This window comes from Cornus florida, unplaced genomic scaffold (assembly GCF_030987335.1).
Source record: "Cornus florida cultivar Cherokee Brave unplaced genomic scaffold, ASM3098733v1 CherokeeBrave_3.0.0_Hap2_Chr10, whole genome shotgun sequence".
Classification (NCBI taxonomy): Eukaryota; Viridiplantae; Streptophyta; class Magnoliopsida; order Cornales; family Cornaceae; genus Cornus; species Cornus florida.
The window spans coordinates 61,830,975-61,903,063 of NW_026775580.1; the positions used below are offsets into that span (position 1 = coordinate 61,830,975).

Sequence of the window (72,089 nt, forward strand, 5' to 3'; positions counted from 1 at the left end):
TGAGCCATTAGTGTTTTCATCCTCTGCTTACATTCTTGCCAACTTTCTTGCTGATAATCGGCTGCTGAAACTTGCTGATAATCTGATGCTAAAACTTGTCAATAATCTGCGACTGTTGGCGTTTGCCGATAATTAAATGTTGGCGTCTGCTGATAATTGACTATCGGTACTTGTCGATAATCGACTGTTGAAACATGCCGATAATCGTTTGCTGGAACATGCCGATAATCGTCTGGCCAACCACATGGCTGATTAGAATATTGGTACATTGACTGATTTGACTGATTAGAATATTTGTATGTCGATTGAGAAGCCAATTGCATATTTTTTTTACTATAAATCACTCACCTAGTGGGTCCCACTGGGCATGCCAGGAATGTTGACGCTAAAATCGGCTGGCTAGAGCCGATCTTAAATTGATGTGATATGCGCGTGCCAGAACCAACTGTGTGGTTCGAGTGTGAGTTGTCAATTTGTAGTCTCTTTGAGAATATTGACTATCAGGCGATACGAGGAGAAATAGAACAAATATAACTCCTCTTTGAGTTCTAATTGCCTTAATTAAAATGACTTTATCAGTTAATAATATATAATAATAATTAAGAGAATAGAAAGGGAAGAAAATATAAATATAGAAAGTGATAGGGAGAAGAGATAGGGAGATAAAGATATAGGGAGAGAAATAGAACGAGATTGAAATAGCAAGGGAGAGAGATAGAGATAGAGAAAAATAAGGAAAGAGCTTGAGAAAGCAAACAAAATAATATAAAAATTCTGAGGGTGCTAGACCTTTATCTCAGCATGCCTCTTTGATTATTTATAGAATAAAACATAGAAACAACTCCTATATGCAAGTATTTTACTTACATTATAACTCTATCACTTAATCAGCTATTAATTTAAATTAAACTAATTGTCACACCCCAAATTTTAACATAAGAACTATTTGTTCTGCATATAAAATCTACAGTATAACTTCCACCCATTCTCAAAATACATCCACCATAAATAGAGTTACGATGAATCCCATCATATAATTTATTAAGCGGAGAGTCTGACAAATTTCTACAAATAATGAATAGAGGTGAAATTTCCTCTAACATAATATAAAACATTCATAACCACTAAATCAACTAAATAAGATCTCACAAAACACCAACTTTATTACAATGATCATAATAAAGGAAAACTGAGTAAAAATAAATAAATATGCAACGAGCTAAAATCCGTCCCCGTCATGTGTCTCCATCACGTTCCTACTCTACGAGCACCTGAAATGTGATATGGGGTGAGCTCACAAGCTCAGCAAGAAATGCTAAACACAATCATCGTTCAGCAAGCTAACCTTACCTTATATTCTCATATATATAAGAAACTAAAAAAAAATGCATTAATTAAATATGCATAACCCAGTTAATTACAAACTCCATAAATAATCATCATTTACTTTTAATAAATTCACATATCCCATATGAGCCCCGGGTTCCCATCCAATAAAATGGTGTGAATCGTATAATTTCTGACTACCGAAAACACACGTGTGGCTAGATTGTACGTCTATTCCCCAGATGATCCCTGATCACGTCCACATAATAAGGGCTCTTTAGACCCATGGCCATAATAAAAGGGTAGTGCACTCCCAATTAGGCAGGTCCCTGACCATACCCAAAAGTCATCATAGAGTCAGTCCCTGACTACCCTCCGACTAATCCAAACTCATCCATTACTTATTAATTACGGTGAATTATGAAAGATATTATTAATTAATAATTAAAGCACCAAAATACACATTTAATTCAATAACAGAACTCTCATAACCCAACTAGTGAGAGTACAAAATTTTTGGACATAGCCAACCCTTAGATACATGACTCTGCAAAATTTCAGAATCTAACTCTTAATAGTTTTCCTGTACTCTCCCTTATAGTGCTGAAAAATAATACTTTTTCATGTTAAATTTTGTAAACTAACAAGCAGTCATTTAAAAATCTAGATTTCAGCACAAATAAGATCATTATACCTAGAACTAATATTCTGGAATTTAACACAATTTTTGAAATATTTAAAATATTTTTCCTTAAATTTCTAATGTAAAAGTAATAAAGAAATATTAGTTAAATATATTATTTTATTTCAATTGAACCCGGGTGTGGGCTCAACAGACTAAGCTTGGCAAGTGGATTCCAGTGATAATTTTTTTATTGTTGAACTGCTATCCCACGACTACTCACCTTCTCTTACTCTCCTGCACCGAGAGTGGCTTTATTTATAGGAACTCAAAAATGGGTCTCTTTAGACTATTTACACAACCAGTTCTAAAACTCCCATACAATCTGATAACTACCCAAATTGATACACGTCCATTTGATTATTAAATCTCACTGCTCAACCATGCATGTGAACACGCACACACACAGATAATTCAATTAATATATGTTAATTACATGTATGTGTGTGTATATATATATATATATATATATACATACTCACATAAACAAACACATACATAATAGTAAGCTAACATTAATAATCATCCTAATAGTTTAGATGGAACCAATAATATATTGGAACAGGTAACTTTAAAATCAATTTATATTAATACAGTAACAGCATAGCCAATTTTTTTTACAACATTAATCAGATTAATAATTAAAATTTATGTAACTAAATTTATCTAACCTTTAATAATAAGTAATTCTCTTAATCATGCCCAATTAAAATTCAAAACAACTTACACAACATATACTATTCTAATCCTAATCATCGTTAAGAATATTACTTCTACAATTTATTTAAAACACACCAATTAGATTTTTAAGATTCACCGCAATCAAGTTCTATAATCAAGTTTCAAACATATATAAAAATACAATGTAAGATTAAATTGCTTGGAAATTGCTAAACCTTCCTTTTACGTAATTGCCTGATCACCATTCTTTCTCCCAGCTACTGTAGAAGGTAGGAAGTATCAGTAACTTCTCTCTCTCTCTCTCTCGTTTTATTTCTTCCTTTTACGCAATAAAATAATAAAACATATATAAAGATAAGAATATCGGTAGGTGAGCTAATTTAGGATCCCTTTTAAAATTTCAACTTTTAAAAATGTAACCTATTATCTCTAATATACCTTAAAAAGTCAACTAGATAAATAAATATTCAAATAAATAAATAAATACGGTTATTACACTAATCCTAGAGATAAACATAAATATTTAATTAAAACCAACTAACAGATAAATACTAGCACTTGATCCCTATCCATTAGTTAATTCAAAGCTTCTCCAATCTTCCACCTTTGCATGCACCTTCTGTTACCTTTTCCACGTGTCAATTTATACCCAAATTGGTTGCCATGTCATTAATACAAAATTTACCAAGAGGGGTGTCAACAGTTACTATGGTGTTAGACAACCAATTCTTTTAAAATTGTAAGTTGACAGAGATTAGAGAATCCAAACAAATGCAAAGATAAAAATTTAAATCAAAACCTCTCATATCACCTTTACTTCATAAGCTTAAACTATTAAGAAATATGATAAATATGTATTTGATACAAAATATTGACTAGTTCACACACACACACACACATATAGTTATAAAACGTGCAATAATTGGAGGAAAACACATGAGGTCCACAAAAAAGGTGAAAGACATAAAAATGGTGAAAGGTGAAGCAGTGTTTATGTGTGCAGCACGAAATCGGAATAAGATAAAAAAAATGTTGTATATGGTGGCGCAAAAATCACGAGACAATTGGTTTAAAAGTTTGAAGAAATAACTTGGGCCTTAGTGCACCAAACTCTTATATTCTCTTCTATTTTGTGGGAATAACATTCACTTCTTAATTTACAAATTGATGCAGATTACTCTCTTTTGTTTAAAAAATAACTAAATCAGGTTACAGAATTATATGCCTACGTAATTCAGCGGTTGGGTTGCTCCGGTTGTCTTCGGGAGTTCGACTTCAAGCCTTCACACCCACCAACTTCTAATCTAATATTCTTGTCATGAAAAAAATAAAAATAAAATAAGGGTTAAAGAATTATATAAAATTACATAAGTACCCATAAATAAAGAAATAGAACATGGAGGGACGATTCATGGAAGGCGGCAATGAAGATTTTTTTTTTAAAAGCATTTGTAAGATGTTTCAGTGAAGTGTGGACTCCCATAACATGATTGTGAGATATTATTTATTTTTGGCAATTATCGTAGACATAACGAGTCCAAGTTGAGTTGTAATTTACATTACTTTTTCTACAAGTCATCAACTTCAATAGGGATTCCACAACTGGGAAGGAGTTCAAACTTACCATACTTGAAGAGTTTGTGATGAAAAGGGTAAGGACACTACATTAGGAAGGAATATGAATAAGGTTGGACATTCTACACTTTCCATGTTAGTCTACAATTTCTGTAGAATGAACCAAGGCTGGAAGAATTCGAAATATTGCCAACCTTGAACCGGTTCAGCATCCTTGAACCGGTTCAAGATGTTCAAGTTTGATACGCTGCCAAACTTGAACCGGTTCAGCTTCCTTGAACCGGTTCAAGAACTTTTGTTTGCAATACAACTTCAGTTTCCTTATTCTGAATTGTTTCCAAGTTGGTCTAGAATTGTACCAAATCCTATGCACGAAATTTACCTTATTTTCAGAGGGATTAGGTCATTTTATACTCTATATAAACCATGTCATATACATTGGTTTATTTACAGCTTTTACATCATAACTCAGATATTATTCAAAGCCTTAGGAAGTTTATTTTTCTCAGAAAATCAAAGTCAATTTTTCTGTTTTCTTCCTAGAACATTCACTTATTCACCTAGTTAGGTTAGAGTTGTAGTGTTCAATTCCTGATCGTGATCATACAGTCGTATTAACATCGATAAGACAAAACAGATCTTCTTCTACATCATTTAGATGATTGAAGAACAGAAGTAAATGCAGTCACACTTTGGAAGGATTAGAGCATTCGTGGAGTGCTGTCTAATCTACCTGCTACTCTTCTACAAATATCAAGTGTAAGCCTGAGATCAAGTTGCTGTTGGACGGGGAATCGCAAAGCCAAAGGATCGTCAGCGGTTGGTGTGGTGTAGAGTGATAGGGTGTGAGTTAGAGTCAAAGTTCGGTATACTTTGTTTCAAGTATAGTGGATTGGTTTACTTTGGACTGCACAAGTCCACGAGATTTTTCCCATTACAGTTGACGTATTTTATCAACTGGGTTTTTCTCGCTAAAATCCTAGTGTCATCTCTAACTTTATACTGTGCTTTATTTCTTTGCATGCAATTAATTGTTTATCTGCTAAAATAAATAAAGTTGGTAACGACACAGATCTGTCTTTCAAAACTTAAAAATTTCCTATATACATTCCGCTGCGTACAACTCACAATTTGGTATCAGAGCCAATCTCTATACATTGAGTTGATCCTTGTTGGAAAGTTTAGTGTTGTTTTCAAAAATTGTGTTAATCATGTCTTATGTGTTAAAAGAAGGCGGTTCTAATCAACGTGGTCCTTTATTTGAAGGAGATAATTACAATTTTTGGAAATCAAAGATGAGAGCTTATTTGCAAAATTTTGGTGGTAAAACTTAGGCAATAGTTGAGTCTGCCTATACACCTCCAACAGTAAATACAATTGTGGATGGTAAAATAGTCAAAGAGTTAAAAGATACTTTTGCTTTTACTGCTATTGAAACTAAGCGTAATGATGCTAATGGCAAAGCTTTATATTCAATTATTAATTCTGTTGTTCCATCTGAATATGCTAGAATTTCTGATTGTAAAACTGCTAAAGAAGTTTGGGATATTTTGCAGGTTACTCATGAAGGAATTTCAAAAGTGAAGTTGTCCAAGATTCAGTTGCTCTCTCATAAATTTGGCAACATTGTGATGAAAAAAGATGAATCATTTTTTGATTTTTATTCTAGTCTTCTTGAAATAATTTCAGAACTACGTCACTTAGGGAAAAAAGTTAGTGATAAAAAAATCTGTGAGAAAATCTTAAGATCTTTACCTAAAAGATTCCAGATTAGGGTTGAAACCATCTCTGAACATTAGGATTTGACTACTTATCGAGTTAATGAGATGGTAGGTTCATTAAAAACTTTTGAGATGCAAAATTTTGATCTAAGTCAGAAGGAGAAAAATCTTGCTTTAAAATCTACACAGGTTGAGAATTATGTGAATGATGACTCTGATGATGATATTGCATTCTTATCAAGGCAATTTAATCAGATTTTACAAAGGCAACAGAGGAGAATGAAAAACAATATGGCTAATCTTCAAAATTTTGACAAGACGTCAAAGTTTAGGTTTAATGATGGTGTGGGATTCCGGGGTTGTCACTCCCGAAATCACACGGTTTGTGCACACCGCCCAAAGATATAGTGGTGTAGAGCTATGGTGAATGTGGCCAACTTTTACATTTAGAATTACCACTATTACCTTTTACTAAAAATATAGCTAGGGTAAGTAGGGATTATCCTAAGGGATTGGTGGGTCGTACTAGGTTGAGGAATCAAGATTAGGGTTAGTAGGTCGAGTGATCAAAATAGTGGTTGGTTGGTTGAATTACACTAGATGCAAATTAAACTAAAGTAAACAATAATGCAATAAAGAGAATAAAAGAGAGAGAGAGAGATCTTGGGGTTTAGAGATCACCACTAAGCATACTTTTCTACACCCTTAATGAATGAGTAATGAGGGGAAAAACATGTATTGCAACAAAGAGTGTGTGTGGTTGTTTCAATAAGCATGGATGACAAATTAAGCAAATATTGTCTAAGCAACATGGTAGATAACACAACATATCAAATTAAGCCATTGATACTTTCTTTAAGCTCACAATCCAAACACATCATAAGGTTAGAGATATATGTTACTTGCTTTCATAAGTATGGAACATCAACAACAAGCATGGATTATCCTCCCATTCAACATCTAAACTACAACTACACTACAATTAAGCTAATGACATGAAATTAAACTAATTAAACTAAGGGAAAGGTACAATCCATCAAGAAATGAGTATGAACTATCAAATAAACCATAAGAACATTCCATTAAGCACTATGTCTTGACAATCTCTAGATCTATAGCATTAATACACATAAACATGCATCAACAACACAAGAAATAAAGACAAACACATGAACATCTATTCTAGTATACATAGATATATGGATAGAATGAAATGATCAATTGGAAGTATTAAACCATATAAATCATTGAATAAACAAGATCTATATATATAAAAGTGTCGAAACATGTATCACAATACAAATCTCCTTAAAAATACATAAATCAAGAAGTAAAAAGCATGCTTAAGGCTAACTCTAGCCCCAAGAGGATATCTAGCCACTCATGGATGATGTCCTCCAACCCTCAAGGGCAAGCTCCATGGAAGAAATCTGCTCCTTATTTGATAAAGAGACTCTAATGGTGTCTCTAGCCTCCTCATCTCCTTTGTTTCCTTACTAAGTATAAAAGTATCAAGTCTCCAAGTCTCCCTCAAAAAGTGGCTTATATTCCTTATATAGGTAGGTCAAAAATTACCCCAAATGAGCTGAGCTCGTACACCAATAATCCTCTAATGATTGGATATGAGACAACTTTTAATGAGCTGGAATTTGGAATTTTCTCGGGATTTGGGAAGTTCGATCGATCGATCGAACATGACTGAGATCATTGAATTGAAGCTGGATCAATCCTCAATGGCGGCACCTTTTTGGATAAAAATAAATTTGAGATATTTTGAAGATATTTTTGGGAAAAGGACAAAAGTGGTTGGTAGGGTGGTACAGCTGGATAAGATCTGGCATGTGGATAAGGATAAGAAAGTTCGATCGATCAGATAATGATGTTGGATCGATCGAACTTTTGGGATCTCTGAAAATGACATCATGGCCTGAATCTATCTTGAAGTGCTGAGATCGATGAAAGTTGGATCGATCGAACTTTTCTTGAGATCGATCGAAGTTGCTGAAATTCCACCTTTTGCTTCCTTTTGCTCTACTTTGCTCCTTTCTTTGATTCATCCTAGAATTGCTTTAATTATGCTCTTATTTGGCTGAATTAGCTTATTTTGGGGATAAGTACCTGAAAATGGAAATAACACGAAATCAATACAAAACGGGAATATAAGATAGATAAAGGTTCTAGAATACCTAAGCTTAAGGAGTTTAAATACACACTTTTTAGCGCTCATTAAATGAGAAAAAAATAGAATAATTAAAAGAAACTAAATTTACTTACTGGAATTGTAGTGGCAAAGATCATGCATCCAATGTTTGTCCAAGTCCTAGGAAAGAACAAAAGGATAGGAATAAAGGAAGAATAATGAAAGTTTCTATGATTGAAAAGTCTACTTTAAGTGATAGTGATTTTCCTTAGGATGATACTAATGATTTTTCTTATGTTGCTTTTCTTAATAGGGGTCCTCATGTTGTTCATTTATCTGACTTTGACAGTTCAGATAATGATGACAGTGAAGTTCATGATGAACAGGTTGAAGAGGATGAAAAGGATGATGAAAGACTGAAGAAGATGGTCAGAGAAACCATTGAGACCAAACATTCAATCAATAAGCTAGTAAAGGAGCTTATCCAAGCAAAAGGAGAGAATGAAGATCTAAAGAAACAAATTGATGAAGGCAAATGGAAGGCTGTCGAAAGCGAGTCTGTCATCATTGAGCTTAATAAATAGATCATTATTCTTGAGGATAAGGTAAGTGTTGCTAACTCATTAAAGGATTGTCTTCTTTTGAAAACTGATTATCTTGAAATTGAATTGAAATCTGAAAGAGATAAACTGAAAGGGTTCAATATGAGTCAAAACAGTTTGAATAAGATAATCAACATGGGTAAGGATGTGAATGATAAAATAGGGTTAGGGTTTGTGAAAGGGTCTTCTAGTACTCAAGGTAAATCAATGTTTGTTAAACCTGCTTTTATACCTAAACAATGTTTGCCTAATGCATCACATTCCACTATGTCTTATGTGCCTAAATTGTTACATTGCACTTTTTGTGGAAAAAATGGACATAAGTATAACTCATGCCTTCACAGGAAAAAGAAAGATTTTTCTAAGATTGATTCTCAATCTTCTTATACTAAGAACAAAGTGCATTCTAAAGGGAAAAAGAAATTTACACTTAAGGTTCCTAGAACTGAAATTTTGCCTAAGAAAGAGGTAAAGAAAGAAAAAGAATTTCAGGAAGTAAGAGTCAGAACTATGTGGATCAAAAAGTCTGATTTGATCAATTATGTGCCTGTTGAGTCCATGGAATAAGTTTCCAAGAGGACTTCACCTTTAAATTGAGTCTTATATAATTCAGTGACCATGGCTTTTGTTTAAAAGAAAATTTTGCGGCCATTTGATCATTTGTTAGGGTTTGGTTAGGGTTTTTTTTTCTGATCATAATCTTCTTGATATGCATGTGAAAATTCTTTTGAAGGATTTATGATCTATCTTTGAATGCAAATTGAGACATATGATAATTTGAATAAAAATAGATTCTTGATCTGTAATCTATACAGTGAAAGATGATTTGCATTATTTAGGAGATTTTTAGATTTGAATCTCTTAAGTTCATAGACTTTTGTACACTAGTCCATCTTTGACAAATTTGGTTGGAAATCTTTTGATCTGTTGACTAGGGTTTATTGTTCACAAAAGTTATAAAAGTTATTGTTTAAAAAATAGGAGCTAAAAACAAAAGAAAATGATTGAAAAAAAATATATTCAGCTTGAAAAGAACATTAGAAAAAGTGCTGAATAAGTTGAAAAGAAAAAGGCTACCTATTGAGATTTGATCGAAAACTCCCATTAAACTATGAATTGAAGCGAAAAGTTGAGATAGGTTGAGTTGGGGAATTGTTGACCACTTTTTAGAGTGAAAGCAACCTTTAAAAAAAAAATAAAAAAAAAAATAAAAAAATTGCTCAAAACAATTTTATCTTGATGCTTTTCGATCAATAAGGTTTAGACAATGATCTGTTGAAATTCAACTGAAGATGGATTAGATCGGATTTCACACACACACATGAACTTGTTAGATTAATTTCTACATTTTTTAGTAAAATTTGCAAGTTTAATTTCATGTTGTGATTACTTTCTGAGATTCGAAATTATTTGAAAAGTCTGTGGAGTCAAATATTTGTTCCCTAAGATAATTTTAAAATTCTCTGAAAGTGTTTTGAATCGTGTGTTGACTGAATGATTTTAATAATTGGTGATTTTTTTTTCTCTCTTATTTTTATTAAAAAAAAAAAAAAATTGAAAATTTGGAAAAAAATTCAAAAAGATTTTGATTTTAGGTTTTTAATTTGTTTTGTTGCTAGTTTTTATCACCGATGTGTTAAAATATTCTTCTCAAAACAATTTAAAACATTTTGTTTCACATTTTGCTGAGGTTTCAAGACTGGAAGTCTTGAACCGGTTCATTGGGAGTTGAACCGGTTCAAGATAGTCACTAGGACAAGCCTAAAGTGACTGTCCATCTTGAACCGGTTCAAGTTTCGTGCACTAAAGTGCACTGGCCTTCTTGAACCGGTACAAGAAGGCTGAACCGGTTCAAGAGCACGGGATTTGGTTTTTAAAACAAGCTTTAGACCTCATTTGTTGCTACATCACTTCATCTCTCTTGCTTTCTCTAACTCCATATCTATATACAAATCCAACATAAATTCTCATGTGCCTAATATCATAGATTTGTGTTATTCATTCATGATACATATGATCATTGCATAATATTCATAAGATTGAAGTTACGAATTGAAGAGTTGAACATTGAAAATTTGCAAAATGGGTTTGAATGGAAATTGTGGAGTTTGGGTTTACATCTTAGAGGATTGGTTAAGTTGTTAAGTTTGTTGAAGAGATTGACGCTTCATTATGCTTGGGGGTTACAAATTTGTTAGTGTTGATTTTTGTGGAGGATTGAAGATTGAATCAAGCTTTTATCTTTAACACCTTTAGGGTTGCACACCAGGTGTTCGATAAAATTATTGAACGAGTTTCAAAGCTTTAAAGCAAACAATTTTGTAAAGAACATGCCTTCTAAATTGTCTAGAGAAGTTAAAGGAAAAGGAATTGAGTCATCTAGACCACCAAAGAGGTCTAGAACCAGCATTTCTATTCAAGCACCCCAACGTGGTTCTCAAGCTCTAAGCATGGCTCATATTCAATATCCTTCAGTTTCTAGCACTAGAAGGATTGAGTTTACATAGCATCAAATTTTTACAATGAAGAAGCTTGGAAATTGTATAACTCTGTTTACAAGGATGGGCCAATCAAAATAGAGAGAAATGTTAATCTTTAGAAGCTTCAAAACACTGTGGGACAAGCTCTAGTGAACTACATCAAAGCTCATCATTGGCTTTATTTCACTTGACTTGGCAAAGACGTTTATTGTCCAGATATGATTAGCTATTTCTCTGCTAATATCCGTAAAGTTCATGACTCCTACTTCGTTGTATCTTTGTTTCGGGTTGATTATACAGTTGATGAGTAGGATATTGCATCTATTCTTGGCCTTCCAGAAGATCGTCAACTGTCGAGACATACTTTGCCTTTGACAGTTAGAGGTCCTGATTTTTCCCGGATTATACCCAAGATCTGTGTGCCTAACTCCTCTGTGAACCAAGATACTATCCCAGCTCAATTTCTGACTAATGAAGATACGTTCTTCAATTTGTTTGCTATGAAAAATCTGGGTTACTTCGGGAAGAAGGATGAATTGACTTTGGAGAGAGCACAAGTACTGTATTTCTTGCCAATAATAAGAATATTTTGTTGGATCAATCTATTCTGCAGCTTATAATTGCTCATTATAAGAAAAATTCTCGTAAGTACTCTTTTCCATTTCCGATGATTATCATGGAAATTCTGTATAAGAAGAATGTGCCAATTCCTCCAAGGGCTAATCATAAGCCTATCATGACTGAATTGGATCCTCGAGCTTTAAACAAGTCAAAGACTGGTAGGGAGAATGCTAGAAAGGCAAGGAGATCTGTTGATGAAGGGTCATCACAAGTTTCAGATATTTCGCAGCTATTTTCTCCGAAAGGAATTTTCATGAAAGCTGATGCCAACCTCATGTATACCCATCTACTTCAGCATCAGAATTCATTATTTGAGAAGATGATGGTTGAGATCCGAGATCTCAAACTCCAGGTAGCTCAGCTAAAAGGACAACCATCTGGGGTTCCAGAGGAGGATGTCTACAGGCCTGTGCCTCCAGATCCATCTTTGCCAGCTGAAGATGAGGGAGATGATGAAGATGGAGCTGAGTATACAGATGAGGAGGAGGAGAATGGAGAAGAGAGTGGTGCAGACTAGAGATGATGTCTTCTTATCTCTGAGTGGTTAAAGGGACATGGTGCTGTTTTTAATGATTAATTTTTCATGCATCATGACATCATGTTTTGTTTAATTATCGCATAAATTGTCTTTGTTTTTGAATATTCTTGGAATATGCTTTCATAGACTTTATTATGCTTATCTGAATTGTGCTTTAATTGACTTGGAATTTACTATTTTAGTATTCTTTTCACTCATTTGTCAATTTGTTACAAAAAGGGGGAGTCCATCTATTTCCTTCAGGGGGAGTTTTTTTAAAGGGAATAAATAATTGGATAGAAGAAATAATTGGATATTTCCTTCAGGGGGAGTTTTTTTAAAATTTTTATTTATTAAACTTCACTGGTAGTTGTTGCTTGATAGTATGTACGAAAAAGGTTAAGCTTTGAATCCAAGAAGAACAGTGTTCCTATTACCTTTAAGCAAAATCATGTAATTTACTTTTCTGCTTTGGGTAGATTGCAAAAATTGTTTTTAAGGTTTTGTCACGAAATTGCCAAAGGGGAAGATTGTGAGATATTATTTATTTTTGGCAATTATCGTAGACATAATGAGTCCAAGTTGAGTTGTAATTTACATTACTTGTTCTACAAGTCATCAAGTTCAACAGGGATTCCACAACTGGGAAGAAGTTCAAACTTACCATACTTGAAGAGTTTGTGATGAAAAGGGTAAGGACACTACATTAGGAAGGAATATGAACAAGGTTGGACATTCTACACTTTCCATGTTAGTCTACAATTTCTGTAGAATGAACTAAGGCTGGAAGAATTTGAAATATTCAAGTCTGCCAACCTTGAACCGGTTCAGCGTCCTTGAACTGGTTCAAGATGTCCAAGTTTGATACGCTGCCAAACTTGAACCGGTTCAGCTTCCTTGAACCGGTTCAAGAACTCTTGTTTGCAATACAACTTCAATTTCCTTATTCTGAATTGTTTCCAAGTTGGTCTAGAATTGTACCAAATCCTATGTACGAAATTTACCTTATTTTCAGAGGGATTAGGTCATTCTATACTCTATACAAACCATGTCATATACATTAGTTTATTCACAGCTTTCACATCATAACTCAGATATTATTCAAAGCTTTAGGAAGTTTATTTTTTTTCAAAAAATCAAAGTTGATTTTTCTGTTTTCTTCGTAGAACATACACTTATTCACCTAGTTAGGTTAGAGTTATAGTGTTCAATTCCTGATCGTGATCATACAGTTGTATTAACATCGATCAGACAAAACAGATCTTCTTCTACATCATTCAGACGATTGAAGAACAGAAGTAAATGCAGTCACACTTTGGAAGGATTGGAGCATTCGTGGAGTGCTGTCTGATCTACCTACTACTCTTCTACAAATATCAAGTGTAAGCCTGAGATCAAGTTGCTATTGGACGGGGAGTAACAAAGCCAGATGATCGTCAGCGGTTGGTGTGGTATAGAACAATAGGGTGTAAGACAGAGTGAAAGTTCGGTATACTTTGATTCAAGCATAGTGGATTGGTTTACTTTGGACTGCACAAGTCCACGAGGTTTTTCTCATTACAGTTGACGTATTTTATCAACTGGGTTTTCCTCGCTAAAATCCTGGTATCATCTCTAACTTTATACTTTGCTTTATTTTATTACATGCAATTAATTATTTATCTGCTAAAATAAGTAAAGTCGGTAACGACACAGATCTGTCTTTCAAAATTTAAAACTTTCCTATATACATTCTGCTGCGTACAACTCACAATGATACCAAGAATATGTAATAAAGTTCACATCCTTACTGGACATTTTTCGAATTTCAAGAAAGTGACATTTTTCTTTAGTTATCGACCATTTCAGTTGCCCGAAAATTCTTGTCCATGATGGAACGTGGATACGACTACGAGGAATTGAATTTGCATTATGTGATCAAAAGTGGTGACCATGTCACCCTTCAATATACATAGCATGATGAATCTATATATGGAGTAACTGTTGACTGAACTTATCCGAAGGTCATCAAAACCACAGCATTGATTGAGTTGTGACTTGTGAGTGAACTATTGCTTCACAAGATTAAAAAACCGAAATTACTGTGAAGACAATGGGTTGATCACAATTTACACTAATATAGAAAGTAAATAATAAAAATAGAAAAAGCAAAACTGGCTTTTAAGAGGGAGATGATGTGGAGGACATTTTAAAGTCTTGTAACGATTTGGAGTATCTACGATATGCGGCGGCGCGTGCTTAACACACGTTATACACTACTCTAGTTATTCGATACACAATATATCAAATATCGAGCATGCGAAATATACTCTTCCTTAAAAGAAGATTCCACTGCCTATAACAATTCCAAGATACAACACCAAAAAGACTAGTCAACCAAGTTCTTTAATCACGTTGTCCCTAACTCATAAGGTAGTAAAATTATTATATATTGAAAATAATATAAGATGAAGAGACCGAGATGAGAGTTTTTTTTCCTAAAGGACAGTACCTTTCACAAATTGAAAGACGCCCTTTATATAAAATTCATATTGAAACCATTCTTTATACCATATATATATTCTTTATACCATATATATATATATATAACCAATAATAATAAAAGTAATAAAATCATAATTAGATTCTAATTAAATAATAATTAGATTTTATTAAAAAATATATACAATCTAACATTACCAGACTTGCTCCTCTGGTCCATTACTGACTTCTTGCAATTCGTCAATGGTCCTCACTCAATTAGTGATCAAGTGAGTGACAAGAGAAAGAAGTGTTTGTTTAATCCATCCCATTGTGATTAGGTAAGATGATAGAGTAAATATAAAAAGATTATAATCTAATGCCACTCAGACTGTAAAATAATTCTTCAACCCCACCCAATCTTTATTATGGAATATTACGTTGCTTTGTCAGTGTGTATATATATATATATATATGAGTAATGATCTCTTGTTTATCAGTGGGTAAGAAATTCATCCACATCATACACGGTAACCATTGGATGTTAAAAAGATAGTTACCAAAATAACATAACAATCATATCCAAAGATCTTCATATATGGTGTGTATGAATATCTTGTTCATGATTTTCACACACTCTTGGGCGAGAAAGAGTAAAACGTTTGAGTAAAAAAAAAAAAATAGATTTTCTTCCTTCTTTTAAGTTTATCGCCACCTTATTGCCTAAACAAACAGAGAAAAATCATAGAAAAAATGATATAAACATCTACTATTTCCTTATCTCCTTCATTATCATCTTTTTCTTTGCTCCATTGTGTCGACAGACGAAACGTGCCTTCTCTGACTCTCTCTCAATCACCTTTTGTTAAATGCCAATTGGGAATGCTGTCATGTAATGGCCATTTGTACAAATCCATTAAGTTTAATTTCCTTCCATTTTATTCAACTTTTTTGAAGTCATTTCATTCAGCTTATACGTAATTCTAATTTTTTTAATCAATATCAAATGAATTCAAATGAATCTAATTAATTGGATTCTTAGACTTCGCGAAAAAATTTAATGCATGGCGGTTTTTTTTTTTTTTTTTTTTTTTTTTTTTTTTTTTTTTTTTTTTTTTTTAAATGGGAACTCAAAAAGAAAGTTGATGAACCGGAAAAAAAAAGAACTTTATCACCATAAATATGATCCAGTGGCCATTCGTGCATTTCTTTTTCCCAAGCTTTATTGATGAAACTTGAAAGAATAAAATCTTTTTAAGGTATACTGGGCATCCGTGGATAAGTCCACTAAAATTATATGCTCCCCAGGGCCTAGGATCTAATGCAACTAGCTTCTGTTTCTTTAGTTCAAAGAAAACATTTGGGCGCTGATGTTTTGCCGATGTAATAAACTGGTATTTAAAAGAAGGGAAAAAAAAAACCTCAATGTGGAGAAAGAGTACGAATGTCGATTTGGTTTGGGACTCCCTCGTGGTTAGTTGTTAGAGGGCATCCGTGGATAAGTCCACTAAAATTATATGCTCCCCAGGGCCTAGGATCTAATGCAACTAGCTTCTGTTTCTTTAGTTCAAAGAAAACATTTGGGCGCTGATGTTTTGCCGATGTAATAAACTGGTATTTAAAAGAAGGGGAAAAAAAAAATCTCAATGTGGAGAAAGAGTACGAATGTCGATTTGGTTTGGGACTCCCTCGTGGTTAGTTGTTAGAGTTGTTAAGTGAAATGAGTACGCATGAGTTTAGTATTAGTATCATTTAATTTTGGTAAAAAAGCATAAAACTCCCCTCAAGTAATAGAAATCAGCATTTTACTCCCCTGAACTACAAAATCGAGCAAGTCAGTCCCTCAACTATAAAAATTGATCAGTTTTACCCCCTGGTTGTCCTTTCTGGCTCATTTCTGGTACCGGCATTGTACATTTACAAAAATGCCCATTATAATTAACATTTTAAAAAAAGCAAATTAAATAAAATTTGTGAAATACCATCAATACCCTCACAGTCATATACGACTTATATTGGCAAAATTCCTAAGTGTAAAGTGAAGATAGTGACTGAGTGGTTTTGAGTTCTTAGAGAAGAGAAGAGGAAAGGTCATGATGCTAGGGTTTGTGAGTGTGACTGCGATTTAGGGGATCTGAAGTACGATTTTTAGGATTTTGTTGGGTGAATTTTTGGACAGCGTTGAGGAAGAAGAAATTGTATTTGTGATGATCAATCGTGGAAGAAGGATATTGTTAGTACACCCTGAACTACAGAATCGTAAGTGTTCTTACTATACCAAAAGGTTGATTTTTCTTTAAAATTCGTCACTTTATTTATTATTTTGATGTTATCTTGATTATTTTTGTTTGGTACGCTTATTGAATAGAATGTTCTAATAAGTTTATATCAGAATCGTAAGTGTTCTTACTATACCAAAAGGTTGATTTTTCTTTAAAAATCATCACTTTATTTATTATTTTGATGTTATCTTGATTATTTTTGTTTGGTACAGTTATTGAATAGAATGTTCCAATAAGTTTATAGGGTTTTTGACTTTTGTGTATAAATAGTTTGTACTATATGACCATTGAGATTTTGGAATGAAAGTGCGTTTTTTGTCTTTTGATTATTGGTAGGGTTTTTGAATCATTTGAAACTTTTGTGAGTTATTTGTTTTTTACTTTTTAGAACTCTGCAAGCACAATATTTGAGATACTGGCATGCATGTGCAATTTTTTTATGTATTTAAACAATACCCTTAGATCTATTAAACTATATTAGACCCCACTATCTGTTGTGTTGTGCTTTTGGGGTTTGTTTCTTGCTTTTAGTTAATGTATTGGAGTTATTGTCACTGTCCTGTGAATAGATATAAAGACATCCTTTACTATTGTTAGGTCATTGTCTTGTGGTTTTTGTTGTCCCCACTATGTTCCTTTTCAATTATTAGTTGCCTTGTATTTTGTCAATTTTTTATTTTATTTTATTTTATTTTTAATTTTTTTTTATTTTACAGATAATGCGCAAGTTTGTTACTCTAGAAGTTCATTCTGGAGGATTTTTTCAGTGCACACCCCTTAAGAGTTATACAGGGGGCACTGTGACTTTGATTCATAATATAGACTTTGATTTCTTTAGTTTATTTGATCTCAATGAGGTGGTAAAGGATCTTGGGTATGATGAAAAGAGTCAAATATATTATAGGAATCCAATGGTGGCCAATGACGAAGGGATTAAACAAATAGTAAAAGATGAAGATATATTGGGCTGCATTAATTGTCATCAAAGATTTAGTTTGGTTAAAATATTTATTATTTCTCCTAGTACTTCAATGGTTGATGATGTGGAGGAGGAAGCAATCAATGAAGAGTGGGAAGATGAAATCCTAGAATGGGGTACTAAGGCAGCAAATGGTAATGTTGACCTACCAGTGAACAATGGTGAGGTGGAACAATTAGCTGCTGAGGGATTACATAGTGTGATAAATGTGGAAAATGAAATGGGACATCAATCTGTTGACATAGAAGATGACATAGACCATGGGAATGTGGCTGAGATGGAAGATGAGGTGGAGCTTGAACATGTTGACATAGAGCGTGATAATGCTACTAACATGGAAGATGACATGGACCATGGGTATGTGGCTAAGATGGAAGATGAGGTGGAGCTTGAACATGTTGACATGGAGCATGATAATGCTACTGACATGGAAAATGACACAGGATATCAATCTGCTGAGGTGGAGCCTACTTTTACTAATACTGAACATGTTAATCCTGAAGTGGACCTTGATTTACATGACAGGGAATTCAATTTTTCTGACATTGAGTCAACATATGCTCCAAGTGATGAGTTTCAAAGCTTAAAGGGTTCATCTGAAGATGATGATGAGAATGATGTTGGTAACCTATAGAATCCAAGGGTTAATGGTTTTGAAGTGGGAAAGAAATATGAATCTGCAGCAAAGTTTAGAATGGACTTGAGAGCTCATGCTATTAGTCAGAAGTATGACATCAGATTTGTCAAGAATAAGGTAGAAACAGTTACTGCTAAATGTGCTTCTGAATGTGGGTGGAGGATACATGCATCCATCAACTCTGAAGATGGTAGTTTTGAGATAAAGACATTTAGATCAACTCACTATTGCTCTTACACTAAAATAAACAAGCAAGCTTCTTCAAGTTTCTTGGCAAATAAATACATGGAAGTTTTGAGGGATGAACCTAACTAGAAGACTGGTGCAATGAAGAAGGCAGTTTTAAGGGATTTAGATGTTATTGTTATACCATATAAGGTTTATAGGGCAAAGCTGAAGGCAAAGTCACATATTCAGGGGGACCATCGGAAACAATTCAGTAGAGCTAGAGACTACTGTCATTTAGTTCAAGCCACAAACCCTGGGAGCATTGCAGTCACCACTGTTGACAGAGCAACACTTGAAGAGCCTGCAAGATTTGAAGGATTATTCCTTTGCTTTGATGCAATGAAAAGAGGTTTCTTGGAAGGGTGTAGGCCATTCATTGGAGTAGATGGATGTTTTTTAAAGGGTCTTTACAAAGGCCAACTGTTAAGTGCAATTAGAAAGGATGCAAACAATGGGATTTTCCCTATAGCTATTGCTATTGTTAGGTCTGAAACAAAAGAGTCATGGAAGTGGTTCATGGAACAACTAGAGAAGGCTTTGGGTCCATTACATCGATTTACATTTATGTCGGATAAGCAGAAGGTATTTTTTTAACTTTTAATTTTATTTATGTTATTTTAATGTATGTTTGTTTGCATGTTCATTTAATTAATATTTATTTTATTATTTCTTTAATAGGGATTAACAGTATTTGAAGACATGTTGCATGGTTATGATCATCGATTTTGTGCGAAGCACATGTATGAAAATTTCAAAAAGAAGTTTAAGGGGGTGAAGTTGAGAAATGAGATGTGGGATGCATCACGTGCACTTACCGAGAGTGTATTCAAGTATCACATGCAGATTATAAAGGACATTGATAAGGATGCCTATGAGTGGCTTGAAAAGGTGCCTCCTAGATTATGGTCAAGACATAAATTTGATGATAGTATGATTTGGTTGTCAATAATCTTTGTGAGACATGGAATGACAACGTTGGTGATTCTAGGGATAAACCACTCATTACTATATTGGAGTGGATTCGTGGTTATGTGATGCATCGCTTTTAATTCAAAAGGGAATGAAGACAGAAGCAAACTGGCTTGTTGTGCCCTAGTATAGCTACTGAATTCAATAAGTTAATGGATGACTCCAGACATTGTATTGCTAAAAAAGCTACTGTAAATATCTTTGAGGTTTATTATAAAGGTGTTAATGAGGCTGTTAACTTGGATAAAAGAACGTGTAGTTGTCGAGAATGGGATGTAAAAAGTATACCATGCATTCATGCCATTGCATATATACTTTTAGAAAGGGGGCAACCTGAGCGTTATGTGGACAGTTGTTATCATAGGGAGACTTATTCGAGGATATATAGCCCTATAATATATCCTATGTGTAATACCCCTAATTTTAAAAAAGATATTCCTGGTATTTAATGGTATTTAATTTATTATTTAAGTGCATTTTATTTGATTATGTGTCATTATTTTTTTTTTATTAGGTGCGTAATTGTTTTCTTTTGTGGTGATTTAATTTATTTAAATGATATTTATTTTTAGTTATTTGATTGGAATTACTTGTTAGTGTTTTAATTATTTAATTGGCATTAATGGTTTAAGTGTAATTGGTTTAGTTATTTGATTGGAATTACTTGTTAGTGTTTTAATTATTTAATTGGCATTAATGGTTTAAGTGTAATTGGTTTAATTATTCTATGTGTGTCTTATTTTATGTGTATCTTATTTGGTTTAATTGGGTTTACTAATTATTATTTTATTCAAGTAGATTACTTGTTAAGTATTTAATGGTGAATAGGGTAATTAGGTAAATACATCTAACTAGGGTTTTAATTATAGTATAAATTAGGGTTTTATATTATAGCCGTCGTAGGTTTTTACGTTAATTGGATGGGCCGGTTAGGATTGTGAGTTGGACTTAAATGAACCTAGGGTTTAGGAAAACTCTATAAGTATAAAGTAGACGTCTGTGTAGGGATTTTTTTAAACAAAACACACGTTTTGTGGAAGTGGAGAAGGAAAAATGCAGTTTTTCACATTCTGCCCAGATTTCATCAAACATCCGATCCCGCTTCGTCTGTGGTCCAAACTAGCTGAAATTTGGAGGATAGGTTCACGACTCAGTGACGCACAATCTGAACGGTGGAGATCAGAGTTTGACCTCGGGAACAGTGATTCGTACCCGTGAACAGTAACCGGGTTTTGGAAGTCGCACAGGTTTTTTCCATTCTGCCCAGATTTCATCAAACATCCGATCCCGCTTCGTCCGTGGTTTGATTGGGCTGAAATTTGGAGGATAGGTTCACGACTCAGTGACGCACAATCTGAACAGTGCAGATCAGAGTTTGACCTCGGGAACAATGATTCGTACCCGTGAACAGTAACCGGGTTTTGGAAGTCGCACAGTTTTTTTTTTTTTTTTTTTTTTTTTTTTTTTTTTTTTTTTTTTTTTTTTTCCATTTTGCCCAGATTTCATCAAACATCTAATCCCGCTTCGTCCATGGTCCGATCTAGCTGAAATTTGGAAGATAGGTTCATGACTCAGTGTCGTACAATCTGAACGGTGGAGATCAGATTTTGAGTTCGGGAATAGTGTTTCGTACCCGTGAACAGTAACCGGGTTTTGGAACTCGCCGGGATTTTTTAAGAAGACGACGTTGAAACTTTGAACAAAAGTTTCTAAGGCAAGATTCTATCCTTACTCTTTCCCTTAGGCTTCATACTCTTTGCACTCTTAAATGATTCCAGGATTAATGAAGATTAAACCAAACTAAAATGATATCTGTTTTGCTATGAAACTGGTAGTTACAGTAGTGTTGTATGTTTGTTCAACCTAGACTAAGCATGTTTGTGGATGCATTGTGGTTCTGTGGTTCACATTTTTCCTTACCACTGCTAGTACAAATTATTGGAAGGATGGGTCTAGATGATAGCTATCTTAACTTCTGTAATAGCAACTGTTGGAACTTAAATACTAGGAGGATTTGAGTTTAATACTAGATCGGTTTTGTGGAACACTATAATTTGAGCATGTCTACATACATACTGTGAATATTGTTTTGATACTTACATTATCACAGTTAGTATCAACTGTGGAGGTTAAGATTTTGTGATACATACCCTACATATCTGTATGTCATTTGTAAGGTGTTAAATGGAAGTTTTAATTAATTCGGTCTTTATATCAGACTAAAGGGAACAACTTAAATTGGGCATGTATATGTTGTTATTGTGACCCTGTTATTGTGACCCTGTTTATCAATGCTTATTTTATCACTGCTAACATTGAATGTTGGATGTTGGAATTTAGTTGATATATACTTGATTTATTGGTATTATTAACTACTGGAGGATTGGAAAGTAGGCACCGGTATGGGACGGTGGCATACTAAGGATGGGTTTGGTTTTTAAAACAATACCATTACCCACCTACTTGGAATAAGGATGGGATTAACTAAAAGTTAAGTCCCGTGGATTTGTATTGTCATGGCAACTACTTGTTGAGCGGCAATACCAGGGATTTTGGATGGATTTTATATATGTACTGTTATGGTGCCTCGGTATGAGCTTGAGCCTCAGGACCGATGGCTAGGGAGCGTATATGCATCGGGATGTGTAGCTGGTTACGATGGTTGGAGGTGTACCCTGTTTAGGTATAGGTACATATGCCCACTTCGTGTGCGTTTTATCATGTTACCTCTATTCAGGTTGAGACCGGCCTGTAGTCCAGTGAGAGTCCTTTAGTGTGACTATATATATATTTACGGACTATTAGCTATTGTTGAATTGTTTAGGATGTACATGTGTATCGGGCCTCTGTTTGGATTGTAGTTGTATAGAACTTGCGCGTGGGCCTAACCCACTTCTATTTTTCAGGTACACGACAGTTCCAGGCTTAAACGTGTTCGTGCTGAGCAGATGTCTCTATTCACTCTTCCGACGATGCAGGGCTCTCTCTATAGTTTTATTTCTGGACGTTTATTACAGTTGTTCTATCTTCCGTTTGGATGTTTAATAGGGGTCCACTAGAGATGGATTCCCAAGTTGTAAACTGATGGAGTTTTGGAGTTTGGGTTTGATGGATTTTAATAATTATAATATTTTACGGATTCTATTTTTAGTTCCTTCCAGCTTTAATTTCATTTCTTAATTTATTTTGTATTCCGTGTTCATTATAAAATATTAATTGTTTGATATTCCCTCGGGTTTGGGCCTGGGCCTGATCAACCCGTGTCTCGGATCCGAGGGGTATCGCAGTTGGTATCAGAGCACTCCAGGTTCAAGTGTCTCTAGGATGTTTTCGTATTAAGTCTTCCGCGTAGCGTTTTCTCTTGAATAGAGCTTAAGTTAGGATTCATTGTATTTCTTATGGTTCATATAGAAAGGGTACTGACGTCTGTCTGGCGTCTGTCTTTTCGTGTTAACAGATGGTTAACGCTAGAAATGGACAGAACATGCAAGGAACTAGGAAGGAAAGGAGAACGGCACGTAGGCAACAATATCTCCTACGGCGTCAGCAAATGGAGGAAGTATAGCAAAGGCTTGGGTTTCATGATGACATGGATCAGTTTCAGGAGGAACAGGATAATGTTCAACAGACTCTGGACCAGGTCAGAGATCCAGAGATTCCTCCTCACCTCAATGACCTCGTTGCTCTGGTTATAGAGGCTGGGGTAATAGCTGCACTTCGGAATCAGCCTCAGGTACAGCCGGCACCTGTACCAGCACTAGTGGTTCAGACGGATTCTTGGGGAAAGGCTAGGAGCTCTTTCACAAAGGGAGTCCACCTGTGTTCTTAAGCTCAACCGATGCGAGAGCAGCTCACCAGTGGAAACAGGACATTGAGCGTCATCTTCATTTGGTTCAGTGCACGGAGGTTCAGAAGCAGATGCTTGCTACTTTCAAGCTAGTTGGGGATGCACTACAGTGGTGGGAGTCAGTTACCACCTCAGAGGAGAGGATGACATTGTCTTATGATGAGTTCAGTGCTCGCTTTGATGAGAAATATTTTCCCTATGCAGTCAGGGCAGCTATGAAGACCGAGTTTCTAAGTCTGCAGCAGGGAAACATGACAGTGGCGGAGTATGAGCAGCAGTTCACACGCTTGTCTTTCTTTGCACCGGAGGAGGTGGATACAGAGGAGAAGAAGCGTAACAGTTTTGTCAAGGGACTGATGTGGTCTATCAAGAGAGCTATTACAGGTAGTCCAGCCTATACTACCTATGCTTAGGTGGTAGACGCCGCTCTACAACAGTATCAGTTGACTATGGACATCAGACAGGCTCGTGGTGAGAAGCGGGGAGATAAAGACTCTACTAGTCAGTCAGCTGAAAAGGGGAATGGCAATGGTCACCGGTAGAATGACAAAGGCAAGTTCCAAGAACAATAGCCTTGGAAGAAGCACAAAGGTGGTTCAGATGCTCACCAGAATGGGGCACCTATTCAGCAGCAACAGAATGGGGGACCACAGGCAGGACAGGGTCAGCCACAGGCTAACCGACAAAGGAGGCCATTTGGTACTTTCCAGGGTAGTTGTTACACTTGTGGAGAATATGGTCATACCACCAGGCAGTGTCCTAAAGCAGGATAAGGACAGGGACAGAGACAGTATGTGCAGCAGGGACAGAGGGCGCCAGTGCCTCTACTAGCTCCACAGGTTCCACGGATTCAGGGACAGACACATCTGGCTTTACCGGCACCGCCGCAGACTCAGGGACAGACACCATAACAGTTGCACTATGGCAGGGTGTATAACCCCATGCCACAGGATGTTCAGGCACCTCAAACTATTGAGGGTAAGTTTCTTATTCATGGTTTGCATGGACGTGTTTTATTTGATACGGGTGCTACACACTCATTTGTAGTTAGGACTTTTGTTGCTTTGTCTGGGATGAGGACGAGGGTATGCACTAGACCTCAGGGTATTTCTACACCATTGGGTGATACAGCTATTATACATGAGAGTGATGGGCCTGTGACACTAGATATTGGCAGACTCAAATTTCTAGCCAATCTATTGGTCCTGGACATGCACACTTATGATGTGATACTTGGGATGGATTGGTTGTCTCACTACCATGCCCAAGTTGTTTGTTTTGATAGATCTATTATTTTTACCATACCTGGTCAGGATATGTATGTAGTAGTAGCTATGCCACATTCTAAAGGGGGCGGTAGCACCTATTTGTTCCATGTGGAGGAGGAAAATGAAGAGGGGATTACTGTGTCATTGGATAACATACCGATTGTACAAGATTTCCTGAATGTATTTCAGGAGATTCCAGGATTGCCACCTAGTCGCGAGATCGATTTTGTGATAGACTTAGCTCCAGGCACTGCGCCTATTGCTAGGGCACCCTATAGGATGGCACCGGTAGAGATGAGAGAGCTGAGGGATCAGATTCAGCAGTTACTCAGCCAGGGTTTTATTCGTAGGAGTACATCACCTTGGAGAGCACCGGTTCTATTTGTAAAGAAGAATGATGGTTCGCTTTGTCTGTGTATAGATTACAGGGAGTTGAACAAGGTTACGATTCGTAACAAGTATCCTTTGTCCAGGATTGATGACTTGTTTGATCAGTTAAGGGGAGCCACATATTTCTCCAAGATTGATCTGCGTTCTAGGTATCATCAGCTGAGGGTCAGGGAGTAGGATGTTCCTAAGATAGCATTTCTCACGCGATATGGTTCTTATGAGTTTCGAGTTATGCCGTTTGGGACGACTAATGCACCTGCAGTATTCATGAACTTAATGAATAGAGTCTTCCGGGCTTATTTGGATCAGTTTGTTATTGTCTTTATTGATGACATCTTGATCTATTCTCGGTCGGAAGACGATCATGCTAGACATTTTCGCATAATCTTGCATACGCTTCGTGAGCACCAGTTATATGCCAAGTTCGAGAAGTGTGAATTTTGGCAGCGGGAGGTGAAATTTCTGGGTCACGTGGTGTCAGAAAAGGGGATAGCAGTGGATCCGGCCAAGGTTTCAGCGGTGGTTGAGTGGGGACAGCCTACATCACCTACTGAGATTCGGAGTTTTCTCGGTCTGGCAGGATATTACAGGAGATTAATCCAGGGGTTCTCCAAGATAGCAGGACCACTCACTCATTTGACCAAGAAGGGTGTACAGTTCGTGTGGGATGAACACTGTCAGCGAGTTTTTGATGAGCTGAAAAGGAAGCTGACTTCTGCACCGGTTCTGGCTACTTCACAGAGCGGGATAGAGTATCTTGTTTACACGGATGCTTCGTTGCAGGGTCTTGGATGTGTATTGATGCAGGAGGAGCGACCGATTTCTTATGGATCTCGGAAACTTAAGCCTCATGAGCTTAATTATCCAACACATGATTTGGAGTTGGCAGCAGTGGTCTTTGCCTTGCGTATTTGGAGGCATTATCTGTTGGGTGAGTCCTTCAGACTATTCAGTGATCACAAGAGTCTGCAGTACTTGTTCACTCAGCGGGAGCTAAATATGAGACAACGTAGGTGGTTGGAATTTGTAAAAGACTATCATTTTTCTATACAGTACCATCTAGGGAAAGCGAATGTAGTGGCGGATGCACTCAGTCGCCGACCTGTTGGTAGTCTTTCTGCTCTATTCACTACTGAGTGGAATGCTTTAAAGAGTGTGGATGAGTTATCGGATGCTTTTATGGCTTGCATGGTGGTTACACCTTCCATCATTCGCAAGGTTTTACAAGCACAACTCACCGATCAGCAGTGTGTCGACAAGGTCACAGAGATAGCTTCCGGAGAGGTTCCATTCTACTATGTTGGGGCTGATGGAGGTTTAAGGTACAAGGGACGGTTAGTGGTACCTTCTGCTGATAATTTAAGGAAGGATGTGATGACTGAGACTCATCACTCTGAGTTCTCTGTTCATCCAGGAGGCGATAAGATGTATCAAGATATGAAGCGGCAGTTTTGGTGGGCAGGTATGAAGAGGGACATTGCTCTTTTTGTTTCTCAATGTAGTACTTGTCAGATGGTTAAGATTGATCATCAGAGGCCGCCAAGAGCTCTACAGCCACTACCAATTTCGGAGTGGAAATGGGAGAGCATATCTATGGATTTTGTGGAAGGGTTGCCAAATTCTTTCAAGGGGCATAATTCCATATGGGTCATTGTGGATAGGTTGACCAAGTCAGCTCATTTCTTGCCTATTTGCACTGACTACACTTTGGAGCAGTTGGCGAGGCTTTACATTTCAGAGATTGTGAAGCTACATGGCATTCCATTGTCTATTATATCGGACAGGGATTCGAGCTTTGTATCTAGATTTTGGAAGAGTTTTCAGCAGGCTTTAGGTACGGAGTTACACCTTAGTACTGCTTATCATCCTCAGACTGACGGACAGACTGAGAGGGTGAATCAGATTATGGAAGATATGCTTCGGTCGTGTGTTCTGGATTTCAAGGGCCACTGGGAGGAATATTTGCCACTTGTGGAGTTTGCTTATAACAATAGTTTCCAGAAGACTATTGGTATGGCACCATTTGAGGCATTGTACGGTCGACCGTGTCGGTCACCTGTTTGTTGGAAGGAGGTTGGAGAGAATCGATTCTTAGGTCCTGAGTTCATCAAGGATACCTCTGAAAAGATTGCTCTTATTCGAGATCGCATGCGTACTGCCCAAAGTAGGCAGAAGAGCTATGCTGATCGTCGTACTCGGGCTTTGGAATTTTAGGTTGGGGATCAGGTTCTACTCAAAGTGTCTCCTATGAAGGGTGTTATGCGCTTTGGGAAGAAAAGGAAGTTGTCACCGCGATTTGTTGGTCCATTCATGATTACGGATCGCATTGGAGCTGTTGCTTATCGGTTGGCACTTCCGGATACTTTGGATCGCGTCCACAATGTATTTCATGTTTCCATGTTACGGAAATTTCTTTGAGATGAGGATCGGTATCAGCATATCGATGTTGGGGAGGTTGCGTTGCAGCCGGATGCAACTTATTTAGAGCCACCGTGTCGTATTGTCGACCGACGAGATCAGATTCTTCGTAATAAGGTTATTCCTTTGGTTCATGTTCAGTGGAGTCATCACAATGAGTCTGAGTCCACTTGGGAACGAGAGGATGTCATTCACTCACGGTTTCCTGAAATATTGGAAGAAGGTAAGAGTGAATTCCGAGGACGGAATTCCTTTTGTTAGGGGAGAAGAATGTAATACCCCTAATTTTAAAAAGGATATTCCTGGTATTTAATGGTATTTCATTTATTATTTAAGTGCATTTTATTTGATTATGTGTCATTATTTTTTTTATTATTAGGTGCTTAATTGTTTTCTTTTGTGGTGATTTAATTTATTTAAATGATATTTATTTTTAGTTATTTGATTGGAATCACTTGTTAGTGTTTTAATTATTTACTTGGCATTAATGGTTTAAGTGTAATTGATTTAATTATTTGATTGGAATTACTTGTTAGTGTTTTAATTATTTAATTGGCATTAATGGTTTAAGTGTAATTGGTTTAATTATTCTGTGTCTCTTATTTTATGTGTGTCTTATTTGGTTTAATTGGGTTTACTAATTATTATTTTGTTCAAGTAGATTATTTGTTAAGTATTTAATGGTGAATAGGGTAATTAGGTAAATACATCTAACTAGGGTTTTAATTATAGTATAAATTAGGGTTTTATATTATAGCCGTCGTAGGTTTCTACGTTAATTGGATGAGCCGGTTAGGATTGTGAGTTGGACTTAAGTGAACCTAGGGTTTAGGAAAACTCTATAAGTATAAGGTAGACGTCTGTGTAGGGATTTTTTTAAACAAAGCACACGTTTTGTGGAAGTGGAGAAGGAAAAACGCAGTTTTTTACATTCTGCCCAGATTTTATCAAACATCCGATCCTGCTTCGTCCGTGGTCCGATCGAGCTGAAATTTGGAGGATAGGTTCACGACTCAGTGACGCATAATCTGAACGGTGGAGATCAGAGTTTGACCTCGGGAACAGTGATTCGTACCTGTGAACAGTAACCGGGTTTTGGAAGTTTCACATGTTTTTTTCCATTCTGCCCATATTTCATCAAACATCTGATACCGCTTCGTCCGTGGTCCGATCGGGCTGAAATTTGGAGGATAGGTTCAAGACTCAGTGACGCACAATCTGAACGGTGGAGATCAGAGTTTAACCTCAGGAACAGTAATTCGTACCCCTGACCAGTAACCGGGTTTTGGAAGTCGCACAGTTTTTTTTTTTTTTTTTTTTTTTTTTTTTTTTTTTTTTTTTTTTTTTCCATTCTGTCCAGATTTCATCAAACATCTGATTCCGCTTCGTCCGTGGTCCGATCGAGCTGAAATTTGGAGGATAGGTTCATGACTCAGTGTCGCACAATCTGGATGATGCAGATCAGATTTTGAGTTCGGGAATAGTGTTTCGTACTCGTGAACAGTAACCGGGTTTTGGAACTCGCCGGGATTTTTTAAGAAGACGACGTTGAAACTTTGAACAAAAGTTTCTGAGGCAAGATTCTATCCTTACTCTTTCCCTTAGGCTTCATACTCTTTGCACTCTTAAATGATTCCAGGATTAATGAAGATTAAACCAAACTAAAATGATATCTGTTTTGCTATGAAACTGGTAGTTACAGTAGTGTTGTATGTTTGTTCAACCTAGACTAAGCATGTTTGTGGATGCATTGCGGTTCTATGGTTCACGTTTTTCCTTACCACTGCTAGTATAAATTATTGGAAGGATGGGTCTAGATGATAGCTATCTTAACTTCTGTAATAGCAACTGTTGGAACTTAAATACTAGGAGGATTTGAGTTTAACACTAGATCGGTTTTGTGGAACACTATAATTTGAGCATGTCTACATACATACTATGAATATTGTTTTGATACTTACATTATTACAGTTAGTATCAACTGTGGAGTTTAGGATTTTGTGATACATACCCTACATATCTGTATGTCATTTGTAGGTGTTAAATAGAAGTTTTAATTAATTCTGTCTTTATTTCAGACTAAAGGGAACAACTTAAATTAGGCATGTATATGTTGTTGTTGTGACCCTGTTTATCAATGCTTATTTTATCACTGCTAACATTGAATGTTGGATGTTGGAATTTAGTTGATATATACTTGATTTATTGGTATTATTGACTACTGGAGGATTAGAAAGTAGGCACCGGTATGGGACGGTGGCATACTAAGGATGGGTTTGGTTTTTAAAACAATACCATTACCCACTTACTTGGAATAAGGATGGGATTTACTAAAAGTTAAGTCCCGTGGATTTGTATTGTCATGGCAACTACTTATTGAGCGGCAATACCAGGGATTTTGGATGGATTTTATATATGTACTGTTATGGTGCCTCGGTATGAGTTTGAGCCTCAGAACCGATGGCTAGGGAGCGTATATGCATCGGGATGTGTAGCTGGTTACGATGGTTGGAGGTGTACCCTGTTTAGGTATAGGTACATATGCCCACTTCGTGTGCGTTTTAGCATGTTACCTCTATTCAGGTTGAGACCGGCCTGTAGTCCAGTAAGAGTCCTTTAGTATGACTATATATATATTTACGGACTATTGGCTATTGTTGAATTGTTTAGGATGTACATGCGTATTGGGCCTCTATTTGGATTGTAGTAGTATAGAACTTGCGCGTGGGCCTGACCCACTTCTATTTTTCAGGTACACGACAGTTCCAGGCTTAGACGTGTTCATGCTGAGCAGAGGTCTCTATTCACTCTTCCGACGATGTAGGGCTCTCTCTATAGTTTTATTTCTGGACGTTTATTACAGTTGTTCTATCTTCCGTTTGGATGTTTAATAGGGGTCCACTAGAGATGGATTCCCAAGTTGTAAACTGATGGAGTTTTGGAGTTTGGGTTTGATGGATTTTAATAATTATAATATTTTGCGGATTCTATTTTTAGTTCCTTCCAGCTTTAATTTCATTTCTTAATTTATTTTGTATTCCGTGTTCATTATAAAATATTAATTGTTTGATATTCCCTCGGGTTTGGGCCTGGGCCTGATCAACCCGTGTCTCGGATCCGAGGGGTATCACACTATGCCCCTTAGGCAATTGCAAAGAGAAGTTGGCACTGATCCTATACACCCATCCATTGAAAAACCTGTAGTTGGAAGGCCTAAAAAAGTAAGAAAAAAAAACAATTGGTGAGATCAATAAACTTGGTGTAGGTAGCAAAAAAAAGAAGAAGCTGAAATGTGGTAAGTGTGGGGTAACAGATCGCAACATTAGAACATGCAAAGCAACTGAGGTAATACCTAAGACAAGAGGTCAAGTAAAAGGTAAAGGAGGTAGACCTCATCTGCCTGTTATTTCTGGTATACATGGTGTACTTCCAGACAATATAGATGTAGCTGTCAGAGAAAATGAAGGGCTTCAAATAGGTGCTGCAGGTGCTGCAGGTTGTGCAAGAGGAAGAGGGCCTCGAGGTGCTGCAACTTCTACAAGAGGAAAAGAGGTTGGAGGTGCTGCAGGTTCTACAAGAGAAAGAGGGGCTGGAGGTGCTGCAAGAGGCGGAGTTATACTTGATAATGCAAAACAACTGCATGAGGTACAATGTTTAAATGACTTTCTATTTTCATAGTTTTTAAAATATGTTATACTTAAGATAAATATTTTTGTTGCATAGGTGACTTCAATACCATCAAGGTATGGGAATGTGTTGAATAATTTGTCGTAATCCTCATTAGTTGATCTGAATGTGTTATGGAGTAGTCAAGCATCATCATCACTAGGAAGGTATATCTCTTTTAAATAATTTCCATTGTAGTCATCATCTTCATCTCTTTTAATTGATCTCCATAATAATTAAGCATCATCATAATCATTATCTTCATCTCTTTCTTTATGGCAGACCCACTACAAGGGACCCAAGACTTTAGCCAACATTGGGGATAGATGGTGGCAGACAGCTTTTTTTAGTGCAGCTCATGGACTTATTAATGGAAAGGAACAACTTTTGTTTTTTGGTGTCTTTATGGTACTTTAACTATTTTTTGGTGTCTTTATGGTACAATAGCAGTCAGTATACATTTTGGGTGAACTTGTATGGATAAACACACAATGGCAGTAAGCTAGTATAGATTTTGGATGCAATTACATAGATTTTATTGCTAAGTTTGATACAATGGCAGTAAGTATGATGTTGCTAAGTTTGTGCAGTGCTGTGAGCACTATGTGGACTCTGTCAACTCTCCGTATTATTGGTTTGTTCAGTTTTTTATGGTACAATGATTTATGACTGTGGTGCATCTGTAATTGCATTTTGTACGCCTTTTATTATTTTGCTAGGTTACAGTGACTATGGTGCATTTCTTGTAGTTGTGTTACTATGCTATGTCGACTGCGTGTGTTAAGAGTTGGTACAGGTTTTGCAGTTTGTGTTACTATATGTATATTATAGTACTACATGACAGAAAAGAAACAATTGCTTCAATTATATTCATTAAAAAAATATTCAATTACAATTATATTTGATTTACTAACCATACAATTAACATTATAATACCACAAGATATAAATCTTAACAAAAAATTTTTGAAATTAGTGATTACATTGTTTCTAGTCATGCTACTTGGTACAGGTTATGCACCCACAAAATTCATATTATCATTAATGGGTAAATGTTGCACCTCCAAGTTCATATCTAAATTTCGCATCCCAACTTCTGCTCTCAAAGATGATATTCTTCTCATAGCCATCTCTCTTTCCATTTGGTTCCAATTAAAATCTCTTTGAAATTCATTGTGTTGGGGATTTATCCATATCAAGAAGTCACAACTCCTCATCGGATAACTTCCACATTCGTAGAACCTCCGCCCTAAATTCGCCGTTGTTGTTGCTCTTCTCAAAGGAGATCTTATTCCACAATAGCAATATAATTCTTCAGGCATTCTACCATGATAAGATACATTATTCGAGCTTTTTGAGGTCCTAAATGGTTCCATATACCTACAAAAAATTTACACAACTTTATCAAAACATGTTCACTATATAACTTTAAGAAAATACAAAATTTTATATTAAACAATAAACATATATCTATATATATATATACGTGGAGAATATATATATATATATATATATATATATATAAAGAGTACACAAATACCTTAACTTCTTCAAACTGTGATGGAGTTTGAATTTGTAGGACTCGGTAAGGGGAGCTGCTGTTGGAGGAGGAAGAAATGAGGTTTGGAGCCTATTTATAGAGACAGGGCTACAACGGTCATATTGTAAGGGCAATTTTGGAATTATATCAAAAAGTAACTTCACGTGCTTCATCTGTGCCGAAAATGAGCCGGAAAGGACAGCCAGGGGGTAAAACTGATCAATATTGATAGTTGAGGGACTGACTTGCTCGATTTTGTAGTTCAGGGGGGTAAAATGCTGATTCCTAATACTTGAGGGGGGTTTTATGCTTTTTTGCTTTTAATTTTTATTTTTTTGGTTAGACCGCAAAGTACGTACCCGATCCCGACCCGTTACAATTAATATTAGAGTCAGATCCCGTCCTTAATTCGGGCACGCACTTAGGGACGGATCTAAAAATTCATATGAGGGTGGATAAATTTATATAAAAGGGTCGACAGTGGGGAAATTTCAAAATTTTATAGACATAAATGCAAAAAAGTACAAATTTAGAAATGTAAAATGCAATAACAAAAAATTTCACCCGTTACAATTAATATTAGAGTCAGACCCAGTTCTTGATCTTGTATCATGCCAAACACCCGATCCAAATGAGTCTGGGTGCCTTATCTCGGGTAGGGCCCTACTACAATGAAGAAATTGCAAGTTTGAATGTAAGAGAATTGTAACGACCCGAACCCAGGAGTCCGAATCGTTAACCGGGTCCTTACTCGAACCCGAGGTCAACTAAGGACACTATCATCTTGTCCTATGTCAATACATAATATATATGTCATCCCAAGGTTTATAAAAACATAATAATAATAATAAATAAATAAATAACAATAAAATGAGATTATAGCTGCAAAGTATATCAAAACGATCTACTAACCCATCGAACCCTGTGAAGGAGCGTCGTCCACCACTTCTCGTCCGTGTCCTGAAAATTGTTAAATATAAAGGGTGAGCAAATTGCTTAGTAGGAGGCGCCTAAGACACACCTCTTATGACCCCGTGAATCCACATAGAGAATAGAAAGCATGAAAACAGGATTATACTATACTGGGGATATAAACCATAACCACAACATCCAATATAAACACAAACGTCATCCAAGTCACAAATACACTATGTATGCCAATGAAGCGCAATGCCATGCTCATGTCACTCCCTACTTCCGAAACATTTTCGTTTCAACTTCTAAACCGTTAGTGCAATCTGACCCAAGGCACCTTCAAGGCGTCACGAATGGAGGGTTGTCTAACTATCCACGACCACAAGGCACATCCAAGGTGTCGCATCCGGCTTAGTTAGCTCAACCATACTCCTTTCTAGACTACACTAACAACACGGACCACTAAATGCGTCCTAAGCGTCCGGTTTTCTCAAATACCTTTGAAAATATTTTCCCAAAAACAATTTCATTTATTTTTAAAATAAACTTTTCCCTTTACTTTCCCAATGATAATGCATGAATTATGCAATTCCTTCAATGCTATGACAATATAAAAATTTCATACATATCATCCACATCAATTAGACATATTTAAAATATGAATTTTCACACAATATCACATTCTCATATTTCTAATTCATGGTATTTTTCATACTTTCAATTTGGAAATCCAACAACTTAAATACATAAGGCTTAAACTAACATCATTTAAGCATATATCATCTCAACAAGACAGCTATCACATAATCACACATTTTCTACAACATAAAAAAATTCATTTATACAATATATAAATTTCACCTCAAGAATTTAGCACAATATAAAAATGCTTGTACATCAATTAAAGGAGATTTACTCACAAAGCTCAAAGAAATGGGTATTAGAACACCCCTACCTTAATTTTATAGAAAACCCTCAAATGGGTTCAAATTTTCAGAATTCTTAGAATGGCCAAAAGATGAAATTGCTTACATCAACTTGAAAATCTCACCGAGCTTTTCGATTTGCCGCAAACGGCACCCAAAAACTCTAAGGAATGAAAGAGAAATTGAAGCTTGAATTTTGCCACCAAAAAAAAAAAAAAAAAAACACCAAGAAGGAAGGAGAGAGAACCAGATCGGGAGAGAGAGAAGTGAGACCATCTAATGGCCTTTTGCCACAAAATGAAGCTAAGTGGTGGTGGATCCCACTACCAAAAAATCTAACATATCTTTTTTTTTTTTTTTTTTTTTTTTTTTTTTGACACCATAACCATTACAAGAATAATGTGGGTTAGATATAATTTTTTGAGTTGGATCGCAAAGCACGCGCCAAGAGAGATCGAAAAGACAAAACCTATTGCACTTCCATTTTTGGACATTGTTGTTGGGCCACTTGAATTTGCCATGATAGGCCCAACTGACCTAAAAGATTATATTTTGACAAAACTTTATGAGATTGATAAAGACATACATTTTAGGGATAATTCTATAAAAATGGTCTTTTGGTGGTAAAAAAGGTGGAGTCAAAATTCAGTTTTTTAAATTAATAAAAATTTTGCAAATGTTGATTTAGACATGAAAAATTACCATAGATTTTCTTTTGATTCCCAAATTGTCCATTCTATTATTGTTGTGAAATTATACTATTACCCCGTACCAACTTTACTAATTGACTACTCTGAAGCACAGAATATATCAATGGTCGCACAAAGCTTGAATCTGCATAACGCAAATTCAATTATATATAATTTTTAGCGAAAAGAAACTTCTTTGAGCAGGGAGAAACAAAGTGGAAAAAGGAATTCAGAGATGCTAGAAATGGATGGATCTAGCTTTGTACACATTGCTATATGTTCCTTGCCCGATCTAAAACATGCAAAGGTGCACATATCTATAAGAGAGAACATATCATCAAAAGAACAGAAATTAATAAATAACTAAAACAAACAATCCACCTAATCAATTTTCTCGAAACTAGCAGCCCGTCGAGGAAGCCAACCATCGATTACTTCCCCAACAACAGCAGAGAGCCAAGACGGCCATCCAGCAGCAACCCGTTCCCCATGCCTATGCTTCACCATATTTTGCTACTTCAGATTCGGCTTCGATCTTCTCCTCTCACCTTCAACCTTCTCCTCCTCCTGGGTCCCATCATTATTAACTTCACCATTATCATTATCAACCCTTGTTGCCCCAACCTCCAACACCTCTTTAGATTCAACACTCAAGTTCTTATTCTTATTCTTCTTCTTCTTCTTCTCACTTTCAGCCTCAAACCCTAGCAGGTGTAGTCAAACCTTAGATTTAACACTCAAACCCTTGTTGCCGGTGTTATCTAGTAAGGGCAGGAGTTAGTATTCCTTGGTAGCCGATTTTTCTCTTCTTCAGCTGGGTCAATGGCAAGGCAAAGAGGCATTGGCAACCAAACCTAAAGTGATAAAAGAGAGAAGAAGAGAGCGTGAGGGTGCAATCAATTGAATGGGTAGTTAGGTAATTTTGTAATAGGACAGTTTAGGAACTAAATAAAAATTTACATTAACTTTTCATGTCCAAGTCAGCATTTGTAAAATTTTCATTAATTTGAAAAACTAAAATTTGACTCCACTGTTTTTTACATTTAACTTCCAAAAGACTATTTTTATAGAATTATCCCTACATTTTAGTGTGTGTGTGTGTGAAAGAGTCCAACAAGAGAGAGTCCAGCTAGAGAGAGAGAGACCAGTGTGAGTGATAGGTATTTTGGTCAAAATAAAATTTGTAACGGATACATGAGTCATTCCAAACAAGCAGACGGGTATTCTTATAAATTTGATGCATTTAAGGACAGATTGGTCACTTCAATGTTTCTCTTTTACCCCTTTTAGTGCCACTCAAGGGGTGTAATTTTTTTACGACCTCATGGGGAACGTGGTTTGACCACAATTTTGATCAAAGTTTATGAGTAAAAAACTCAAACTACATGGGAGATGAGGGTTGTTCACCCGATATACAAATCGACTTATACATTACGGCTCAAATGCCAAAAATAAATAAAAAAAATTAAAATTAAAATAAAAAAAGAAAATTTTCAGATAGTCAAATAATTACTTGGGACCATTAATTTGGCAAATAATTCCCTTTGCTTTGTAAAACCTTAAAAGAGGGCATTTTTATTTTTCAAAACCCTATTTATGATACCTAATTATGGTTATTAATGTCATATTTTTTCAAGACAGGAATATTAGAGGGGAAGAGAATGATGCAAGACTCAAACACGGGCTTAGAGGGCAATCCAACTAGTAGCAGGAAACATCCAAAGTATACATCAGCCAAAATATAGTTGAAGTGTTCTCTAAGCAGGTTATAAGCTTTCAAAGCAACACACTTGGTACACTTAAAACATGGGCAACATGAATTTTCGATTTAAAAAAAAGCAATTAACTGAAATTGAGGGACAAAAACCATCACAGCCCTTCAATGCTGTGAAGGTTTTGGTCCTCCACTTACTTATATCATGCATGGCTTGAAATTTACATGAAACATGCAGGTGAACTCAAACCACATCTTCCTTTGGTTCTTGTTTTGTTGCTAGCTTCTTCCGGCTTACCTTGTATTCTCCATAAAAGTAAGAGGAGAAACCCCACAGACACATGGCTAAGGCAATGCCCTTGTCCGCATTGAAGCTTTCCGGTAAGAACATTACGGCGAAGATCTGTTGGGCTGGAAGTGGAAGAGATGTCACAAGTCCTCCCAAGAGTGATGTCGAGCAGAAGACCACACCAATACTTCCTATAAGCACTAGTTGCATTGAAATTGATGCCAACACTAGTATCAAGTAGTACTTGTTCTCACCAAGATCATATTCTCTTGCCTCTTCAGGAATAGCCTACACAAATCACAGTATAGGTGGTTCAAAGTTAGAAACAATTCAATCTAGTAGGAGATATGGCTTATGATATGAAAGAATGTAAAAAGAGAATCCACATGGCCAAACCCGTTTGTTGGGATAAAGGTATGGATGATGATGAAGAATTAATTCATACGGTTCAATCTCGTGGCACAAGAATTATGATTTAACCTTAGTGCATAAATAAAAATCACCATATATAAGATTGATTTTTAGAAATGAAGGTGGCTAAATTTCTTTTTTTAGTTATCAATCATTTCACTTGCCTGGAAATCCTTGTTGATGATCATGGGAACAGTGCAAAACAGAGTGGCAAACATGCCTAGCTACAAGGAATTGAAATTGCATGACCAAATTGAAAGTGATGGCGACGCCGGCCTTCAAGTGAATGTACTCCACTGCAGGCATAAAGAATCCATGGAGCCCAGCAGCAGCAAGCGTCATGAAAAAACCCAACAAATATTTTCCATTAGATTCTCCACTAGGACGATCTCCGCTCGTGTGAAGCCCTAGAACAACTGATCCAAATGTCATCAAAACCACAGCATTGATCGAGTAGTGAGTGAACTTTTGTTTCACAATCATAAACGCGAAAATGGCTGTGAAGGCGAGCTGAGTTGATCCGAGAAGAGAAGCAATTGTGATGGGAAGGTAAGATAAGCCAAAGGAGTAGAGGTAGCCAACAAGATCAACGAGAACTCCCAACAAGGCACTAGCTGCAGCAAGCCTTGGTGTGACCAGTAGTCTGGTGTCTCTATCCGTGGTTCCGGCTTGTGCATAAGAAATGGCAATGGGGAAGATGAGAATGGGGAAGCCAGCACTGAGTAACCAAGCAGTGAACCATTGCTTCTTTCCTCCATGCAAAAAATATAGCCTTACAAACATTGAACCACCTACTTGACCAATTGATAATAATATGCAGTTCAGGAGTACAAGCAATGCCTTAACAGGTTTGCTGCTGCTTTGGTCCATTGTTGCCTCAAATTAAGCTCGAGTGTGTGGACATTGGGTGAGAATAAATAGATTAGAAAGAAGTGTGTGTTTATTTAATTCATAACATCATTTAGAAAGAGATCGAGGAAATCCTCAATAATTTGGAAGATGTCAGCAAAAGAAGTTGGAAAAAATAGGAGGATGGCAACGTGACTGCAAAAAAAGAAGAGATTATAATATAGTGCCATTCTCAGGCAACTACTATATATTGTCGCAACACTAACAACAAAGTTTGGTCAACCTTTCGAAAAAGAAGAAAACAACAGAGTTTGGTTACTTCTTTAGCTTGCTTTACAAAAAGGAAAGACAGTGCTCGATCGATAGCAGCTTTTCTTTGTCAAAATATACACCTTTTTGGGATGACATTGTTGAGAACAATGCAAAAATATTTGTTTAGCACATGGGTATGTGGAAAGTTACGAGAAGAATGGATGTTATTGTTGTTTATGTTAACGTATATGTGTTAAGTGAGTGGTGGTTGGTTATGTTAATAGTGGGAGGTATGTGATTATTGTTTGCGTTATTGTCGTCATGGGTTATTTTGTGTTATTAATGGCTGTTTAGTAGTGCAGATTGTGTCAGTGTGGTTCAGTTTTTCTATGAATATTTACTTTATTTAAGCATGTAAGTAGAAGTTCATTAATGCAAGGAGTTTGATTTCAGTATTCTACAAGTCTCTCTACAGCTATTTTTTGTATTTTGTAACAAGAACCGAGAGGCCAAACAGGATGATCGGTTCTACATCAAAGAGAGAAGAGAATTTTTATTTTGTTTTAGTTTCTCCTTTTCGTTGGTTTTGTTTGCTTTGGAGAAGAGAGAGCTATGAGGGGAAGATTGTTGCAAAAAAAATTCAATCTTTCAAGAGAAATTTGGTCTATTGAAAACAATTTTCACACAACATTAAAAATGATAGAAGACTTAACATGGTGTGCTCCGTCGTCACGTACACCAAATTGCAAGAAAGTGTGTAGTATGGCCAAGTTTGAATTTATATAATGTCACTACCATTACTAACTATTAATGTAGTTAGAGTAAGTAAGGATCGTCCCAAGGGAAATTGGAGTGTATTTTTGCTTGGAAATCAATGTTGGATTAGTAGGTCGAATAATCAAAGATAGTTTGGTGGTTGAATTAGACTACAATTTAAATTAAATGAATGTAATGTAAGGCAATTAAAGTAAAGTGAGGTGTAGAGAATATAAGATAGGAGTCTTGGGACTTAGAGTTCACCACTAAGTATTACCTTCCTAGACAATCAATGTTTGATGGATTAGGGGGATTATATGTTGTAAATGAAAGTGTGTGCCATTAATTGAATTAACAAGTATGGATGACCAATTAAGTATACATTATCTAGTCAAATTAGTGAATAGCACAATATATCAAATCAAACCATTATTCCTTCCTTTAAGTCCACAATTAATGCACATCATCAGATTAGAGAAATATACTACTTGCATTCATAAGTATGGAATATCAAACAACAAGCATGGATTGACCTCCTATCTAAAAAAGTAAGGCAACTGCACTACAACTAAGCTAGTGACATGAAAATTAAACTAAGGAGGAGGTACAATACATCAAGAAATAAGTATGCACCATCAAACAAACCATAAGAGTAATCTATTTAAGTATCATGCCTTGACCATCACTAGATTCATAGTATTAACATATATAGACATGCATCAATGTCACAAAATCTAGAAACAAACACATGAACATTCATCCTAGCATACATAGATATATGAATAGAATTAAATGATCAATTGAAAGTATTAAACCACACAAATCATTATAGAAACAAGATTCATATATATATAAGATGTCAAGACAAACATTACAACACAAATCCCCTTTAATTACAAAGCATCAAAGTCTAGGAGGCATGCTTAGGGCTATCTTTAGCCCCAAGAGAATGGTTTAGCCACTCATTGATGTTGTCATCCAACCCTCAAGGGCTATCTCCGTGGTAAAAATGATTTTTCTTGTTCTTAGTAGAAACCCTAGATGAGTGGAAGAACTTTCCCAAATGGTGTGTATCTTTCTCTCTCTCTAATCTCTCGACTCTTCCAACCTCTATATTGAATATGGTTCCTTATAATTCTCCATATGGTTCCAAATAGTTAAAATCCTTATATAGGTAGCTCAAATGTCACACCCAATGGTCAGACCTCATGTCCTAGGACCTCCCAATTATTGCACCACGAGCACACCTTTTAATTGGCTAGAACTCTATTTTTTTTCGCACTTGAGGAAGTTCGATCGATCACAAAGGTGCTTCGATTGATCTAACTATGGTGGCGCCTTTTTGAATAATGACAAAGCTAAGATATTTTCTGGGTATTTTTGGGAAAAGGACAAAAGTAGTAGGTGAGGATAAGATCAAAATGTTCGATCGATCGGAAGGAATATTGGATCTATCGAACAGGGAAATTTCCTGAAGATAAGGACAAAAGGCTCAATCCATCTTGGCATGGTTGGAACGATCACTGTGTGATCGATTAGAGCTTGATTCGATCGATCGAAGAAGGATTCCTTTCACTACTTTGCTTCCACTTTGCTCCTTTCTTCCACTAAGCTTTAGATTGTTTCTTTTATGCTCTAATTCAGCTGAATTGACTTATTTTAGGGATAAGTGCCTGAAAAGGGAAATAACATGAAATTAGACTAAAACGGGAAAATAAGATAGAATAAAGTCTAAGAACGTTCAAGCTTAAGAGGTTTAAATGCGCACTTTTCAGCGCTTATCACAACACAAATTACAGTTTTATGACTTCAGTTTCCATATAGTAGTTTTCAATAAAACTGTTAATCAAATAAAATTTCAAATTGTCTTTTTCCAAACTATAAAACTATTTTCATATATGCATAATGTGACGATATGTTTTTACTGTGCTTGAAACGAAGGGGAATTTAATTCCCAGCCATTGGTATTTGATCTAATTGGAGTGAATTATAATATTCCAGCCATTTCCACCTTGTAATGGCCATTAATTTGTTCGTTCAAATTTATTACTAGTAAAAGAAAAGCGAACCCAAATTAATCTAATATTGTATTACATTACACATATAGGAGAAGATTTGAGGGTAGGTAAGTAATGATGAAGTCATCAATACATGGCAACTAGGTAGGTGTAGGTCTATATGGTACGGGTAGGCACATGGGTAAACTTGTAATCAAATAGTCCACCTCAAACTCAAGATGTGTTAAATGAAACCAACTTGAGTTTGGAGACGAGATAATAAAACTACTTGAGGCACTTGAGGCGCCCGAAGGCGCATGGATGACGACTTTGTGAGGATTCCGCACTTTAATGGCGTTTTGGGAAGCATGTGATTACCACTGATGGTGCGTGGCAGCGTGGTGATGGAGTTATGAAGACCGGACACGTTGCGGATGCGTGTGCGCGCGTGATTACCACTGATGGTACGTGGTGGCACGATGGCGGACTTGAGAAGATTCGACTTATTGTGGTGTATGGAAGCCCATGGAGGGATGAGATTACCACTTGAGGTGCGCGGGTGCACATGGTGACAGATTCGTAGAAATCCAACACGGTGTTTTCCCCAGCGGAAGTGGTTATGTTGTCCGTCCCACCGGAGATGGTTGAACTTCTTGGCGGTGTGTGGGGGAGTGTGAGTTTGAAAGTTGACTGCCACTGATGATAGAGCTAATGTGCTATCCTCGATAATAGTTATGATAAACTGTTAAAGATAATATATATATATATATATATATATATATATATATATATATATATATATATATATATATATATATATATAGGTGAGTGATGATGAAGTAGGTGCAACCGTGCAAGCATACATAATAACCACGTAAATGCACCAGTACGTAAACTTGTAATCTAATATTAATTTTCTATAACCTTTTCTTGTAATTATTATTATTATTATTTTTTAAATCAAATGATGGAAATAACCTGATATATATATCACTATTGTTTGAGATATACTCACACCTTGTGAGTCTCTTCAACTTTCCATGAATGTAATGACCAAAAAATAATAATAATAAAATTTAAATAAAAATAAAAATAAAAATTTCGGCATGACCTCTATAGAAAAAGTCTTACTACGACCTGCTGAAATACATATAAAATGCAATGGTTGTAACGATCCGAACCCGTAGGTCCGAACCATTAATTGGGTCGTTAACCGAACCCGAGATCAATTATAAATTTTTTTTTTTAGCATGACCTCTATTAAAAAGGAACCTACCATAACCAGTTGAAATGCATAAAAAAATTTAATGGCCTCATTTGGCCTTAAACTAATCTATCATGTCCCAACGCACAATGCAAATAATATAAAACACTCCTAAAATAACAACATACATATAAAAAGAGTCATGTTCTTTGAATTCCTTCAAAAACATCAATTTATAGTCCATGAAATATATCTGAAATCAAAAGTCCATAATTTACAACATTATACATATTATATAAAAGTTTTACATAATAGTTAAAATTTACATTTACAAAATATTAAAGTTCTAAAACAAAAATAACAAAACATATATCTCCAATCTTGTCTAAACTTGTGGTGGATTGTCGTCCGCCACTTCCTTCCCATGACATGAAAAATGTTAAATATAAGGGGTGAGCAAATTGTTCAGTAGGTGGTGCCTAAGACACACCTTTTGTGACCATGTGAATCCAGGAAAGGAATAGAAATAAAGGAAAACGGGATCATGCTATACCGAAGAAGATTACGATACAATTACAAGGCTAAAAATAAATAATGTCGTGCCATAAAATGTAATACCGTGCTATGTCGCTCCTCATTTCAAAGCCATCCATCACTTTTGAAACCATTAACATAACTCGTCCTTTGGTGACTCTGCAGCGACGTGAGAGAAGGATTGGCTATTGTCCCTGACCCTTGGTACCTCCGCGACGTCATTTAGGCCTAGCTAGCTCAACCACGCTAAGGTGATTTTTTCATTTCCCTCTAGGTTACATTAATGCCACGGACCTTTGGTACCTCCTCGGTGTCTCGGCGTCCGAGTTTTCACAAAACCTCTTATCAAAAAAAAAAGAAAAAAATCTTTCCCAAAACCCCTTTCATTTCAAAACAATTCTTTCCCATTTTTCCTTGCCTAATACTATGCATAAAATGTGTCATAAAATTATACAATCCTACTTCAACAACCTTGCATGCTTAATGAGGAAATTCACACCCAACATCTCATACTCACAATTAGTACAATTTTCAACAACAACATATTTAAATTAAGAACATAATCATTTAAGCATGCCTTTGTCATGTCCCTTCAACAAATCAATTATGCACACCATTTAAACATGAAATTCACAAAACTTATAATATTCAACCTTAACAACTTACATATTTAGTAAAGAATTTTATACAAAACCTAACATGCTTACACTTAGCACTATCTCAACAACCACACATTTAAATTAAAAATATAATCATTTAAGCATGTTTATATCATATTTCATTAACAATCAACATACGCATCACTAAACATGAAATTTACATGGAATTATAACTCATACACATAACATCAAGACAACTTAGCATGAATTAATCACAATTTAACATGTTACAATACAAATTATGAGAGAATAATTCACCAAGAATCAAGAGATTGTAGATTAAACACCCCTACCTCCAAGAATAAGAAAACCCCCAAATTGAGCCCAAATTTCGAATTTCCTAAGGTTAGCCAAATGAGAAATTGCTTACATCAATGTGTAGATCTTGATGTGCTCTCCTTTTTGCCGTGAATGTCACCCAAAAACTCCAAGGAATGAGAGATGAATTGAAATTGAAGCTTTGATGTGAAAAGAAAAAAAAGAAACCAATAATGAGAAGAAGAAGAGAGCATTACGGGTGAGAAGATGAAATGAGGCCAAAATGACCATCATTGAATTTCCAAGAGTTCTAAACTCAAAGAAATGCCCCAACTAACTTTCGGACACACTCGGCACACTCCACGGTGTCCGACACGCAAAACGAGAAAAAACAAAAATACTCTCAAAAAATTTTTAAAATTCAAAAAATTCCAAAAAACGAAAAATGATAAAATTGAAAACATTACAATCTACCTTCCTTAAGAAGAAGGCCCACAACCACACACTTTCCCGAGAAAACCTCACAAAACCCCAAGACCATGAACTCACCGACATTATTGCCTTTGACACTGAACGTCACCAGGCAATCACGCACTACTGCCAAAAAAACCCAATATAGTTACCCATTTCTTACCTCATCATACCACAAGACCAACTAGACCATACGCCTAACTCATAACGAACATCAGTCCATTCTACATTGCCACGAAAGGCTCCAAAGCCCGAAAAAAGAACAGTCACCAAACCACCAAATAAGACAACATCCAACCACAACTCATCCTTCAAAGGGCATACTAAATCCCAATTCTATACATCTCTGTTAGACAAAGAACTCGTTATCCAACACGTAACTACACCATCACATAACTGCACCAACGACTACTAATCGCACTATACGACGATCATTATACTTATCAACCTCAAGATGACCAAACAACAATCCTCCCAACAATTACATAAACATTAGTCACCAAATTAGTAAAGCGCACTATCTTGTACCCATGACACAAATCCTCAAAACAAGATCTTCAATAATCAATTATCATACCACAAACCTTTCATTGGACACTTGATCCTACCTAACATACCTCGTTACCCGTGACAACCACCTGAATCCACACTGTCACACCGACACAATCCGTAATTTCGTGCTCTCACTGTTTCTGACAAGTTAAAACAATCATGGACCTTTGACTCGACATCGTGCTAAAAATGGACTAACTCATGAGAAATAGTTGGCTAAGCCATTCTCATCATCCATCCGATCTCAACACAGACGTTCGTTCCTGTCCTCAAGTCTAAACCTCAAACATAACCCCACATAGTTCTCAAAATAACCATGAGATCCACTCTCTAATTAATCTGTCACTTTATATAACCTCAACAACTATACAGTCACATATTAGCTCTAAAAACCCTAATCATGCCTCAATCATACAACTCTTAACAAGCTAAAAACAACACGGCATCAAACGTCACAATCATCAATTCGTATAGGAGATCTCTAATCTTCTCAAAAACACCCATACCAGATAGACAACTCCATATCATCATTCGGTTCAATTCTTACCTCTTCAAAACACGCAATACGACCGTCTCATACCCAAAACCTCAAAACCAAAGTCAATCATTCCTAGTATTCCTCAATTTAATCACACATTCACTTTCTCTATTATAAAATTTTAAGGCAACATCGACACTTATCCTCAAGACACTACTCAAATCAAACGCCTATAAAAACACCCGAGTACATGACTCCCATCACATCACCTAATCATCCTCAAACTATTGTTTACGACACATTCCCTAGCCATCACCGCTAGTACTAAACACCGGAACATATAATCCCTATTCGACAACCTGTGACTCACATTTTACAGGTCAAAACCACTCTCAGATCAAGCACTACGAAAACCAAAGACTACACATCCCTCCGTGGAAATGATTTGACCCATTCAACCAAACTTTACTAGTGAACTTTAACAGCATACCAAACTACACACGGTTCAGCCCATCTGCGGATCTGTACAATTCCTAAATAAAGAGCAAGACTCACGACAACTGACGTCCTTGTTAGGACTAGAACAAATTGAAAGGGTAACGAACCCCGCTCTTACAAGAGACTAACGACTCACACCTGAATGCACCTGACACCCTGTCACACGTTACTTACCAATCGTTGACACCCAATCTCGCCTGAAATGAAATGAACTCCCTACACACAAGGAGAAAAACCAGCTGGAAACACATACGGGACTACAACCTCGATTCCAGGCGATCTTGCCACTAACAGACCATTATATACTACTAACACGGAACCTTACATACGCTACACCGCGATACTCATGCCAACCAAAACCAACTAGACAAGAGTACTAACACCCACAACATACTAACACTAGAAATCATCACTACACATTGGACACTGTGTCCCATTCTACCCAGTAACCTCTATAATCATCCTTCCCACAATAACTGCACAAACTCTAATCCCTTGGAAACAACAAGCCTCCACTAACCAACCTCTCCCTCTAAAGTGACGCTAACTTGACATGAAAACACACATCACTCATGATATCCGACACCATAGTCAACAACCCACTACAAAAATAAGAATTATACGCGGCACGCTACAGAAATAGTCTCTAAGAGGGAAACAGATACCACACCCAAACGATCAACCACATAAACTGCACTCCATGATGACTACTAAATAATGAACTATCATTGAAATCTAACTAGACACCTGAGTCATACATCCTAAATGACCTTTTTGATGAATTGACAGATCCCTCTATTCCAACATTATCGTCATTACCATCACTATCCCTGTTACCCTTCAGACCAAACCCCGATCAAAAGAAAACATGAATATAATGCTAGAATTAAGTGCAATTACATACCTTTAACTACAGAGGGTCCCTCTGGTGACTCAATAGGAGAAATAACCGGACTGACTATACGACCCTGAGTCTGCCATCCCTGTGATTCTCTAAGATGAACACCAAACTGTGATACTGAAGGTCGAGTCGGTCCTTGCCCTAAACCTACCCCACCAACTGGTGCTCCACCTTTCTTGGGACAATCTTTCTTCCTATGATCAGGCTAACCACATTTAAAACAAACCCTAGAACTAGGGTGACTCCAAAGGCACTCTGCTTTTAAATGACCTGTCTACTTGCACCTATAACAAACCTTCTTGACCATATGGGACATCTCTAGTGGTAGCGTAAAAACAACGGAAGAATGAGATGAATCACCCTTTAACATCTTTTGTGCATGACTCTCGAGCAACATCTCCACCTCCTTAGCCTTACTCCATGAACCCCCATCTCTCTCTCTGTCCGTAACCTCTGACTATACCATCAACCTCTGAGTCTCTATGACTATCGCGCGTATAAATTTTATTATGGCCTCAACCAAATTCTTAACCAAAGAATCCCTATCAAAGAGCTCGTCCTGCTCCCCACCATCATCTGCCTCTCTACGTCTCTTCAGAGGCATAACTCTAAAAATGATAAGAATGGAGTTAAATACAATACAACCATGTGACCCAAACTCAAAACTTTGAAGACTCACATAACTCAAAACAGAAACATAACACTTAAGAACACACCAAACAACTTACCTCATAGAACCGTGCCCTTCCCAAGCGTGTACACCCATCACAAAATCGTATATAAAGTCGCATACTGACCAGTTCTAAGTATACATGACGTATGACACCATCATCATAACTTAAGCCTATAATGGGTGATCAAGTCATAATTTCTTAACATGGAAACACATAACAAATAAACATGCTTTCACTTGACATATACGCTTCATTTACATAGACCGACATTTAGACACGTAAGCACATAGCAAATCGGCATGTCTTCAAAACTGTAAACATATAAGCATGTAATCACGTAAGCAAATAAACGAGTAAGCAAGTAAATAAGTAGGTATGTTTCTCAAACATTTAAACACTTTAACAAGTAGCACATAATCATACAATTCAACTTCCCCATGCAATCCCAAGTAGGCCTCTACCCGTCGTCCTAATGGTATTCAAACCATTGCTTTGATACCAACTTTGTAACGACCCGAACCCGTGGGTCTAAACCGTTAATCGGGTCCCTACCCGAACCTAAGGTCAATTATAAAAAAAAAAAAATTTTGGCATGACCTCTGCTAAAAAGGAACCTACCACAATCTGTTGAAATGCATAAAAAAATGTAATGGCTTCACTTGGCCTTAAACTAATCTATCATGTCCCAACGCACAGTGCAAATAATATAAAACACTCCAAAAACAACAACATACATAGAAAAAGAGTCCCGTTCCTCGAATTCCTTCACAAAAATGGAAGCGCCAATCCACTACCTAGTCTCATACTCCTTTACAAGGAACATACTCTAATTACATCAATTAACAATCCATGAAAAATAGTTGAAATCAAAAGTCCATAATTTACAACATTATACAAATTATACAAAAGTTTTATAGAATAGTCAAGATTTACATTTACAAAATATTAAAGTTCTAAAACAAAATTAGCAAAATATAAATCTCCAATCCCGTCTAAACTTGTGGTGGATTGTCATCCGCCACTTCCTTCCCGTGACCTAAAAAATGATAAATATAAAGAGTGAGCAAATTGCTCAGTAGGTGGTGCCTAAGACACACCTCTTGTGACCCCGTGAATCCAGGCAATGAATATAAATAAAGGGAAACGGGATCATGCTATACCGAGGACGAATACGATACAATTGCAAGGCTAAAAATAAATAATGTGGTGCCATGAAATGAAATGCCGTGCTATGTCGCTCCCCGTTTCAAAACCATCCATCATTTTTCAAACCGTTAACATAACCCATTCTTTGGTGACTCCGCGGTTACACGAGAGAAAGATTGGCTACTATCCCTGACCCTTGGTACCTCCGTGGCATTATTGGGGCCAACTAACTCAACCACGCTAGGGTGATTTCCCTAATTCCCTATAGGTTACATTAATGCCACAGATTTTTGGTACCTCCTCGGCGTCTGGGTATTCACAAAACCACTTATCAAAAAAAAAATTCTTTCCCATTTTTCCTTGCCCAATGCTATGCATGAAATGTGTCATAAAATTATACAATTCTACTTCAACAACCTTGCATGCTTAATAAAGAAATTCATACACAGAATCTCATACTCACAATTAGTACAATTTTCAACAACAACATATTTAAATTAAGAACATAATCATTTAAGCATGCCTTTGTCATGTCCCTTCAACAAATCAATTATGCATACCATTTAAGCATGAAATTCACATAACTTATACAATTCAACCTTAACAACTTACATGCTTAGTAAGGAATTTTATACAAAACTTAACATGCTTACACTTAGCACCATCTCAACAATCACACATCTAAATTAAAAAAATAATCATTTAAGCATGTCTATATCATATTTCATCAACAATCAACATACACATCACTAAACATGAAATTTACATGGAATTATAACTCATACACATAACATCAAGACAACTTAGCATGAATTAATCACAATTTAATATGTTACAGTAAAAATTATGAAAGAATAATTCACCAAGAACCAAAAGATTGTAGATTAAACACCCATACCTCCAAGAATGAGAAAAAACCCCAAATTGAGCGCAAATTTCAAATTTCCTAGGGTTGGCCAAATGAGAAATTGCTTACATCAATGTGTAGATCTTGATGTGCTCTCCGTTTTGCCGTAAATGGCACCCAAAAACTCCAAGGAATGAGAGATTAATTGAAGATTAAAACTTTAATGTGAAAAGAAAAAAAAGAAACCAAGAATGAGAGGAAGAAGAGAGCATTACGGGTGAGAAGATGAAATGAGGCCAAACATGGCCTCTTGGCCACAAATATGGTAGTGGTGGGTCCCACCACTAAAGGATTTTCTTTTTGATTTATTTTCCACCATAAAATTATATATATGTTCCAATTATATCATGGCCACACAATTTAGCACTTAAACAATTTACGTAGGTACAAAATAATAATGCATGGTATGCAAATGACTCGAGACACAACTCCCGTACACAACTCTGGTAACGGGTCTCACCCGAGACTGTACGGTCCGGAAAACGAAAAAATGCAAAAATAATCACTATTGCATTTCTAAGATTTCTAAACTCAAAGAAATGCACCAACTGACTCTCGGACATACCCGGCACACTCCACGGTGTCCTACACGTAAAACGAGAAAAGACGAAAATACTCTCAAAAAATTGAAAAAATTCTAGAAAATGAAAAATGGTAAAATTGGAAACATTAAATTGGCCTCACTTGGCCTCAAAACTAATCTATCATGTCCCAACACACAATGCAATAATATACAACATCCCCAAAATCAACACATACATACAAAATGTCCCGTTCCTCCATTTCCTCCAAACAAGGAATCACTTTAATTACATTAAGTTACAGTGCATGAAATATATTTATTTACACAAATTATACCGTTAAAACACTATACATTTTGTGATGGCCCAAGTTTTTCAACCCGGTGTATCAGTGATGACACGAAAGTTGACCTGATAATGGATCCGAAATGCGGAAGTAAAAGATGAAACCATAGTCCTTTGAGATAAAAACCATCTCTAAGATATCAATGTGATATTCCATGAGATCACGGAAGTTAAAGTGAGTAAAAGAGGAAACTAGAGTTAAAACGGGCAAAATTTGTCAATAAAGGGCAAAATGGTTAATTTACAATTAAAAGGAGAAAATTGACTCTAAACAAGTCAAACAAGGTGAATACAACCTAATCTAATCATTTCACAATGTTCCAAGAGGTTCTAAGAATATTGGCTAAGAATCCCACAAAATTCCCTTTCCGGTTTAAGTGAAAACTGACCCTACCTCACTAAAACATGAATAACTCCCACTGTGATTGGAATCTAAGAATGGCATTGATACCATTGGAAAGATGACTCAAAAGCTATGAATTTAGGCTCAAGAATTGTAACGACCCTGGATTTTTTTTAACCCAGTGTCCTGTAATGACCTGAACTGGATCCAAGATGCGGAAGTTAGAAACAATACAACGGTCTCCCAAGGCACAACACACCTCTAAGACCCTAAGATGACCTTCCATGAGGTCATGGAACCCAAAGGGGTAAGTGCGGAAGCAAGAGATCGAAAAAGTAACAATCAAGCCCCAGGGGCAAAATAGTTATTTCATAAAGAAATGGATGCTACCAAGCATACCATTGGAAAGACAACAAAAAATTAATGAAGTTAGACTCAAGAATCGCCTAATTTGGAGTCCGGACGAAAAAGATATGAAGTCTCGAAGTAGAAGGAAGGGAAACCCTATCCCCGTTCGAACCAAATTCTAACACTACCTTACTAAAATATGAATAACTTGAGTTACAAATTGAATCTGAAGCTCTAGTTAGTACCATTGGAAATCTTGTTTCGACGCGGTCAGTTTAGTCTTAAGAACGGACCAATTCGGAGTTAAAACGAATGAGTTATGGCCTGTTGAAGAAAGATGTCTAGAGCAGGAACTGTTCCCGTGGGGGCCCGCCAAATGCGGCAGAAAGCCACAGGGGCCCGCCAAATGGGGCAGTGGCATGGACTGGAACTTTAGAAAAATGCAGAAATAGTAGAAATTATAGAAAATGGGTTTGCAATACGATTTCCAACACCAAGACGACATTTTTCGGAAAAATGTCGCGAAGAAACTCCCCTCGAAATCACATTTTCTATGTGACGGAGTTGAGAACGGAATTTATTTTCCAAAGAAAATCCCCAAAATGCCCTTGAGCTTGAATTTTTAACAAAAATGTGAAATAGCTCCGTAGGAGGCTCAAAACACAAACGAAAGGGTTTTTCACGGAAACGATCATATACGCAAACGCAAATAATGATTTTGGGCACACGGGAATGGTCCATGGCTCCCAGAAATGGCCAAGTCAAAATCCGACCCCCCGACGGCCTAAAAGGCAAAAATGAACTTGAAATGGAAAACTTGAAAACCAAAATTAACAAATGATTGGAAATTACCATTTGGCCCTTGGCCACACTTTCCACATGATTAATGAAACCCTATGAAGAAAAAAAAATGAAATTCCCATGCCCGATGCAAAAGTTATAAAGCAAAGACTAATGATTTTTCAATGTTTTCATAACGACTTTGAAAGTAAAGGTGCATAGAGTACATAATACATGTCATTGGCCTCCGGCCTCATCTTATACATGTTGAATACAATAAAAAGGAGTGTACTTATGTACACTTTACATATTTAGAATCAAAGAATACAAGTTTCATACATAAGGCTATGGAAGGATAGTTCATGCTAACATTTGCGTAAAACAGAAACTAAAAAGCTGGAAGACATCCCAATGAATAGCAAGCATCACGAACCAAGTCTTCGTACCTGATCAAATCCCCAGTAACTTTAGGGTGAGTAAACAAGTTTACTCGTAGAGAATGAGCATGCATCGACTCGATTTCTTTAGAGATTTTTAGGACCAACATGATATAATTCAAAAGGGATCATGCCACCTAACGTCTATGTCAAAGATTACACTTAGGGATCATCCTGAGCTACAATGGAGTATAAGCAACAAGAATCATGATTTATATACACATATATGAAACGAATCAAAGTTGGAATAATCCAAAACACGATGAGAATGATACTTGAACATAGGTTAACATGAATTGCATTATCAATACAATTAAGCAAGGTTTAGAATGATTCTATACAACATGACAAGAAAATACTAGAATACTTGGATCACATTATCAATGCAATTAATATGATTGGAGCATTCCAATTAACACGATAGGGTTAATACACGAAATCAAGAACATGACATAATATCTATGCTATTAGACAACGTTGGAACCATTCACATAACACGAAAAGAGTTACACATGACATCAAGGATAATGCATAATATCTACGCAATTAAACAAAGATGGGATATTCCATAAAACACGAAAAAAAGAAAATACATGGAGTCAGAAGCAAGGCATAATATCTATGCATTTAAACATGGGTAGAATCTACCACATAACATGAAAAGAGTCTTAAATCTTCAAGGAAATACAACACTTAAAATTTAAGGAGTTAAATCACGGATGAAGCATAAAATCTATGCAATGAGACAAGATTAGTGCATTTCACATACATAACAAGTTTAAATCTTTAAGGAATAACAACTTGAAATTTAAAGAGTGAAATCAACAACCAATGTGGAAACTTAGATATCACCCGGATTAAAATCATACTCTTGAAATCACTTTAGGGCTACTAACCCATGGGTACCTTTCTCCTAGTGCGCACTATAGTGTAGAGGGACATTCCCCCGTACAAGAACCGAGTCCTAGCCATGTCAATTCTTGATTGATATCCCAAGTCCCAAAATCAACAAGTTGTGCAAGTCAAGATTGTATCAAAATACAAGAAATGCATTAACCATATATCATGCACAACCAAGATTTTGGAACACACAAGTCATGCCCTAAGTTCTCAACTATAATGGCATGTGAAATGTCAAGAAATCAAAGTGTGCATTTATATAGACCACAACCAAGATAAATAGCACATGGAATCCATCGAAGCAAATATACCACAAGTATAAGGTATATGGTATCAATAGCACACAAAACAACACATGTGTACATAAACCATTCCAAGACAAATGAACATGTTCATTAAACACATTAATGAAACTAAGATACAAGAAGTCTAGATACATGATATCAAGGCATGATTAGCTCGAGGGAGACATAAAAGGGAATTTAATCTACCTACGAGATTAAATTATCAAAATTTCAAAGCAAGTCCATATGTTCTACGATCAAGGCATGTCAAGGATCATATCGAAAACAAGTTTAACACCAAGTTGCAAGTTCATCTTATACGAAACGCGACCATGTGAGTTAAGTTCCATACATGGAAAATAATTAAATATAAGTTTCAAAACTTATCCGATTATTCTCAAATTGATGCACGTGAAGGAACTTGTTAAGGTAATCATGAATACAAGGTTTTAAACTTAATCAAGTGCATAGAACCATTGAATGGAGTTTAATTATTTCATTTAATTAAAATCTCTAGATTTTGAAAGTCATCCAAATGACCTCAATTTAATATATGTTATACAGCATGTCATAACTTGATTTAAGAACACAATACAAGTACATTTCACGCAAGGTACGACCATGAGTATTAAACCTTAATACTAGAAAAATAATAAATGAAAGGTTTCAAACCTAATCAAATATTCTAGATTAAATATATGTGAAACTACATGGCATGCACATCAAGAATATCAAGTCGGAAATCCGATGAGGTGAATAGTGCACTTGGAGTAATTTAATTAATCTAATTAATTAATTATTACTAGATTTCAAAACACTTCCGATTACTCTCAAATTCACCTATGTTGAAGAGCATGTTAAGGCCTAATATAATATGCTAACACATATTGATTTCAAGCTAGTTAAGGCCACATGATTTAATATTTTATTCAAGATAAATATTAAATAAAATCTTCAATACTTGTCCAAATGCTCTAAATTTAATATATGCTAATTAACATGTCAAGGGGTAATATTTTATCATGCCACATGTTTACACAATGCTATGGACTACTGGGAAAATTGAATCCTTCACAAGAAAAATAAATAATAAAATCTCTAGATTTTCTGATTCAAGCATGTAATCAAGTTGTATAAGCATCACAAGTATGTAATATAACAAGAAAGTAAATTATAACACCCCCTACCTTAAATTGAGATGAAAATCTCAAATCCCCACCGAAATAAAAGTGTTCTGAATCTGCCGAAACTCCTAGGTTTTGTCGAGGACAACACGATCTACATGAATACCCAAGAAGCCCCATGAAAATCACAACTTGACCTCAAACTCAAACTCAAGAAATGGTCAGAAATGGATTCTAATAAGGGGGAAAGATAGAACACGTCGATGGGAACAATGAACGTGAAAGCCGAAGAGTTTTTACTTAGGAAGTCAAGTGGAGGAGAAGAAGAAAAGGTGGCAACCCAAAGAGCTCCCATGGCTGCCGGCCAAGAGGTGGAGAAGATGAAAAAAATCTGATTTTTCTTCTTTAAGTCCCCTATTTATAGTAGTCTCAAAAAGTGCCTCGAAAGGGCCCCGTCGGGTCCGGAAAAGTGGATTTTGAGCAAACACGCTCAAACAGCAAAACTCTGTGAACTAAAAAGATTCAAAATGAGAAAATATGAATAATGGAAGAAACAGCGTCAAAAACTGAGTCCCGAGCAGATAGATATGCCCCGAACAAGTTCGGCGGCAACCGAGTCCAAAAACTCTGAAACTGGAGAAAAACAACCAGAAAGAAATTCTAAGAGTCAATGACTCGACGAAATGTGAAAATGAATCCCGTAAGAGGATCCAGGCTCCAGAAGAGACATTTTGCAATAACTTTCGTTAATTACACAATGGCCCATACAACAAGGGTTAACTGCGAAACTGCCCCAAAATGAAAATATATTCCAACAAATATTTTCTTAGATACCCCTGAAATAAAATATCTTCAAAAGATATTTACGAAAAACACCCCAAGAACTGAAAAAGATTCTGAAGAATTGTGCATCCATGCCCCTATAGACACCGGGAGCAACCAGAGTACTCTCTTGCAAAAGTGAAGATACGTATTTCGAGAAAACCACTGAAGATGACGACACATGAAGTCAAAGACTAACTCCAAGCATCAAAAGTGAGGTTGTGCCAAAAACTGACAAACGGAGATAAGATAGAATAGGGAAAAAGACGAAATAGCGCATAGTGTCCAAAAAATGAAAATGCAGAAATGACTCGGTCCTCAAAGGAAGTTGTCAATCCACGGAAAAAAGTCTCGGAAACCAATTCCGAGCACTCGAGACGACACTAAGCGACAAGAAACAGAGCTCAGAAAAGAAAATTAAATAGAAAAAATTTATCCGTAAAATTTCAAGAAAAAGGAAAGGAAGGCAAATGACCGGGTTGTTACAACCTACCCTCCTTAAAAGAATTTCGTTCCCAAAATTCAGAAAATACCAGAAAGAATAGAACAGGGACCAAACAAAAGGTTAAACAAAAGACAGCTCATCAAGCATTGAAGGACCAGTACAAAAGTCTCAAGATCAACTGAAGGAACACAAAACTACGAACTGAGACAACACCTCATACGGATCGGCACGTTAACTCAACGTTAACTACCGAGAGAATTCCAAGACAACGAAATGTTGAAACATGATAGAAGAAGAGAGTGACAAGGCAGTATGAACAGTAACCAAAACCCACCCACACTTACTCGTCAGCAAGGTAGCATGACAGTATAAGGCACTAGTCCATAACATGCCCCAATCAGGTCAACTCTGAGAAACCTATTGATACGGATGACATCAATGTCGAAAGTGATCATTACCAAAAGCACCATGGGAACCAGGCATCTGTGAGAGTTGGGGTAGCTAATCCCAAAACTCTGATAACAATGACACTGGCACCATTACGCTTAAGGCCTTGGATCCACGTCGTGAAGCCACAAAAGAAAAGGAAATGAAACGATGCCTCCCTGATGCGTGTCTCACTCCACCAGACAAAGATTGCGATTCTATGCTCACATGAGCCTTACTCGCATCAACCAACAGAACAGACAAGAAGGTTCCCTACATGGGTCCTTATAGAATGAATTTCTCCTATCCAAGGAAGAAACTCATGAAACAAGAACGTATCCAAGGGATACGACAGATCCTATGAGACAATGTGAAAACCAGACATAAAAGTAAACAGTTAGCATACATCATAGCAATGGACTATCTACTCAAGGTGTCACAAAAGCAAACAGACATGTTACCAAATCAAAACATGTTTTCAAGAAGCACGTAAGTATATGGTACGACAATACACGTGAATGAAAAGCGTAAGGTATGCGTCGCATACGGTCATGCTAACATAAGCACACAGACATGTTATCACACTAGGACATGATAGCCACCTAGATTATGTTATCAGGAAGCATATATACATATAAGACATGCTTAATAAATAATAAGCGTCTCAAAACACCTGAGCATGGGAACAAGTTATCATACAAGACATGTTATCAAGAAGCATTTAAACACGTAGAGCATGGCAACACAAGCATGATATGCACCCAAAACCCGTCGTCCAAGGTATTCGAACCCGGATGCTCTGATACCACCTACAACGACCCTGGATTTTTCAACCTAGTGCATTCTGTGATGACCCGAACCGGATCCAGAAATGCAGAAGTAGAAGGAGCAAAATGGCCTCAAGAGATGTATATTATCCCTAAGGCACCAAGATGACTCCCTATGAAGCCATGGAACTCAAAGAAAACAAGTGCGGAAACAACGGTTCACAAATGGACAAGAATGAGCCAAAGGGCAAAATGGTGGCACCCATTTCAGTGTAGAATAACCATTTTGCCCTTTGGCTCATTCTTGTCCATTTGTGAACCGTTGCTTCCGCACTTGTTTTCTTTGAGTTCCATGGCTTTATGGGGAGTCATCTTGGTGCCTTAGAGATGATGTACATCTCTTGAGGCCATTTTGCTCCTTCTACTTCTGCATTTCTGGATTTGGTTTGGGTCATCACAGAACGCACTGGGTTGAAAAATCTAGGGGTCGTTACAAGAATCACCCCATTTGGATAAGAAATGAAGGAGATATGGCCATTCAAAGTCGGAACAGCAATGCTAAAACTAAACTGAAGAAGCTGGAGTATGAAAGCTATTTAGGTCGACCGAAATAGCGTTTTAGTCGACTGAAATGACCAAAATTTTTGCTGAAAACATGAATTTAAGTGCTGGTTGTTTTAATAGACAGAAATAAAGTTTCAATCGACCGAAATAGGCCCTAAACAGTAGAATTGGCTACTGGAATGATGAATTACTTTGCGTTAATGATTCCATTTGCCATCGCTCGACCGAAATGGAGTTTTGGTCGACCGAAACACCTCGAAATGCTACTGGAAAACCTGTTATGAGTCCAAGGTGCTAAGGTTCAACCTATATTTTGAATCCCATGACAATTTGGTTCAAAATGAATGTGTAAAACTGATTTTTCATTGAAATTCAAATGTGTGGATATGCCAACAACTTTGATATGAATACTTGAATGTAAAACAATGGCCCATGGCCTCATACATGTCAATTACAAGATTTTCATATGTCAAACCTCCAAAATTTGGTAAAAGGCATTTTGAAGCAAAGATTTGATGTCAAGAAAGTACAACTACAAAAGTGAACATGCTTGGCCCTTGGCTTCTTTACATACATACTTATAATGTCAAATGTAAATACTTAAGTATCATTACATGTTAAGAAAGCTACATAAGCTTTTAAAATACCATACACCCATGGTATACAAAATATGACATCAAAGTTAAGCATGCTAAACACTTGAATATTAATATACAAAAATGCTTCAAATAGCTTATAGGCCTCTAAGGATGATGAGCATCCAAGAACATAGTCTCTTTACCTGAAAAACAACTCAAACCACTAGGGTGAGTAATCAAGTTACTTGTAGGAAGAAGCATATGCGTATACCTTAAAGTTTCAATATCATTGCAAGATCAATATAGACGAATACAAGGGAGCATTCCACTTAACGTCTATGTTTAAGGTGTTCTAAGGGATCATCTTAAGCTAACTTAAATGATTCTTTAACAACACATAATAACATCAATGTACTTAACAACATCAATTCGCCAATAACAAGAATTACAAGTTACAATTAAACATTGGTTGTCAACTTGGAATTTAATACGAAATCAATTAGTGGAAGACTTGGATATCACGTCTCGGACTAAACCAAGATCAAAATGGTTATTCCGGACATTAACCCGCTGGGAAGACCACCCTAGTGCGCACTATCTCAATTGGGGAGAACTCATACCTCCCGCACTAAAGCCAAACTTTAGCCATGTCATTGTCACAATGTCCCACGAGAATCCAAATCATAATCAAGTTCAAATCTCATACACTATAATTAAGGCATATAAACCACCTTCTATGCACAAGTATTTTGAAATCACACAAACCATGTCTTAGGGTTCCAAGTCTAAAATGGCATATAAAATGACAAGTTCTCATCATGATATTATGCATAATACAATATCACCAACTTATCAATTTAAATCATACCTCAACAATAAGCTTTATGTACTAAATCTCAACATTATAGTAATAAGCTCCTAAGGTAACTAAAATTAGTAATCCACAAGAATATAGAATTATCATCTCAACAAATATAGCAATTCAAGTCAATGGAAATTGCATATAACATTAATAATTCTACAAGAGTTCTTTATCATCACTACATGTGAAAATACAAGAATTTAGCATACTACTAAAGTATATAATCCTCCTACACATGGTTTATATATATCATACATGCTTAGATCAATAAACCCTAAGTCAAGATGTGAGGGTTTCCTATAATATGCAATAATATCATATTAAAAGCATGTAAACAATATATATTAAACCCCAAGGATTATAAAACACTTAAAATATAAACATACCACCACCCTTACCTCAATAGAGAATTAAATCTCTATAATCCAAGCAATCAAGCTCAAAATGTAAAACAAGTTTAGGGTTATTGAAGAGGAGAGTGAGAGGAAACTTTTCTCTCCTAAGGTTTATTGTCTAAGGTAAATGAAAGGAAGCCAAAAAGAAGAAGAAAGCTATTAACCAAGCTTTTCTCCAATGGTGTCTTTGTTAGGGTTTTGAAGAATAAGTGAAAATGAAGAGGATGAAGGTGAAAATGGTGAGTGGAGGATCTAGTAATCCTCCACTCACTATGTGCTCTTACACTACCTCTCTCACACACACAATGCAAGACTAAACCATGAGCCTACACTTGTCACTAATCCAATGCTCCTTCTTAGGCTTAATCTTAAGCCTACACGTCTCAACCATCTAAGCCAACAAGTGCTCCAATCCTAGGCCAACATGTGGGTGAATCTCCACCCTCCAAATGTCAAGAGATTACACATCCAAATCACTCCACCCCATTGCCAACAAGTGGCACCATGAGTATGTGACACTTGTCACATTTTCCAAAAATTGCAAAATGATCATTTTTCAAAATATCTTACAAATTAAATTGCAAAAAGGTCCATAAGACGAAAAATAATTACTTTATGTAATTAAACAAAAACTCCTAAAATAATGAATAATTACAATAAAATATGCATCCATACCCTTTATAAAAAAGTAAGCAACATAATGTATTTTCTACAAAAGTAAAAATACAAATGTTGTGGAAATCAAATATCATGGATGCAAGCAAAACCGGAATCAAATCCGAGTACAAGTAGTGAGGTTATGTAAGGAAAAATGATAAACGAGAAAAAGACGAAATAGGGAAAGGACAAAATAGGAAAAAGACGAAAAAAAAAATCGCCGAAAAGAAAAAAGGAGGAAAAAGACCGGGCCATTACAATACAAGTTACACTTAATTTCTTTATAAAAGGTACATGATCAAGTTTCTATACAAAAGACAACAAAATAAGAGTTCTAGTCCAGTCTTAATTTGCGATGGATTATCACCCACCCCTTCTTTCCCCAAACCTGAAAAATGTTAAAATAATGGGGTGCACATAAGCTTAGTAAGAGATATCTAACACATCTCTTATGACCCCATGAATCCACGCAAAGAATAAGCAAAATGTAGACGGGATCATGTCATAGGGAATACACATCAACAACTACAACTACAAGCTTATAAATAATTGTCATTGTAATACAAATACACCAAATATGCAAATGAAGTGCAATGCCATGCTAATGTTGCTCCCCATTTTCCAAAAAAATTCATTTACACTGTTCCAAACCGTTAATGCAACCCGACCCATAGCACCTCCATGGCGTCACGAGAGAAGGGTTGGCTAGCTTTCCCCGACCACATGGCACCTCCATGGCGTCATGTGGGCCTAGGTAGCTCAACCACACTAGAGTCTCTCTCTATTTCCCTCTAGATCACATTTACACCACGGGCCACTAATTGCCTCCTAGGCATCCAGTTTTCACAAACACTTTCCAAAAACGTTTTTTTAAAATAATTCCATTGCCTTTTTAAAACAACTTTTCCCCCATTCCATACCCAATAAAAATGCATAAATGCACCATGCCTCTTAAAAATCATAATTCTTTATACATTTGAATTCTTAATCATAAACACAATTGGGAGAAAAATTATATAATACACAGATCATGCTTCTTACTATATCTCCGACAACTCAAATACACAAGGCATATAATATAATCATTTAAGGCATATTTTCTCATAAAATGGCAACTAACACATAATCACATATCACATATACAACAAATAAATCATTTTTGCAAGGATCCACATGAATTAAGCATACTATACAACAATTCATAAAGAATAATTCACAAAAATCTAAGAAAAATATGAATTAGAAACCCCTAACTCTTAATTGAAGAAAAGTCCTAAAATCCCCAAATTCAAACCCTAATTTTGAAATCCCAAAGCTTGGCCAAATGGTGCTTCACTCTTATCAAATCGACGGCCTCGACGAGCTCCACAACTTTGCCGAAGGAAGTGCTATCGAATTCCAATTGGTGTGGAAGAAATCAAGCTTTGAAAGCTTAATTGAAAGAAAAAGAAACCAAGGGGGGAGAGAGACTGCCGGGAGTGAGAGAGATAAATGAGGCTACAAAGTGGCCTCTTGGCCTTTTAGAAAAATAAATGGGAAGTGGGGTCCCACAAAAAAAAAAATCTAACCTTTTTAAAAAAATTTCCACCATAATATATATATATATATATATATATATATATATATATATATATATAATAAATCATAAACATTACAATCTACCATCCTTAAAAGTTTTCGTCTTCGAAATCTACCCTCCTTAAAGAAGGAGGCCCATAACCACATACCTTCCCGAGAACACCGGACGTCACTAGACATCACACCCGACTGCCACAAAAACACAATACTCATAACCTTATGAGGAAACTCATTACTCACGTCATCAGAACACGAGACCAACTAGGCCTTACACCCAACTTAAAACGGACATTAGTCCACTCTACACTGCTACGCAAGACTCTGAAGCCCGAAAGAAGAACGGTCACTAAACTACCAAATATGACAACATCCAATCACAACTCCTCCCTAAAAGGACACACAAAACCCCAGACAAAGAACCCTGTCCATCTCACGTTCAAGCTCAACTCCAATCTACACATCCATATCAGACCGAACACTGACTACCTAACACTTAACTACACCATTACATACCCGTACAACGACTACCAACCACACCAAGTGGCAATCACTAAACTTATCATCTCAAGATGACTAAATAATGAATCTCCCAACGACTACATAATCATGAATCACCAGAACAATAAAACAAATTATCCTATACCTAGGTCACAATTCCTTAAAACAAAATTTTCAATAATTAATGATCGAATCGCAAACCCTATACCAGACACTTGGTACTACCTAACACACTTCGTCACCCAAAACAAATCATCCGAATCCACACTGTCACACCGACACAACGCCCAATACCTTGCTCTTACTGTCCCTGACAAATTGAAAAAATCATTGACATATGACCCGACATTGTGCTAAGAGGGTCTGATATAGGAGAAATGGTTGGCCAGGCCATTCTCATTATCGATCCGGTCTTAATATAGATGTCGTTCCTGTCCTCAGGTCCAAACCTCATACACACTCTCACATAGTCCACAAGACAACCATGAGATTTACTTGTTATCAATCCATCGTTCTACATAACCACAACGGCTAAACAGTCACATACTTACTCTAAAAATCCCAAAAATGCTTTAATCATACAACCCTAACAGGTTAGTAATAACACAACACCAAATGTCATAATCATTGACCAACGTAAAAACTTTCTAATGATCTCATAGCACTCATACTAGGTAGACGACTCCATAACATTATTCAGTTTAATTCTTACTTCTTCAAAATACACAATACGATCGTCTCATGCCTGAAACCTCAAAATCAAAATCAATCATTCCCATTATTCCTCAACGTAATCCCACATTCACTTTATTTAATCACGTAGTTCTAAGGCGACATCGGCACTTGTCCTCAAGACACTGCTCGAATCAAACGCCTATAAAAACATCCGAGTACATGACTCACATCACATCACCTAACCATCCTCAAGCTTACAATTCACAACACACCCCTAGCCATCACCGAAAGTACCAGATACTGGAAACACAATCCCTATTCGGTAACTCATGCCGTCAAAACCACCCTTAAAACAAGCAGTACTAAAAACCGATGACTTTATCTCCCTCCGTGGGAGTGAGTCGACCAAATCAACCAAACCTTTATCAATGAAGTCAACAACATAACAAATCACACACAAGTCCGTCCACCCACGAACGCGCACAACTCCTAAATGGAAAACAAGACTCATGACAAAAGACGTCCTTACAAGGACTAAAACAAATGGGAAGGGTAACAACGCTCTCACAAAAGACTAACGACTTGCACCTGAATGCACCCGACACCTTGTCACATGTTACACACCAACTGTCCAACCATGAATACCCAATCTCACCTGAGATGAACTAAACTCCTTACACATAAAAAGAAGAACCAAATGGATACCCGTACAGAACTACAAACTCAATTCTAGGCGACCTCGCCACTAATGGACCGTCATACACTATTGTAATACCCCTAATTTTAAAAAGGATATTCCTGGTATTTAATGGTATTTAATTTATTATTTAAGTGCATTTTATTTGATTATGTGTCATTATTTTTTTATTAGGTGCTTAATTGTTTTCTTTTGTGGTGATTTAATTTATTTCTTTTGTGGTGATTTAATTTATTTAAATGATATTTATTTTTAGTTATTTGATTGAAATTACTTGTTAGTGTTTTAATTGTTTAAGTGGCATTAATGGTTTAAGTGTAATTGGTTTAGTTATTTGATTGGAATTACTTGTTAGTGTTTTAATTATTTAATTGGCATTAATGGTTTAAGTGTAATTGGTTTAATTATTCTATGTGTGTCTTATTTTATGTGTGTCTTATTTGGTTTAATTGAGTTTACTAATTATTATTTTGTTCAATTAGATTATTTGTTAAGTATTTAATGGTGAATAGGGTAATTAGGTAAATACATCTAACTAGGGTTTTAATTACAGTATAAATTAGGGTTTTATATTATAGCCGTCGTAGGTTTCTACGTTAATTGGATGGGCCGGTTAGGATTGTGAGTTGGACTTAAATGAACCTAGGGTTTAGGAAAACTCTATAAGTATAAGGTAGACGTCTATGTAGGGTTTTTTTAAACAAAGCACACGTTTTGTGGAAGTGGAGAAGGAAAAACGCAGTTTTTCACATTCTGCCAAGGTTTGATCAAAGCTCCGATCCCGCTTCGTCCGTGGTCCGATCGAGCTGAATTTTGGAGGAGAGGTTCACGACTCAGTGACGCACAATCTGAACGGTGAAGATCAGAGTTTGACCTCGGAAACAGTGTTTTGTACATGTGAACAGTAACCGGGTTTTGGAACTCGCACAGGTTTTTTTTCCATTCTGCCCAGATTTCATCAAACATCCGATCCCGCTTTGTCCATGGTCCGATCGAGCTGAAATTTGGAGGATAGGTTCATGACTCAGTGTTGCACAATCTAGACGGTGGAGATCAGATTTTGAGTTTGGGAATAGTGTTTCATACCCGTGAACAGTAACCGAGTTTTGGAACTCGCCGGGATTTTTTTAAGAAGACGACGTTGAAACTTTGAACAAAAGTTTCTAAGGCAAGATTCTATCCTTACTCTTTCCCTTAGGCTTCATACTCTTTGCACTCTTAAATGATTCCAGGATTAATGAAGATTAAACCAAACTAAAATGATATCTATTTTGCTATGAAACTGGTAGTTACAGTAGTGTTGTATGCTTGTTTAACCTAGACTAAGCATATTTGTGGATGCATTGTGGTTCTGTGGTTCACGTTTTTCCTTACCACTGCTAGTATAAATTATTGGAAGGATAGGTCTAGATGATAGCTATCTTAACTTCTGTAATAGCAACTGTTGGAACTTAAATACTAAGAGGATTTGAGTTTAACACTAGATCGGTTTTGTGGAACACTATAATTTGAGCATGTCTACATACATACTGTGAATATTGTTTTGATGCTTACATTATCACAGTTAGTATCAACTATGGAGGTTAGGATTTTGTGATACATACCCTACATATCTGTATGTCATTTGTAAGGTGTTAAATGGAAGTTTTAATTAATTCTGTCTTTATATCAGACTAAAGGGAACAACTTAAATTGGGCATGTATATGTTATTGTTGTGACCCTGTTTATCAATGCTTATTTTATCACTACTAACATTGAATGTTGGATGTTGGAATTTAGTTGATATATATTTGATTTATTGGTATTATTGACTACTGGAGGATTGGAAAGTAGGCACCGGTATGGTATGGTGGCATACTAAGGATGGGTTTGGTTTTTAAAACAATACCATTACCCACCTACTTGGAATAAGGATGGGATTAACTAAAAGTTAAGTCCCGTGGATTTGTGTTGTCATGGCAACTACTTGTTGAGCGGCAATACCAGGGATTTTGGATGGATTTTATATATGTACTGTTATGGTGCCTCGGTATGAGCTTGAGCCTCAGGACCGATGGCTAGGGAGCGTATATGCATCGGGATGTGTAGCTGGCTACGATGGTTGGAGGTGTACCCTGTTTAGGTATAGGTACGTATGCCCACTTCGGGTGCATTTTAGCATGTTACCTCTATTCAGGTTGAGACCGGCCTGTAGTCCAGTGAGAGTCTTTTAGTGTGACTATATATATATTTACGGACTATTAGCTATTATTGAATTGTTTAGGATGTACATGCGTATCGGGCCTCTGTTTGGATTGTAGTAGTATAGAACTTGCGCGTGGGCCTGACCCACTTCTATTTTTCAGGTACACGACAGTTCCAGGCTTAGACGTGTTCGTGCTGAGCAGAGGTCTCTATTCACTCTTCCAACGATGTAGGGCTCTCTCTATAGTTTTATTTCTGGACATTTATTACATTTGTTCTATCTTCCGTTTGGATGTTTAATAGGGGTCCACTAGAGATGGATTCCCAAGTTGTAAACTGATGGAGTTTTGGAGTTTGGGTTTGATGGATTTTAATAATTATAATATTTTGCGGATTCTATTTTATATTCCTTCCAGCTTTAATTTCATTTCTTAATTTATTTTGTATTCCGTGTTCATTATAAAATATTAATTGTTTGATATTCCCTCGGGTTTGCGCCTGGGCCTGATCAACCCGTGTCTCGGATCCGAGGGGTATCACAACTATCAACACAGAAACCTCGCATACAATACCTCGTAACACACTTGCTAACCAAAACCAATCAGATCCCTACCACCCATTCGTCGAGTACTAAGATATAACTCACAACACAACCATTAGACAAGAGCATCAATGCTCACAACATACCAACACTAGAAACAATCACACAACCCATCGGACACCGTATCCCGCCACTCCCAAATGACAACCCCTATGCTATAAAATAACACTTTACCACCTGTTCCATCACTACCTTCCCAGACAATACTGCCTCAATCACCGTGCACACCCGACTTGTGACCTCAGTCACAATAACCCACTAACTCGTGTTGGTGTTATGGTAGGGACGTCCTACCATAGGCTTAAGAGTGTGCATTAAAGCGAGGGTCAAGAGTTTTACATTTATAGAAGCCACTACTACCTTTCACTATAAATATAGCTAGGGCGAATAGGGATCGTCCCAAGGGATTATGGGGATTGAGCAATGTCGGAGTTGATTGTGGAATCGCTATTAGGGCTAGTAGGTCGAGTGCTCAAATAATTGGTTGGTTGGTTGATTAAAGAGCAACTAAATTAAACTAAGTAATAGCAAAAGAGTGCAATTAAGAGTAAGTAAGGGAGAGAAGATTCTTGGGGTTTAGAGATCACCACCAAGCAATGCATTTCTATATTATTAACAAGTGATTAAGGAGGGCAATTAGGGTGTTGCAATATTGATGTGTGTGTGTATTTGGTTAATTCAACAAGCAAGGATGACTAGTTAAGCATGTATTGCCTAAACATCATGTGAAAGGCATAATATATCTAAGCAATGAAGCATATATTGTCTAACCAATATGTAAAAGGCATAATAAATCAAAACAAGTCATTAATCCTTTCATTAGGCTCACAATCCAAATACAACACAAGTTTAGAGACATATGGTAATTGCATTCAAAAGCTTGGATCATCAAATAACAAGCATAGATTGTCCTCCCATTTAACACTACACTACAACTACACTACATCTAAGCTATTAGCATGAAAATAAACTACGAGAGAGGCATAATCCATCAATAGATAAGCATGATCCATCAAGAAAATCACAAAAGCATTCATTTAAGCGCTATGTTTTGACAATCCCTAAATCCATGGCATCAATCGACATAGACATGCATCAACAACACAAAATCTAGAGACAAGAACATGAACATCAATTCTAGCATACATAGACATGTGGATAGAATGAAATGATCAATTGGAAGTATTAAACCACACAAATCATCGATTAAACAAGATCTATAAATATCAAAGTGTCAAAACATTAATTACAACACTAATCCCTCAATAATACACAAGATTAAGATATAGAAAGCATGCTTGGGGCTAACTCTAGCCCCAAGAGGATGTCTAGCCACTCATGGTGAGGATGCTCCAACCCTCAAGGGCTAACTCCATGGAAGAGGTTTGCTCCTTGTTGATGAAGATCTCCAATGGTATTTCTAGCCTCCTCTTTCTCTGAACTTCCTCTCCAAGAGATGATATCAAAAATAATGTTGGCTCCTTTTGAAAAAACAATCCTTATCCTTATATAGGTAGGTCAAAATGACACCCAAAATGAGCTAGGGTCATGCACACAATATTCCCTAATGATTGGATAAAGGATAATTTTCAATGGGCTGGAATTTTAACTTTTTGCACTCGGAGGAAGTTCGATCGATCGAACCTTGGACTTGGACCGATCGAACTGGCTGAGATCGATCAAACTGAGGCTGGATCGATCCAACTGGCTGAGCTTTTTAGAAAAAGACAAAACCGAGATATTGTGGGAGATATTTTTGGGAAAAGGACAAAAGTGGTTGGTGGGTGGTACAACCGTGGATAGGATCAATCATTTGGATAAAGACAAAGGTGTTCGATCCATCGAAGAATGATGTTGGATCGATCAAACTTTTGGACTTAAGTGCTTTGGGTCAAGGCTTGGATCTATCTTGAAGTGCTGAGATTGATCAATGTTTGATCGATCGAACCTTGGACTTGGATCGATCGAACTTGCTGCTTTGCTTCATTTTGCTTCTTTCTTCCTCCACTTTGCTCCTTTCTTTGTTCAATCTCAGAATTACTTCAATTAAGCTCTTATTTGGCTGAGTTAGCTTATTTTTGGGACAAGTGCCTGAAAATGGAAATAATACGAAATCAATCTAAAACGGTAATGTAAGATAAAAGTACTAGAATGCCTAAGCTTAAGGGGTTTAAATACGCACTTTTCAGTACTCATCACACCCGGCCCCCAAACTTAAATATTGCTAGCGATAAACTAGAAAGTAAAGGAATGAAATGAACAACTATACAACTATAACTAGAAAGCAATAAATGGATAACGCCACTTTCGTAGGGAACACGATTGCACTTAGAACATGCAACAAGCCTTTTAAACCCCTAGGTTATCCCTAGTGGACGAGTGAAGTCTCGTGAGGGTTTCTAGCAATGGTACCCACAAACATTAAGCTCATTCTTTTCAAAAAAGGTACCAATATTGCAAACAAGCATTGGGAGAAAACTACCTCAAGTATGCAATTTTTCAACCCTTTCCAAACAAACTCTCAAAATTTCAATATCAAGCAAGCAAGTATGGTCCTCCACACATCAAGAAAGTGATCATGCAAATCAAAACAACTCTAGAATTCTTTTGAGTGGACCGGCATCAATGTGTGGCTATCTTAGCCAACTAAAGAATAAATCACATCATTACCCTCAAACTAGCATACAAATCTAGTATCGATCATAAAGACAAAAAGTGGACCTTTTATTAAAGCTTTATTGTTCTAGGTGCGTTTATTCTTCTCACTCGATTCTTTTTTTTTTTTTTTTTTTTTTTTTCTTTTTAGGATCAAAGATGGAAGCTTAGTGCAATGTGTTGATCTCTTAAGCTTTCTAGCGATTCATAAGGTCAAGCGTTTGGTCAATGACTCCCAAACCAGACGGTTTTAGGGCACTAGGTGTTCAAACACCCCTACGAACTTATAAGCTCAAATCAACTAGGCTACAAATCAAGACAACAACCATCTAATCATTTCCTACTTCTCACCTCTTTGGGAGAAATCCTCACTTTTTATTGCTTTTTTTTTTTTTTTTTTTTTTTTTTTAAACAAGTTCAATTATTAACCTAGAGTTTGGGCCCTCCACCTTTCGGCGCGAGAAATTCAGTGCTTGATGAGGCTAGAATTCCGGCAACTTAGTGAAAAGGGGTTGTTATCCACCTTTATCAAGAATGAAAGTTTTCAATGCACTACTAGCTCAATTGGGATATAACCAATTCAATAATCAACAAAGCATGTACCCCACAAATGAATGCTAGTGTGCACCTATGCTAGTGTAAAAGACTAGAGTGAATCTCAAAACAATCACAAAATCAGGATGATGTGGACCACAAGTGCAAACAAGATATCAATCTTTCAAAAAATTTACTCCTAAATGGCATTCATAAGGCATACAAGGAGTATTGGACTCTCAAGTCAAGTAATTTTTAAATTTTAAGCAATATAGTCCTCAGAAGATTAAAATCATAACTAGGTATGGACCAATCATAGAAATATCCCTCAAATACACGAGTCATGCTAAAAGTTTGAATTTAAAACTATCACTATAGAGTACCATTCCCCCCAAACTTAAATTGCACAATGTCCTCAATGTGCAAAGAGAACAAAGGAAAGAGTATACCAGTGCAACTAAGCAAGAATGATCGGGACTAAAGTATCCGAAGTGAGTGGCATGACCCCCCCAAACTTGGGATAAACTGTGGTCCTGAAAATTGGCACTTGGATAAACTTATCAAATAACAAAATGGGATAATCAGTGCACAGTGAACGTGCAAGTGTAAATGGGATAAATAGAAAATGAAATGAGAGAAGTATAAGGGTGGTCCTGAAAATTAGGTAGCACTCTCTCACTGAAGTCACTGTGATATACCTGATGGAGTCAAACATACAGATATGAGAATACAATCAGATGACATCCATAGCAAAAATAGATATATAAAATAGAGAAAGTGCAGGTACAACAAAAATATCAAAGCCGACAGACTGGCTGTAAAAATAATACAGTGACAATAATAAAATATCAAAAGGGGAGAGGGATCATAAGATAGAAAAGAGTGGGAGCTCAGGAAGATAAGGTAGGACGGGCAGGTCTGGCTCTGCGGATGTCTCTAGATAAATCTCTGAATATGGTTGCGACATCCGTGTGGAAGGTTGTGAACTATGCTCTGTGGGTTGTGAGGTCAGCTCTGATGGTAACAACAGTGTCCTCGAGCGTCTGCAGACGCACTCCGAAGCCGGGGGTCAAGTCTGGTATGGAGGAGTCAGAAGACAGCTCCTAGGTCTGCTCATGCTCGTAGATAGGTGACCTGGCTGGAGAATGCTGAACTGCGTCATCCGCTGAGTGCTCCAAGTCAATGTCTATATCAATGTCATCATGCTCGGTAGCTGGATCGACTGGTGCCTCGTCCGCTGCGGGAGCTACTGGTGCTGGCTCTACTGGTGCCGGGGCTGCCTGTGCTGCTGCCTCCTCCTCTAACTCCAGCTCTGCAGCCGCCAGTATGGCATGGGTCTGTAAGTGAGTGATAATAGCTCTGTAGCTCTTATCCCAGTCCTTATTGAGGAAGTGACAGGAACCTTTCTCGGGGTCCTCCTACGGGTGGATGGGATAACACTGGTCTATGAGAATCTGGGTGATAAGGTGGCTGAATGGAAGAGACTTGGCCCTTCCGGGCGCCTCCTTACTGACGTACTCATCGTAGAGCTTCCTCATCACGCTCCAGATAAACGCAAGAATAGACACCCAGTGGCCGGTATAGAAGGTGTACAAGGCTGGTAGATAGTCGCCCCGCCTCTGAATCTTGTGGCCTGCCATGTATATGTTTCGGCAGAGCACCGAATTTGTAAACCAAAGGTCATCCGGCAAGAATGTCCAGGTGGCGAAGGTCTCACCACCAACATGGTGACCTGTGAGAAAAACCACCATATCGGCGTAAGAAAGCCTGTGGAGCCTAGGATATGTCTTATGTAGCTCGGGCGGGCACCGATGTGGACAGCGAGTCGAACGAGCCAGAGTATCCACTGTAATGGTGATCTCATGGCCATCGATAGAGGTGATGAGCTCGGCTGTAGTGCGCGGCGACGGTCGGAGGTTCTGGTAGAATAACCATACCAGTCGCGGGTAGATCGGCTCTG

General features: G+C 36.7%; 1 pseudogene; it reads right to left on the reverse strand.

The window, feature by feature from the left end:
• Nucleotides 1-37,516: 37,516 nt before the first annotated feature.
• On the reverse strand, nucleotides 37,517-38,842 carry LOC132277698 (purine permease 1-like; annotated as a pseudogene).
• Between the last annotated feature and the right edge of the window lie 33,247 nt (nucleotides 38,843-72,089).